This window comes from Coregonus lavaretus (genome assembly GCF_964263955.1).
Source record: "Coregonus lavaretus genome assembly, chromosome: 5".
Lineage (NCBI taxonomy): Eukaryota > Metazoa > Chordata > Actinopteri > Salmoniformes > Salmonidae > Coregonus > Coregonus lavaretus.
The window spans coordinates 73,519,095-73,591,183 of NC_139992.1; the positions used below are offsets into that span (position 1 = coordinate 73,519,095).

General features: G+C 42.8%; 2 protein-coding genes across 2 annotated transcripts in view; both read right to left on the minus strand.

Moving 5' to 3' along the window:
* Positions 1–50,344: 50,344 nt before the first annotated feature.
* LOC311129482 (uncharacterized protein) lies at positions 50,345–53,023 on the minus strand. Its single transcript, XM_084161772.1, has 6 exons — positions 52,851–53,023; positions 52,046–52,319; positions 51,703–51,831; positions 51,441–51,584; positions 50,908–50,961; positions 50,345–50,791 (listed from the first exon to the last, which is right to left on the minus strand). The coding sequence occupies exons 2-6, from the start codon at positions 52,314–52,316 to the stop codon at positions 50,532–50,534; spliced, it is 858 nt and encodes a 285-aa protein (XP_084017898.1). The 5' UTR covers positions 52,317–52,319; positions 52,851–53,023; the 3' UTR covers positions 50,345–50,531.
* A 16,490-nt stretch (positions 53,024–69,513) lies between these two features.
* LOC311129723 (protein FAM171B-like) overlaps positions 69,514–72,089 on the minus strand; it is a gene marked incomplete at both ends in the record, with an annotated part of 6,544 nt that continues 3,968 nt past the window's right edge. The window contains 3 exons of the mRNA XM_084162134.1: positions 69,514–70,744; positions 71,066–71,189; positions 71,492–71,608. Of these exons, the coding sequence (XP_084018260.1) occupies positions 69,514–70,744; positions 71,066–71,189; positions 71,492–71,608 (1,472 nt within the window). The remainder of the gene's footprint in view (positions 70,745–71,065; positions 71,190–71,491; positions 71,609–72,089) is intronic.

A 72,089-nucleotide genomic window follows, 5' to 3' on the forward strand; every position in this document is an offset into this window, starting at 1 on the left:
TAACCAACTAGGTTCAATGTTAGCTAGCTAGCTAACATTAGGCTATAACTAGTAACGCAAATGGATTTCTGAGATACAAATAATATTACTACACAGATCATACACGTAACATTAGCTAGCAAGCCAGCAAGCTAACGTTCGCTAGCTAGCGAACAGTACGCTTGTAATGAAAATGACTTTCTGACTAAATTTAGAAATGTATAATAATGTAGCTAGACTCATATGATGTCAGTGCAAGATAGGGTCAATGCAGATAGTCCATGTAAACGTTGAATTAATTATTTAGCAGTCTTATGGCTATTTAGCTATTAAGTGCACATGAAAAGAAACAGGCACAACTTTTCCAGGCCAAATAAGAACCTCTGAACACCCACAACTGCTCTATGGAAGCCAATTACCCATATTACTGACCACTTTCTCCCTGGCCTGCTATTTAACCTGGTTATCCTCCTGTTTTCAAAGGGCAGAGGGGTTCACAGCGGACAAAAAAATTGACTTTGTTATCGTCTCTATCCAGATGGCCACCTTCTGCTACAGACAATGCTGTATTTATTGCTCCTTGTTTGGGGGACCTAACAACATTATTTGGCTCAACGAAACTGACATTTGAAAATCTGCCTATGTCCCACTTCATCCGATTTAGAGATGAAAAGAGCACAATCTGCACTCACACAAAATTAGACACCAAATGGCAATTTAGCTTCCAGTGGTGTGTATTCATGGATGCCAAGGGAAGCCAGGCTTCCCCCAAAAAATTACCAAGAAAAAAACATTAATCTTTCATCTCTCTGTGTTTCATACATTTTCTTCAATTCGCAAGAGGCTGAATGTATCTCACCTAGAGAAAGCATCCAAGTGAATGAAAAAACGCCTTTCTGTCTCTGTATGTGTAGCCCATCTATGCTGTCTGGTCAAAAAGAGTATGACATTGTTGCCACCCATAGCATTGAATGCAAGGGAAGCCAGCAAGCATTTGGCTTCCCTTTATATTTAAAAAAAATTAATAATAGTCAATCAGTGTTGAGCTAAACTGAGTGAGCTCAGCTGTGAATGGTCCTGGTGCACCAAAAAAAATGTCAAGGGAAGCCAGTTTGTATTTTGCTTCAAACCAATCAAACCAAACATAATTGACAGAAAACTTGAATTGTTGCATCCCGTTATGTTGTTGTCCTCTGGTGGCTAGCTAGCTAAAATGGTCCCTATCCTAAATCAGCCATGGATGGAGATAGGGATATGTACTTGGGGTTTTACTTACATTTCCGTACAAGCCAATAATTATAACAGCGATTCTGATCCAACCATACATTCATACATTGTACTCCTGGCCTGAGATGATGGAAGTTCAACATGATGTACTACAGCTAACTACATAAGCATAAGGGATTAGATGATGTTGAAATGTTAAAGTTGAAATGGTGCTGGAATAGTGGGTGCTGGAATAGTGGAGGCAGCGCCTGTTTTCTTTGCGACTTACGGTAAGCCTTGGTCAGGGAGGTGACCAAGAACCCGATGGTCACTCTGGCAGAGCTCCAAACTTCCTCTCTGGAGATGGGAGAACCTTCCAGAAGGACAACCATCTCTGCAGCACTCCACCAATCAGGCCTTTATGGTAGAGTGGCCAGACGGAAGCCACTCCTTAGTAAAAGGTACATGCCAGCCCACTTGGAGTTTGCCAAAAGGCACTTAAAGGACTCTCAGACCATGAGAAACAAGATTCTCTGGTCTGATGAAACCAAGATTGAACTCTTTGGTCTGAATGCCAAGCGTCACGTCTGGAGGAAACCAGTCACCATCCCTACGGTGAAGCATGGTGGTGGCAGTATCATGCTGTGGGGATGTGTTTCAGTGGCAGGGACTGGGAGACTAGTCAGGATTGAGGGAAAGATGAACGGAGTAAAGAGATCCTTGATGAAAACCTGCTCCAGAGCGCTCAGGACCTCAGACTGCGGTGAAAGTTCACCTTCCAACAAGACAACGACCCTAAGCACACAGCCAAGACAACGCAGGAGTGGCTTCGGAACAAGTGTCTGAATGTCCTTGAGTGGCCCAGACAGAGCAGGACTTGAACCTGATCGAACATCTCTGGAGAGACCATTAAATAGCTGTGCAGCAACGATCCCCATCCAACCTAACAGAGCTTGGGAGGATCTGCAGAGAGGAATGTGAGAAACTCCCCAAATACAGGTGTGCCAAACTTGTAGCGTCATACCCAAGAAGACTTGAGACTGTAATCGCTGCCAAAGGTTTTTCAACAAAGTACTGAGTAAAGGGTCTGAATACTTATGTAAATGTGATATTTCATTGTTTGTTTGTTTTTATGTGCAAAAATTTATAAAAACCAGTTTTTGCTTAATCATGATGGGGTATTGTGTGTAGATTGATGAGGGGAAAAAACAACGTAATCCATTTCAGAATATGGCTGTAACGTAACAAAATGTGGAAAAAGGGAAGGGGTCTGAATACTTTCCGAATGCACGGTATACTGATTGCTCATAATGTTATATAATATGTAATTCTTCTTAAGAGGTGGATTAAGTAATGTTTCAAACTCTATTGTAAGTAAGGAACTAATAAGTATAGTACAATAATGAGTGGAGCTTTAAAGTGCAAAGTGTCAATAACAAGGCAGTTCAACCCAGTTCTAAGGGCAGCTCTGCTTTATGGGCAGAAATGTGATTGGCTACATTTAGGCAAGTAATTACAATTGGTTAAGGTTGGTTGAGTTTAAGAAATGTGATTAGTTACATTTAGAGTTAAGGATTGGGGTGAGATTCGAACCAGCAAACCTTTGTATGGCAATCTGCATGTTAGCCTTTAATTTATTTCACTCTCACTGGGCGCTCCTCATATGATAGCCTGCTGTTGGTGGACTATCCTCCTGACCTGCTCTCTACTTGCCCTGTGAGCAGACTAGGTCTGATCCTTCTAGCCAGTTTGGTGGTAACATTTCAACTGGCATTTGTTCAGTTGCCTCCAACTCAAAGTGAAAGCTTATTGTAGCCACCTCTGGCCTGCTTTTTGTGATCTGTCAAATCAATCAAAGAGTTTGGCTTTCTAGTTTTAGTAGTACAAAACATGAATGAACCAAAGACTGGATATGTGACAACACTGGATAGCAACATATAATGTGATATGAAAAGGTCCACAATGCTGAGTTTATATGGATACACATTTAGCCAAAACGGCACTCAGCTTGTATCATATTTTGTTTTAATCAGTCATCAGCCAGAAGTTTTGTTTATTTTTTGCGTCAAATCCAGATTCAGCTCTGCTTTTTTGTCCCTTATCTGACTCCGTACAGGTGTGAAACTGCAAACATGGCAACCTAAACGCATCATCACAGCAGGAGAGCGTTTCCCTTTATTTGAACAGCTGAAGATCCAACCCAAGGTACCGCAGCGATAGACTTGCGTTGCAGAAGAGATGAGTGGTTTCCATGAGAAAGTCAGACTAAGCAAACAGGGCATAGTCTAGGGGCTTGACCTGCTGAAGTTATACCAGGTTTACCACTGTACAGTATCTCTGGCAGAGAGATGTAGGCTGTTATGGTTTCATACTCCGCTCGGCTGTCGCTGATGCCACACATGACATTTCCCATGACTCTATCACCTCCCTCAGGGCAAGACTCTGTTTATTCTGTCGTTTTAAGTAGGCCTGGCTTATTCAGTGTATTTTAGACTAAACAGAAGGGCATACCAGCTGCAAAAATGAGGAATGTGAGAGATACATGTGAGAGATACATTTGTGACCAGGCTGGAACTTGAATGTCAAAGAGAATGCAAAAAAACAAACATAATTTACATCAAATAAATAATACAAATGACAATGACAGATGTTCATGGCTTTAAGTGGAAGTAAGAGATCCTTCAAGCAACTTGTTCTATTCATGAAAAGCCTTGACTTCCATATGTATGCTTTTTAATGATGGTACCAAATAATAGAAAACACACATAAACAACTGAGATCTGAACATCGTGTGATTGTAACGATCTGGAACAAGTGAAACAAGCCGAGTCACAAAACATCCCCATCATCAAAACGCCTTGCCGTTTACGGGAAGCCAGTGACCATTTTAATCACCATTTCTCTGCAAGACAGATTAAAGAAAGTAAAACCACTTGTAGCTCTATGGAGAGAGGGGGTGCAGAACCGGTGAACCTAAAACTGGAGATCTTGTTTTGCTAGCATTTAACCCAACCCCTGCATGAGAACATCTGCGCTGCATTTCTTTCCCAGGCTGTGTAAATATTGGAGCGCATTCTGAAAATGTGAAAAGACACCCGGGCAACATTTGTGTGTTCTAGCCATGCATGTGAGGATATTATTTGTATGTTAGTCAGCTGTAACGTGTTGAAATCATATGATGGCCAGACCATAAATTACATTGGCTTCTTTTGAAGGCAACTTTGATCCTCCCTGTCTGCTAGACATATGCCCCGTTGTTCTCTTTGTTCAGTATGGACAGTCTATCGAAGGGTTCCCCAACTGGCTTTTTTGTTATTGTTGTTCTACATAAAAGACTGTAAAAACACCAGGAAATCAGCTCCAACTGATTTTAATTCAGGAAATCTGTTCCCAAGTATTCCCACACATAATAGAGAGACATATGTGATAGTATCCCAATCTAATCAAGGTTTGAAATGATTGGCCTCAATGCAACGAAGATGCGGAACGGGTTACCTGCAGGTTACCCCTGGATTTTTTAACACGCTACTAATGGGAGATTACATGGAGCTCTAAGGTAAAATAACCCTGGGTGCAATGAAAAAACAGTGGAATAAAACTACTGGACCAGCTGATCTGACTCTGTTACAGTTTTAAGCCGGCTTAATACTAGACAGTGGAAATGGCATGGGAAATGATCATTGTCTTCGTTTACTACTCCCGCCCCAATTAAGAAACATCCTATCAAAATCAACTAAATCGGAATATGACAAAGATAAATGGAATAGTCTGACATATTACAACTGAAATAAAATGATTAGACTGGAAATGGAGCCTATGTCAATTTAAATATTATAAAACAAAAACTTTTGCATCTGTTTTTTTGGATAACAACTTACAAATAATAAGACATTACTCTCACTACCACATTTCTTTCCAATTCAGACATTGTTTCTTCAATGAATTACAATATGCCATAGTAGGTTTACTGGCCTAACTAGTGTAGCCCTGTATGAAATTATAAAGGTTCACTATTTTGTGTTATCATGTATATAAATAAAGAAATAATCTCTGCTATCCGCACAATATTAGAATACAATATCATTTGATTCAAAATACAACACAATCATGATTTACTTTCAAATATCAAATGTGTAGCCTACAGTTCAGGATGATTTCCTTTTCCCCTCTTGATAAGAAATGGCCATATTCGATTCAGATAAGTAAATAATTAATGGATTACATAAATTTGAGAAAAAATAATGTATCCTACACTATAATTTTTCCATTCATAAAATGCGTAGAGTATAGGCTACATTGCCATAGCAGATTTGTCGTGGAAAACAAGTAAATTATGTTCAAATAGATACATCCGTTTGTCAGTTAAAGTTGCAAGATCAAATTGTTCCAATGACAGTACCCACCAGAAGGCGAAATCGACTTGAAAAATGTTGGTTGCAATCAGGACTAAAAGATAGCCCCGACGTCCGAGTTATGGCGCTGTAAATCGGTGACGGATGATGGTTGCAATTGAGATCAGCTGTGCAGGTGATTTTCAACACACTATCACAAATTATGGTGAAATAGACACAAATTACTTTTTCAAAATCCATGATAGGCACACAAAAAAGTAATTTGATTTTTAATGCATTCGTGTCCAGCACACCATTTTTTTGTTGAGGCTAACGTTAAACTGGCTAGGGGTTAGGGTTTGCGTTCGGGGTTAAGGTTAGGTATGATGGTTAAGGTTAGGGGTTAAGGTTATGGGTAGGGTTAGGTAACATGCTAGCTAAGTACACTGCTCAAAAAAATAAAGGGAACACTTAAACAACACATCCTAGATCTGAATGAATGAAATAATCTTATTAAATACTTTTTTCTTTACATAGTTGAATGTGCTGACAACAAAATCACACGAAAATTATCAATGGAAATCAAATTTATCAACCCATGGAGGTCTGGATTTGGAGTCACCGTCAAAATTAAAGTGGAAAACCACACTACAGGCTAGTCCAACTTTGATGTAATGTCCTTAAAACAAGTCAAAATGAGGCTCAGTAGTGTGTGTGGCCTCCACATGCCTGTATGACCTCCCTACAACACCTGGGCATGCTCCTGATGAGGTGGCGGATGGTCTCCTGAGGGATCTCCTCCCAGACCTGGACTAAAGCATCCGCCAACTCCTGGACAGTCTGTGGTGCAACGTGGCGTTGGTGGATGGAGCGAGACATGATGTCCCAGATGTGCTCAATTGGATTCAGGTCTGGGCAACGGGCGGGCCAGTCCATAGCATCAATGCCTTCCTCTTGCAGGAACTGCTGACACAGTCCAGCCACATGAGGTCTAGCATTGTCTTGCATTAGGAGGAACCCAGGGCCAACCGCACCAGCATATGGTCTCACAAGGGGTCTGAGGATCTCATCTCGGTACCTAATGGCAGTCAGGCTACCTCTGGCGAGCACATGGAGGGCTGTGCGGCCCCCCAAAGAAATGCCACCCCACACCATGACTGACCCACCGCCAAACCGGTCATGCTGGAGGATGTTGCAGGCAGCAGAACGTTTTCCACGGCGTCTCCAGACACTGTCACGTCTGTCACATGTGCTCAGTGTGAACCTGCTTTCATCTGTGAAGAGCACAGGGCGCCAGTAGCGAATTTGCCAATCTTGGTGTTCTCTGGCAAATGCCAAACGTCCTGCACAGTGTTGGGCTGTAAGCACAACCCCCACCTGTGGACGTCGGGCCCTCATACCACCCTCATGGCGTCTGTTTCTGACCGTTTGAGCAGACACATGTACATTTGTGGCCTGCTGGAGGTCATTTTGCAGGGCTCTGGCAGTGCTCCTCCTGCTCCTCCTTGCACAAAGGCGGAGGTAGCGGTCCTGCTGCTGGGTTGTTTCCCTCCTACGGCCTCCTCCACGTCTCCTGATGTACTGGCCTGTCTCCTGGTAGTGCCTCCATGCTCTGGACACTACGCTGACAGACACAGCAAACCTTCTTGCCACAACTCGCATTGATGTCCCATCCTGGATGAGCTGCACTACCTGAGCCACTTGTGTGGGTTGTAGACTCCGTCTCATGCTACCACTAGAGTGAAAGCACCGCCAGCATTCAAAAGTGACCAAAACATCAGCCAGGAAGCATAGGAACTGAGAAGTGGTCTGTGGTCACCACCTGCAGAACCACTTCTTTATTGGGGGTGTCTTGCTAATTGCCTATAATTTCCACCTGTTGTCTATTCCATTTGCACAACAGCATGTGAAATGTATTGTCAATCAGTGTTGCTTCCTAAGTGGACAGTTTGATTTCACAGAAGTGTGATTGACTTGGAGTTACATTGTGTTGTTTAAGTGTTCCCTTTATTTTTTTGAGCAGTGTATTAATGAATACCCTCTTAGATGTTAAGTCCCTCATATGGGGGACTTTGAGCGGTTCTGGACTGATTCCGATTGACATTTTGGTGTACAAAGCATTCAGTGAACGCCAAAAAGCCCCATGTGTTTTCTCTCTGTTTCCACTCTCTAAGCAGAGCTGACTTGAAGTGTCAGGTTTCAGACACCACATTTGCATAGGGAGTGATGTGTCACATTTTCTGGCCTATCCAGACAAAGAATGTATTATCTCTTCCTTTAAGTGAGGGAGCTCAGTGATAGTCTAGAGAGTCCAGCAGTGGAGGCTCCTCAGAGAAGGAAGGGGAGGACCATCCTCCTCAGTGAATTTCATAAAAATTAAAATAGTGAAACATTAAAAAAGTTATCCTTTTTAGATAAAACTGTACTAAATATATTCACGTCATCAAATAATTGATTAAAACACACTGTTTTGCAATGAAGGTCTACCGTAGCCACAGCAGCACTCTGTAGGGTAGCACTATTTTGTAGCCGGAGGACAGCTAGCGTCTGTCCTCCTCTGGGTACACTGACTTCAATACAAAACCTAGGAGTCTCATGGTTCTAGACTTTGTATTTGTATTTATTAGGGATCCCCATTAGATGCTGCCAAGGCAGCAGCTACTCTTCCTGGGGTCCAAACATATTAAAGCACTTACATTACATATAAAACAAAATATAAAACAGTACATCATTTGACATTATTACACCATTACCTATCTACAATACGAAATGTTTAATAGCACCATACAACAATATCACAATGGGTGCATATGCATGTGTATATACCCTTGTGTGTGTCTCTTCACAGTCCCCACTCTTCCATACGGTGTATTTTTACCTGTTTTATTTAATTTGATTCTACTGCTTGCATCAGTTACCTGATATGGAATAGTATGTAATAATGTAGTCATGGCTCTATATAGTACTGTGCACCTCCCATAGTCTGTTCTGGACTGTTCTGGTGGCATGTCTTGTGGGGTATGCATGGGTGTCCGAGCTTTGTGCCAGTATTCCAAACAGACAGCTCAGTACATTCAGCTTGTCAACACCTCTTACAAAAACAAGCAGTGATGAAGTAAATCTCTCTTCCACTCTGAGCCAGGAGAGACTGACATGCATGTCATTAATGTAAGCTCTCCATGTACATTTAAGGGCCAGCCATGCTGCCCTGTTCTGAGCCAATTGTAATTTTCCGAGGTCCCTCTTTGTGGCACCTGACCACACGACTGAACAGTAGTCCAGGTGCAACAAAACTAGAGCCTGTAGGACCTGCCTTGTTGAAAGTGTTGTTAAAAAGGCAGAGCAGCGCTTTATTATTATGGTGGTCCTCTGTAGCTCAATTGGTAGAGCATGGTGCTTGTAACGCCAGGGTAGTGGGTTCGATCCCCGGGACCACCCATATGTAAAAATGTATGCACACATGACTGTAAGTCGCTTTGGATAAAAGCGTCTGCTAAATGGCTTATTATATTATTTATGGACAGACTTCTCCCCATCTTAGCTACTGTTGTATCAACATGTTTTGACCATGACAGTTTACAATCCAGGGTTACTCCAAGCAGTTTAGTCACCTCAACTTGCTCAATTTCCACATTATTATTACAATATTTAGTTTTGGTTTATGGTTTAGTGAATGATTTGTCCCAAATGTAATGCTTTTAGTTTTTGAAATATTTAGGACTAACTTATTCCTTGCCACCCATTCATACAGTTTTGCCCAGCTGTATGTAATGATACAAAACACTTTCTGAGCAAATAATGTAAAAAATAATACATAAAAAATAAAAAATACCGCAAAGTTTCCTAAGAGCTAGTCGCGAGGTCGCCATCTTCGTCGGCGCCAGGATCCAGTGACAGATCATGTTACACTTAGATTGCACACAGGTAGACTTTATTTAACTAATTATGTGATTTCTGAAGGTAATTGGTTGCACGAGATCTTATTTAGGGGCTTCATAGCAAAGGGGGTGAATACATATGCACACACCACTTTTTCGTTATTTTTATTTTTATTTTATTTTTTTAACAAGTAATTTTTTTCATTTCACTTCACCAATTTGGACTATTTTGTGTATGTCCATTACATGAAATCCAAATAAAAATCCATTTAAATTACAGGTTGTTATGCTACAAAATAGGAAATACATCCTAATTTAATATTGTGTATATATATATATTACTGTAGATATTGATCACATTCCTTGTGTATGATCATATATTTTGATATATTGAATGTTAATATTATGAACCTATGTTATATATTTTTACCTCCTGTTTCAGGAAGTGATGTCACTGAGCACTGCCCCTATATATAGGACCTTCCACTCCCACCTGGGATGCCTGATGAAGACCAAAGAGTCGAAACGTTGTTACAAATAAAATCACCTGGGAGCATGAGCAGCAGTGTGTGGCGTTTTCCTTTCTGTTTTCCATGAGTTTGCCTACAACTCCAGCACCTGCGGAAAGTACCTGGATGTGCCTATTTACTTCAGCTTTTGTACATCTTTCATTTCAGCTCATGAAACATGGGACCAACACTTCACATGTTGGGTTTACATTTTTGTTCAATGTAATTATTTGTAATTATTTTCCGGCCCTCCAACCGTCCGCTCAATAAAATAATTAGCTAGCGGCTGAATGTAGTTGGAGACCCCTGGTCTATCATGTTCAAAAAGGGTTGGAACTAGTACAAATGGAAATCAGATAATATGTTTTCAGTAGACGTTCCATCATCCTGTAAGTCTACTACGTTCAGCAAAGTCATGTCTGACCCTACACTGTTAGCCTTTTTTGTATTTTATCAGTAACTTACTGTATTAATCAACAGTATGATACTGTATGAACTGAATACAGTAGATTACCATAGAATGCACAGTTAAATACCGTACATTTGTTTTACAGCACACTAAGACCTTTCTGTAATTTCAACAGTAAGACACTGTAGAATGCACAGCAAAATACTGTAAATGTGTTTTACAATATTAATGATGTTGCATTGTGGGAAAATATTGTGGGCGGGGAAAGAGTCTCCGGCTCATTAACATATTTTGAGGCGTCTTGTAAGCAGCTATATTTGTTGCACCCATTAGTGAGAGTACTGTGCCAATTTCAGTGATATGTGTTAGCAATTACATTTATATAGGGAACAGATTACAGTAGCAGCAGGTTGCTGCTACAGACCCAGATCCTGACCAGGCCCTGTTTTCCTCAGCACCAGCCAAGCACCAAACCCTGGTTTCCAGCCCTGGTACCAGCACGTTTTTCAGCCCTGGCCCCAACACCAGCACAAACCTAGGTTTTCCCTGTCCCAGCCACAATACCAGCCCCAACCCTGGACACAGCACTGACCAACCACAACTGCCTCCTCCATCCAGCGACTTCCAGCCCAGACCCCACCCCTTCTCCTCCCCCAACACAAAGTCACAAACACATTGTCAATAGTGATGGGTAAACAAAGCTTCCTGAAGCGTTGATGCTTTCCAGCCAATTGTGTCGAAAATACGTTAATTACACAAGATTTTGATCAACACAGTGTACACTAGTGGCACCTGCTGGTCAAAATAATGTAGAGCAGCCAAGTTATTATAGATGATGTCCCACACGCTGTAGCGCGTGTGCAGCGTAGCCTTTTTGTCTTCTACCGAAACCAATACCAAACCAAGCAGGTGGTTGTTCAATTAAATGAAGCTTTGGACGTCATTGATCACGTGCTTCTGATAAAGTGATACAGGCATCGGTACACTGCTTAGAAGTACACTGCTTAGCGATTTCGATGTATGCCTTTGGAGCTCCGGTATCAAATGTAACATCACTAACTATCAACCACTTGTCACGAGAATTTCTATCTCTAATAGTTAAACTCAACTGTTACTCAAGCTTTGAATAATTCCCAGAGGTTGTAAGACTGTAGTTAATAATGAATTAAACAAAGTCCCACTTCTGCAATGAATCAGTTTCTTTATTCATGAGAGCTCTCCCGCTAAAAACACACACAGCCTTTTTATATGTGTTCACACAAAGGAACTTGCTCCGCCCACCTTTAGGCGGCCTGTGACTTTCCACAGTATAGAATGTTTAAGTTCGACAGTTTCTAGGTCTCCTTTCCCCTGGAATGTTTGTCTCCAGCTGTTTCTACCCCTCTTCTCTGTTAGTGGGTTTATTGTCTTATAACTCTAACACAGTTTACACAGTTATACAGTATCGGGGTGGAATTATTTTTGTTCATTACTCTAAACATACAAATGCTTCTATCACCACTCCTCAAAGAAACAGTGAAATGAAACAATCAAATTGTGGAATGACTGTCTAATTGATGTACTGATTATTGTTACCTTTTTTTAATGCATATCATTATTTTTGATAAGCTTCAGTTGGATTGATTACTTATTGTTTGAATTGTGTATTATTTAGAATTTTAACTAAATTGATTGAAAATTGTAACCCCAAAAAATTACCTGTAATGGTTGACCCCCAGTTTGGAAGCCTTTGTTTAGGCCTGTAGAAGGGCAAGTAATATAAACTCCTAGTATTCATTAATATGCTATAATATGCAAATGCCTACAGCCAACCTGCTAAATGGACAAAATGTAAATGTAAAAATGAAAACTTGCGAAGAACACTTGGTAATCTGTTGCTACCTGGGTAATTCCAGTAATATACTTAAGCAATAAGGCCCGAGGGGGTGTGGTATATGGCCAATATAGCACGGCTAAGGTCTGTTCTTACGCACAACGCAACGCAGAGTGCCTGGATACAGCCCTTAGCCGTGGTATATTGGCCATATATCACAAACCCCAGAGGTGCCTTATTGCTATTATAAACTGCTTACCAACGTAATTAGAGCAGTAAAAATAAACGTTTTGTCATACCCGTTGTATACGATCTGATATACCATGGCTTTCAGCCAATCAGCATTCAGGGATCGAACCACCCAGTTTATAATGTAAATTAGATTAAGGATGGCTCGAAATTTACAGAATGGTTACCTGGAGGGAAATGGGGGAGGGTCATGCTTTTTCAATTTAATTCAAAGAGAGGGTTTAGTATTTTTTAAATCTAGTCCAGGGGAGGGTCATGTGATTTGTAATTGATGAATGTTTTAGAATGAATTGCTTAGGTTATATACAGTGGGGGAAAAAAGTATTTAGTCAGCCACCAATTGTGCAAGTTCTCCCACTTAAAAAGATGAGAGAGGCCTGTAATTTTCATCATAGGTACACGTCAACTATGACAGACAAAATGAGAAAAATAATTCCAGAAAATCACATTGTAGGATTTTTTATGAATTTATATTGTGGAAAATAAGTATTTGGTCAATAACAAAAGTTTCTCAATACTTTGTTATATACCCTTTGTTGGCAATGACACAGGTCAAACGTTTTCTGTAAGTCTTCACAAGGTTTTCACACACTGTTGCTAGTATTTTGGCCCATTCCTCCATGCAGATCTCCTCTAGAGCAGTGATGTTTTGGGGCTGTCGCTGGGCAACACGGACTTTCAACTCCCTCCAAAGATTTTCTATGGGGTTGAGATCTGGAGACTGGCTAGGCCACTCCAGGACCTTGAAATGCTTCTTACGAAGCCACTCCTTCGTTGCCCGGGCGGTGTGTTTGGGATCATTGTCATGCTGAAAGACCCAGCCACGTTTCATCTTCAATGCCCTTGCTGATGGAAGGAGGTTTTCACTCAAAATCTCACGGTACATGGCCCCATTCATTCTTTCCTTTACACGGATCAGTCGTCCTGGTCCCTTTGCAGAAAAACTGCCCCAAAGCATGATGTTTCCACCCCCATGCTTCACAGTAGGTATGGTGTTCTTTGGATGCAACTCAGCATTCTTTGTCCTCCAAACACGACGAGTTGAGTTTTTACCAAAAAGTTCTATTTTGGTTTCATCTGACCATATGACATTCTCCCAATCTTCTTCTGGATCATCCAAATGCACTCTAGCAAACTTCAGATGGGCCTGGACATGTACTGGCTTAAGCAGGGGGATTTGAGTCCCTGGCGGCGTAGTGTTTTACTGATGGTAGGCTTTGTTACTTTGGTCCCAGCTCTCTGCAGGTCATTCACTAGGTCCCCCCGTGTGGTTCTGGGATTGTTGCTCACCGTTCTTGTGATCATTTTGACCCCACGGGGTGAGATCTTGCGTGGAGCCCCAGATCGAGGGAGATTATCAGTGGTCTTGTATGTCTTCCATTTCCTAATAATTGCTCCCAGAGTTGATTTCTTCAAACCAAGCTGCTTACCTATTGCAGATTCAGTCTTCCCAGCCTGGTGCAGGTCTACAATTTTGTTTCTGGTGTCCTTTGACAGCTCTTTGGTCTTGGCCATAGTGGAGTTTGGAGTGTGACTGTTTGAGGTTGTGGACAGGTGTCTTTTATACTAATAACAAGTTCAAACAGGTACCATTAATACAGGTAACGAGTTGAGGACAGAGGAGCCTCTTAAAGAAGAAGTTACAGGTCTGTGAGAGCCAGAAATCTTGCTTGTTTGTAGGTGACCAAATACTTATTTTCCACCATAATTTGCAAATAAATTCATAAAAAATCCTACAATGTGATTTTCTGGATTTTCTTTTCTCAATTTGTCTGTCATAGTTGACGTGTACCTATGATGAAAATTACAGGCCTCTCTCATCTTTTTAAGTGGGAGAACTTGCACAATTGGTGGCTGACTAAATACTTTTTCCCCCCACTATATCAATGTGTGCCTGATGCCGCCCCTCATCTCTGATTCTCCACTGGGCTGCAATGTCAATTGCTTCTATAGGCTATTTAGTGTGGTCTCAATCAAATGATCCATAGCCTATGATAGGCTAGAAAGTGCATGCTCTGAGAAGAAAAGAGCAAAGTTATATTTCTAAGATAGCTGCTGGGATGGTGTAAATAAAACTAGGCTGCAATACATACTGCAATGGATATTCCAACACCGAGCCCCGGCCTGCTCTGATCTTGCAGATCAAAAACTTTTTTATGTGCTGCTTAACCAATGGCTGTGCTGTGCTGTGCAGGGCTATGGTGGCAGGTCAGAGGATTAGGCCTAGTCCAAATAATTCACTATCTTGCACACAGACTAGCCTATAGCCTATGTTCTGTTCAGTTTGAGAAGGAGAGCACGAAGTTGAGGAGGACCGGAGGTCAACTTTGATAGCTTGCTACTACTATAATCGATTTAATTAAAAACAATATGTTTCTTGCCCATGATGTATTTATCAGAGTTATTGACCTCAAAATAAGCTAGATTCGAGTAATTTACAATGTGGTGCTGAAACTTGAAGCATCAGCTGCGGCACAATCAATCGGAAATGGACAGCTCACGGTGCTGAAAGTAGGCAAATTTGAGTAGGCATAATTCATTTAAACCGTCTTCATTTTAATTAGACTTCACTAACAACAATAGGGCTTTGTGTTGGAGCCTATTTCTTCCTATTTAAGAAATAACAGATAGGCCTACCTGTTTGACAGACGAAATTAGGCTATATATCCATAGATTTCCTCCACCCACCATTCACTCTTTAAATAGCCTACCTCCATGTCAGTGAAGGGCTGTAAGTTAAAACCAAGACTCTAATTGGTTTTAGGGGTGGGTCACTTTTTTTTAAAAAGCGTTCAGGGAGGGTTTAGGTAAAATATATTTTGCTGAAAGGAGGGCCATCCATTTTAATTTCAGAGAGCTCAGATTTTCTACATGTAACCTTTATTATAAATAACGTTCACTCCCGTACAGTAACATTTTTGGTCCCGTAAAATGGATTACCATAAAATGGACTACAGTAGCTGTACTGTAAAATAAATATCAGCAACTTACTGACCAATTGCTGAAGATGAATGAAAGGAGTCCCTATCAGTGAGTGTCCTGTATTTGTGATAAGTTGAGCTGAGACAAGCTCCTGACTTCCTGAATGACATGGTCACAACACACATCCAGACCTCAGCGTAGTCGCCTAGGAGACAGTGACCCACAGACATTGGTTAAAAAAGTATAAAAGTTCAAATAGTTTGCTTGGCCGGAGTGCCAGGTGGGCAGGGTTTGCACTTTGGGGGCCAGTCCATTGGTTCCATTGCGCCAGACAAGTATTTTTAAATACTGTTTAAAATACAGGGGTATACGGTGAGGGAAAAAAGTATTTGATCCCCTGCTGATTTTGTACGTTTGCCCACTGACAAAGACATGATCAGTCTATAATTTTAATGGTAGGTTTATTTGAACAGTGAGAGACAGAATAACAACAAAAAAATCCAGAAAAATGCATGTCAAAAATGTTATAAATTGATTTGCATTTTAATGAGGGAAATAAGAATTTGACCCCTCTGCAAAACATGACTTAGTACTTGGTGGCAAAACCCTTGTTGGCAATCACAGAGGTCAGACGTTTCTTGTAGTTGGCCACCAGGTTTGCACACATCTCAGGAGGGATTTTGTCCCACTCCTCTTTGCAGATCTTCTCCACGTCATTAAGGTTTCGAGGCTGACGTTTGGCAACTCGATCCTTCAGCTCCCTCCACAGATTTTCTATGGGATTAAGGTCTGGAGACTGGCTAGGCCACTCGAGGACCTTAATGTGCTTCTTCTTGAGCCACTCCTTTGTTGCCTTGGCCGTGTGTTTTGGGTCATTGTCATGCTGGAGTAGTTCTGGGCTGATTCCTCACCGTTCTCATGATCATTGCAACTCCACGAGGTGAGATCTTGCATGGAGCCCCAGGCCGAGGAAGATTGACAGTTCTTTTGTGTTTCTTCCATTTGCGAATAATCGCACCAACTGTTGTCACCTTCTCACCAAGCTGCTTGGCGATGGTCTTGTAGCCCATTCCAGCCTTGTGTAGGTCTACAATCTTGTCCCTGACATCCTTGGAGAGCTCTTTGGTCTTGGCCATGGTGGAGAGTTTGGAATCTGATTGATTGATTGCTTCTGTGGACAGGTGTCTTTTATACAGGTAACAAGCTGAGATTAGGAGCACTCCGTTTAAGAGTGTGCTCCTAATCTCAGCTCGTTACCTGTATAAAAGACACCTGGGAGCCAGAAATCTTTCTGATTGAGAGGGGGTCAAATACTTATTTCCCTCATTAGAATGCAAATCAATTTATAACATTTTTGACATGCGTTTTTCTGGATTTCTGTGTTGTTATTCTGTCTCTCACTGTTCAAATAAATCTACCATTACAATTATAGACTGATCATTTCTTTGTCAGTGGGCAAACGTACAAAATCAGCAGGGGATCAAATACTTTTTTCCCTCACTGTATTTGCCAAACTAAAAAGGTCTGAGTGTCATCCACGGTTTAAAATGGCTATTACAGGGGTGATGACGAAGTCTACAAATATTTATAATACAGGCCTAGTTCACGGTCCTTCACACCAGAGGACTGACATCCTCTACCAGAGCTTCCTGTCTATGCCATAACTCTATGACCAGGTTGTTGAGGAGTAAATGCAATTTACCAACAGATGCAGTTATTTCCATAGCTGCCCTGGACAGAGGCTCGCAGTTAAGTCAGTATAGCAGCTCCGATTCTGGCATGGAAAGAATATAGGAAGTGAGTTGACATCTGAAACCGGGCTCTCCAGTGTTTCCTGATCACCCCCACTTTCAAGCGAGAACTATTTTGGAGCCCTACTAAGCCCGGCGATTCTATTTAAAGGGCTCGACAAGTTCTGGGAAGCATCATTAAGATGCTGCAATTCACGCGAGGCATACCCATTTTAAATTCCATGGAATCTAAAACTGTGCAGCCGACACTCTCTCCTTCTTTCCTTCTCTCCTCTCCTGCAGCCTCTTGTCTGAGAATAGCAGCCTCTTGGCTATGAATAAGAAGAGTCATATTAAACAGTAATGAAGCACTGTTGTGTCCTGAATTGTTTTGAAAATGTTGTCACGAATAAGTTCTTTAGGACGTTTTCTCAGCAACCACAACAAAGGATGTTTGGAACATCTTCTCTTACTGAGTAGCCTCAGGCCCTTGTTGATTCTCCCCTCACACATCTGAACGGACTGGATAAGTGGAAGCTTAACAGGCTGAATCTCCACCTAATCTGCACAGCGCACTTCCCCGTTGATTAGAAATGAGGAGCAGTGTACATACTGCTGAAACAGATCTATCTAGATAACAGCAGCTACAGACCCCCAGACTGAGTTCTCTCTCTCTCTCTCTCTCTCTCTCTCTCTCTCTCTCTCTCTCTCTCTCTCTCTCTCTCTCTCTCTCTCTCTCTCTCTCTCTCTCTCTCTCTCTCTCTCTCTCTCTCTCTCTCTCTCTCTCTCTCTCTCTCTCTCTCTCTCTCTCTCTCTTCCAGATTGAGAGGTCATACCGCTCTCAATTAGTAATGCCCATCCTACTGCCGTCAAAACAACTGCACATGGTATGTTTTGCTATTAGGGTAGAATGTTATTTAACAGTTGCCTATTTCGCTGATATTTAAAAAAAAACATTTCATAATAATTAATACCCAATATTACTGCCAAATAATTGTTGTTTGATTTGTTTTCATAGGAATTAATTGAAAGACGCAGCATTGAGTCAGCTAATACACTCAAAAAATGCTGGGTTGTTTGGATGACCCAACTGCTGGGTTGCAAGCATTGGGTCACTTTAAAAACTGCTGGGTTATTGATAACAGGTGCTGGGTTATTGATGCTGGGTTAGTGAGATATGACCCAGTGGGGCAGATCAGAAGACTGGAGGCAAGGCTTAGTAGGGGCATGGCTTTCAAATAGTTATTTTTGGCAACCCGTGACATAAAATGCCATTCCGGTTAATTTGTTATGTTGAATTGTTACCGCATGTTAAAGGTCATGAACAGTCAAAATTGTGTTTTTCATTCAATTTGACAATATTAGAATGGAACCAGTTCAAAGGAGAACGACACTTCTGTAGCTTTAATGCTGGTTAAACAAGCGTGTGAGTTCCTCAAGAGCCTACACACTTCTCAATCTTGGGATATGTAAATAATAATGGACATACCCACTCATTCAAGGGTTTTTCTGTATTTTTACTATTTTCTGCATTGTAGAATAATAGTGAAGACATCAAAACTATGAAATAACACATATGGAATCATGTAGTAACCAAAAAAGTGTTAATCAAATCAAAATATATTTTACATCTGAGATTCTTCAAATAGCCACCCTTTGCATTGATGACAGCTTTGCACACTCTTGGCATTCTCTCAACCAGCTTCACCTGGAATGCTTTTCCAACAGTCTTGAAGGAGTTCTCACATATGTTGAGCACTTGGGATTGTGGAAGCCAGGTCATCTGATGCAGCACTCCATCACTCTCCTTCTTGGTAAAATAGCCCAAAGTGTGATGACCAAAGTATTACAAATTACTGTTGCTTCTACATTGATAAAGTTTGATCATAAAGTTACTGGTCCCCTTCCCCACGTCAAACACTTGGATTCAATCTTAAGGGAACAAGGTGACATCACCGTAACTCTCATTTTAATACACCAATTTTTTATTTATTTTTTTACCTATATTTAACCAGGTAAGCCAGTTGAGAACAAGTTCTCATTTACAACTGCGACCTGGCCAAGATAAAGCAAAGCAGTGCGATAAAAACAACAACACAGAGTTACATATGGGGTAAAACTAAACATAAAGTCAAAAATATAACAGAAAATATATATACAGTGTGTGCAAATGTAGCAAGTTATGGAGGTAAGGCAATAAATAGGCTATAGTGCAAAATAATTACAATTAGTATTAACACTGGAATGATAGATGTGCAAGAGATTATGTGCAAATAGAGATACTGGGGTGCAAATGAGCAAAATAAATAACAATATAGGGATGAGGTAGTTGGGCGGGCTAATTTCAGATGGGCTGTGTACAGGTGCAGTGATCGGTAAGGTGCTCTGACAACTGATGCTTAAAGTTAGTGAGGGAGATAAGAGTCTCCAGCTTCAGAGATTTTTGCAATTAGTTCCAGTCATTGGCAGCAGAGAACTGGAAGGAATGGCGGCCAAAGGAGGTGTTGGCTTTGGGGATGACAAGTGAGATATACCTGCTGGAGCGCATACTACAGGTGGGTGTTGCTATGGTGACCAATGTGCTAAGATAAGTCGGGGATTTGCCTAGCAGTGATTTATAGATGGCCTGGAGCCAGTGGGTTTGACGACGAACATGTAATGAGGACCAGCCAACAAGAGCGTACAGGTCACAGTGGTGGGTAGTGTATGGGGCTTTGGAGACAAACCGGATGGCACTGTGATAGACTACATCCAATTTGCTGAGTAGATTGTTGGAGGCTATTTTGTAAATGACATCGCCGAAGTCAAGGATCGGTAGGATAGTTTTACGAGGGCATGTTTGGCAGCATGAGTGAAGGAGGCTTTGTTGCGAAATAGGAAGCGGATCCAGAAAAAGTGAAGGCTGTCTTGGATATGCCCCACCCATCTGACGTGAAGGCAGTGCAGCGCTTCGTCGGATTCGTCACCTACCTGGCCAAGTTCCTACCGCGGCTCTCTGAAGTGTGTGAACCACTAAGGAGGCTCATGGACAAGGACACCATCTGGCATTGGCTCCCAAAACATGACACAGCGGTGAGGGAAATAAAACAACTGGTCACCCAGACACCTGTACTGCGATACTACGATGTGTCAAAACCTGTCACGATTCAGAGTGACTCAAGCCAGTATGGACTGGGCTGTTGCCTCATGCAAGAGGGCCAGCCTGTGGCATTCGCCTCTAGGGCACTCACTCCAACAGAGCAGAACTATGCCCAGATAGAGAAGGAGTGCCTCAGCATTGTGTTTGCATGCCATCGCTTCCACCACTACCTGTACGGGTGAGACAATATTACCGCAGAGACAGATCACAAGCCCCTTATTGCTATATTCAGCAAGCCTCTCCTGAATGCCCCGAAACGACTGCAGAGCATGCTACTGGCCCTACAAAACTACAACCTCAAGGTGGTGTATAAGCTAGGGCCAGAGATGTATGTGAGTGACACGCTCAGCAGGGCTACTGCATCAGGCACTAACACACACTCCATGCATGAACAACACGCAGTGTGCAGCTTACAAACAGAGCAAGTGGATGTTGAACACATCAACCAGGCTGACTACCTCAATGTTACGGATCAGCGCCTTATACAAATCAGACAGCACACAGACATGGACGAGCAACTCCAGGCATTGAGGTCTGTGATTCTGATGGGCTGGCCCGACTGCAAGGAAGAAACTGCTTTAGCCATCAGAGAATATTGGCCAGTCAAAGAAGAGCTCAGTGTTCAAAACTGAGTAATATTCAAGGGTCAGAGAGTCATTATTCCCCGGTCTCTGCGCCATGAGATGTTGGCGCGCGTGCACTCAAGTCACATAGGAGGTGAGGCCTGTTACAGACAAGCACGTGACACACTGTATTGGCCAGGAATGCAGAGTGAAATCAAAGACTATTTCAGTTAATGCACAATCTGCAATGAATATGCCATTGAGCAACAGAGAGAGACGATGATGTCCCACGAGCTACCAATGCGCCCCTGGCAGATAGTAAGTCTAGATCTCTTCCAGCACAGTGGCAAAGACTTTCTGCTGGTAGTTGATCATTACTCAGACTTCTGGGAGATTTACCTCCTCCCCGACCTCTCAGCAGAGACAACGATCAAACGCTGCAAGGCTCAGTTTGCCCGCTATGGCCAGCCAGATACGGTAATTTCAGATAATGGACCCCAATTCTCCAGATGTGAGTTCCGAAAATTTGCTGCAGAATGGGAATTCGAGCACGCCACTTCATCACCACAACACCCAAAAGTTAATGGGAAGGCTGAGTCGGCAGTCAAAATCGCAAAGAACCTCTGCAAAAAAGCTCTGCGAGAGGGAAAAGATGCCTGGAAAGCAATCCTGCAATGGCGCAATACCCCGACAGAAGGCATGGATAGCAGCCCAGCCCAGCGCCTCATGGCACGGCGTTTAAAAGCAGCTCTGCCAGTAGCAAGCACTCTCCTGGAGCCATATGTGGTGACAGACGTGCTGGTGAAGCTACGTCACAGAAGACAGGTCTCCAAGTTCATCTACGACAAATCAGCAAAAGACTTACCTGAGCTCAGGGTGGGTGAAACGGTGCGAATGAAGCCACTACCAGGGGACCGGACGGGCCTCTGGAGACTCGGATCCTGTGTACAGAAAGTGGCACCACGCTCCTACTTGGTCGAAGTGAATGGATCACTGTACCGTCGTAACAGGGTTGACCTTTGGATTGCTGAGCCAGCATCTACTCAGAACTCTGATGGTCATAGGGGTCGCATGACAAAAGACGGAACCCCAGCAAGTCACATGGGGCCTGAGGCACTGGGCGAAGAGCCAGGGGATCACAGGTCGGCCACTCCCTCGCCCATCAATACTCCCCTTAGACAGTCAGGTGACACGCCTGTGCGGGAGCCCGCAGTCCACGCAGACAAGCCCCCTGTCTTTTCACGCTGCGGGCGTCTGTTCCAGCCACCAAAAATACTTAATCTGTAGGTTTCCCATTAGGGATTGTTGACAGACAGAGATAAAAGTGAAGAGAGTATCAAAATGTGTTAAGTGGTTAACAAAAAAAATAAATAAATAATACTTAACGGTTCATGTTGGAAATTACTACTAGGTTTGTTTTGTTAGTGAATTGACAGCTCCTGTCCTATTTTATAAAAGGGAAGATGGCACAATGATGCCATCTGTTGGTAAATGTTAATTACTGCAACTCGCATCAATGCCTCTGCCTCGTCATTTAACATTCAAACAAGTTGACAGTGCATGTCAGAGCAAAAACCAAGGCATGAGGTCGAAGGAATTGTGCGTAGAGCTCCGAGACAGGATTGTGTCTAGGCACAGATCTGGGGAAGGGTACCAAGAAATGTCTGCAGATTTGAAGGTCCCCAAAACCACAGTGGTCTCCATCATTCTTAAATGGAATAAGTTTGGAACCACCAAGACTCTTCCTAGAGCTGGCCGCCCAGCCTAACTAAGCAATAGGGGGAGAAGAGCCTTGGTCAGGGAGGTGACCAAGAACCTGATGGTAATTTACATTTACATTTATATTTTAGTCATTTAGCAGACGCTCTTATCCAGAGCGACTTACAGTTAGTGAGTGCATACATTTTTCATACTAGTCACTCTGACAGAGTTCCTCTGTGGAGATGGGAGAACTTTCCAGAAGGACAACCATCTCTGCAGCACTCCACCAATCAGGCCTTTATGGTAGAGTGGCCAGACGGAAGCCACTCCTCAGTAAAAGGCACATGACAGCCCGCTTGGAGTTTGCCAAATGGCACCTAAAGACACTCAGACCATGAGAAACATGATTCTCAAGTCTGATGACCCTTTGGCCGGAATGCCAAGCATCACGTCTGGAGGAAACCTGGCACCATCCCTACAGTGAAGCATGGTGGTGGCAGCATCATGATGTGGGGATGTTTTTCAGCATCAGGGACTGGGAGACTAGTCAGGATCAAGGTAAAGATGAACGGAGCAAAGTACAGGATGATCCTTGATAAAAATCTGCTCCAGAGCGCTCAGGACCTCAGACAGGGGCAAAGGTTCACCTTCCAACAGGACAACGACCCTAAGCACACAGCCAAGACAACGTAGTAGTGGCTTCCGGACAAGTGTCTGAATGTCCTTGAGTGGCTCAGCCACAGCCCGGACTTGAACCCGATCGAAAATATCTAGAGAGACCTAAAAATAGCTGTGCAGCAACGCTCCCCATCCAACCTGACAGAGCTTGAGAGGATCTGCAGAGAAGAATGGGAGAAACTCCCCAAATACAGGTGTGCCAAGCTTGTAGTGTCATACCCAAGAAGACTCGAGGCAGTAAGCCAAAGGTGCTTCAACAAAGTACTGAGTAAAGGGTCTGAATACTTATGTAAATGTGATATTTTATTTTATTCTTTTGGCAAAAATTTTGAAAAACCTGTATTTGCTTTGTCATTATGGGGTATTGTGTGTAGATTTTAGAATAAGGCATGACAAAATGTGGAAAAAGTCAAGGGGTCTGAATACTTTCCGAATGCGCTGTAGCTAGATAGCTTCTCTACTGGTGCCAAAGTTTGACTGTAGGGTGTCAACAAATGTAATTAAACGTTTACCCTATTCATCTATGGCAAATATACTTATATGTTTTCCCTTTCATCTGTGTCTGGTGTTAGCTAGTTACTGGCTAGCTAGGTCTTCATCCAGCATGGCGCAAAAGGGGGGGAAGGGTCGTTCAAAACTCAGACGCAGTTGTCAAGTCAACACATCCGTCAGTTCTGCTATAAACCGCATCACAACAGACTTGCCAAACGTGAGATGTATGCTGAACAAAAATATGAACGCAACATGTAAAGGGTTGGTCCCATGTGTCATGAACTGAAATGAAAAGATGCACAAAAAGCGTATTTCTCAAAAATGTTGTGGACAAATTTGTTTACATTCCTGTTAGTGAACATTTCTCGTTTGACAAGATAATCCATTCACCTGACAGGTGGCCATATCAAGAAGCAGAATAAAACAGCATGATCATTACACAGGTGCACATTGTGCTGGGGACAATTTTAGGCCACTCTAAAATGTGCAGTTTTGTCTCACAACACAATGCCACAGATGTCTGAAGTTTTGAGGGAGCGTGCAGTTGGCATGATGACTGCAGGAATGTCCACCAGAACTGTTGCCTGACAACTGAATCTTCATTTCTCTACCATAAGCCGCCTCCAACGTGGTTTTAGAGAATTTGGCAGTACGTCCAACCGGCCTCACAACCGCAGACCACGTGTAACCACGCCAGCCCAGGACCTCCACATCCGGCTTCTTCACCTGCAGGATCGTCTGAACCCAGCCTATTGGACAGCTGATGAAACTGTGGGTTTGCACAACCAAAGATTTTCTGCACAAACTGTCAGAAACTGTCTCAGGGAAGCTCATCAGAGTGTTCGTCGTCCTCACTAGGGTCTTGACCTGACTGCAGTTCGGCGTCGTAACCGACTTCAGTGGCTAAACACTCACCTTTGATCCCTACTGGCACACTGGAGAAGTGTGCTCTTCGCGGATTAATCCTGGTTTCAACCGTAACAGGCAGATGGCAGAGCATGTATGGTGTCGTATGGGAGAGCGGTTTGCTGATGTCAACATTTTTAACAGAGTGTCCCATAGTGGCAGTGGGGTTATGGTATGGGCAGGCATAAGCTACGGGAAACAAACACAGTAGTATTTTAACGATGGCAATTTGAATGCACAGAGATATCGTGACGAGATCCTGAGGCCCATTGTCGTGCCATTCATCTGCCGCCATCATGAGCATGGCCTTATTTCTATTACAGCATATTGGATGTCTCTCATTCGTATTTCATTCACCCAGTTCAATGTAAGCGATAGGTTTAGGCTACTACATTTACATTTACATTTTAGTCATTTAGCAGACGCTCTTATCCAGAGCGACTTACATGCTCGAATTTTCCCTGTACCCATCATGAGGTTGCTACAATCTAGCCTATTAATTAAAGTTTACAACGTAGCTGCACACAGGTCGAGAGACAAATTTGAGGTGACAGACAGTGACACATGGACAGACAGTGACATTCAATAGCGCCTTGCACACTCTTTCCTGCATTTAGCTGATATAGGGTGTAATCATTAGTCCAACAGTTGCAAACGAGAGTTTCTATTGGACAAATTCAGGTATGTTTATCCCCGTTTTGTTCCGTTTGCTTCCGTTTAAGAAACGTTTTTCAACAGAATCGGTGGAATGAATACACCCCTGATCACGCGTTAAGACAGTTCACTTTCATAGCAGCCACGTTGTATTCCTTCTCACATCTCTCCTCCTCTCACCTCTTCCCTTCGCTTATGGACTTCAATGCACAACACATCAGCTGTATGTGACCAGGCGAAAAAACCTTTCCAAGCCAAACCGCTACACACAGCCTACATCGTTGTCACCATATTAGCTAAAGTAACGTCATAGTCAGCATAGCTAATACAATTAGTAATAGAACTAACGCGTTAGTTAACCCGCTACAATCATACAATAACGTTACAGTGTACCATGAGTAAGCAGTTACACCGGCGGGCCCCGGTGGCAAGAAATTTGTAAAACCAAAAGCTTACCTTTACTTGGAAGACTTCCAGTGTTGTGTTGAGCAGGGTGTTTCACTAGGCTAAACTAGCTAGCTGCATTTGCTAGCTAAGTAAGTGAAACTGAAACTGAAAAAAAATGAGGAAATGTCTCTATTACTCTCTTGCTTCTCCTTCATTTTGGAAGAAATTAATTTATTCAACATTGTTAAACTATTGTCTTTCTCTCTCTTTGAGTCAACTACTCACCACATTTTATGCACTGCAGTGCTAGCTAGCTGTAGCTTATGCTTTCAGTGCTAGATTCATTCTCTGATCCTTTGATTGGGTGGACAACATGTCAGTTCATGTTGCAAGAGCTCTGATAGATTGGAGGACGTCCTCCGGAAGTTGTCATACTTACTGTGTAAGTCTAAGGAAGGGGGTGAGAACCATGAGCCTCCTAGGTTTTGTATTGAAATCAACGTATCCAGAGGAGGACAGAAGCTAGCTGTCCTCCGGCTACACCATGGTGCTACCCTACAGAGTGCTGTTGAGGCTACTGTAGACCTTCTTTGCAAAATAGTGTGTTTTAATCAATTATTTGGTGACGTGATTATATTTAGTATAGTTTTATCTAAAAAGTAGAACTTTTTAATGTTTTACCATTTTTATTTTTATGAAATTCACTGAGGAGGATGGTCCTCTCCTTCCTCCTCTGAGGATCCTCCACTGCTGTACACAATTCCTGGAAGCTGAAAATGGCCCAGTTCTTCATGGCCTGCATACTCACCTGACATGTTACCCATTGAGCCTGTTTGCTCACGTACGACAGCGTGTTCCAGTTCCTGCCAATATTCAGCAACTTTGCACAGCCATTGAAGAAGAGTGGGACAACATTCCACAGGCCACAATCAACATTATATGATAAACTATATGTGAAGGAGATGTGTCGCGCTGCATGAGGCAAATGGTGGTCACACCAGATACTGACTGGTTTTCTGATCCATGCCCCTACATTTTTTTTAAGGTATCTGTATTCCCAGTCATGTGAAATCCATAGATTAGGGCCTAATGAATTCATTTCAATTGACTGCTCACTGCGTCCAAGTTGTTGACATAGGCATTTTAAAGAGCTGTCAGTCCAGGAGAGCTCATGGATATACAGTGAGGGAAAAAAGTATTTGATCCCCTGCTGATTTTGTACCTGTGCCCACTGACAAAGACATGATCAGTCTATAATTTTAATGGTAGGTTTATTTGAACAGTGAGAGACAGAAGAACAACAAAAAATCCAGAAAAACGCAGGTCAAAAATGTTATAAATTGATTTGCATTTTAATGAGGGAAATAAGTATTTGACCCCTCTGCAAAACATGACTTAGTACTTTGTGGCAAAACCCTTGTTGGCAATCACAGAGGTCAGACGTTTCTTGTAGTTGGCCACCAGGTTTGCACACATCTCAGGAGGGATTTTGTTCCACTCCTCTTTGCAGATCTTCTCCAAGTCATTAAGGTTTCGAGGCTGACGTTTGGCAACTCGACCCTTCAGCTCCCTCCACAGATTTTCTACGGGATTAAGGTCTGGAGACTGGCTAGGCCACTCCAGGACCTTAATGTGCTTCTTCTTGAGCCACTCCTTTGTTGCCTTGGCCGTGTGTTTTGGGTCATTGTCATGCTGGAATACCCATCCACGACCCATTTTCAATGCCCTGGCTGAGGGATGGAGGTTCTCACCCAAGATTTGACGGTACATGGCCCCATCCATCGTCCCTTTGATGCGGTGAACTTGTCATGTCCCCTTAGCAGAAAAACACCCCCAAAGCATAATGTTTCCACCTCCATGTTTGACGGTAGGGATGGTGTTCTTGGGATCGTAGGCAGCATTCCTTCTCCTCCAAACATGGCGAGTTGAGTTGATGCCAAAGAGCTCGATTTTGGTCTCATCTGACCACAACACTTTCACCCAGTTGTCCTCTGAATCATTCAGATGTTCATTGGCAAACTTCAGACGGGCCTGTATATGTGCTTCTTGAGCAGGGGGACCTTGCGGGCGCTGCAGGATTTCAGTCCTTCACAGCGTAGTGTGTTACCAATTGTTTTCTTGGTGACTATGGTCCCAGCTGCCTTGAGATCATTGACAAGATCCCCCAGTGTAGTTCTGGGCTGATTCCTCACCATTCTCATGATCATTGCAACTCCACAAGGTGAGATCTTGCATGGAGCCCCAGGCCGAGGGAGATTGACAGTACTTTTGTGTTTCTTTCATTTGCGAATAATCGCACCAACTATTGTCACCTTCTCACCAAGCTGCTTGGCGATGGTTTTATAGCCCATTCCAGCCTTGTGTAGGTCTACAATCTTGTCCCTGACATCCTTGGAGAGCTCTTTGGTCTTGGCCATGGTGGAGAGTTTGGAATCTGATTGATTAATTGCTTCTGTGGACAGGTGTCTTTTATACAGGTAACAAGCTGAGATTAGGAGCACTCCCTTTAAGAGTGTGCTCCTAATCTCAGCTCGTTACCTGTATAAAAGACACCTGGGAGCCAGAAATCTTTCTGATTGAGAGGGGGTCAAATACTTATTTCCCTCATTAAAATGCAAATCAATTTATAAAATGTTTGACATGCGTTTTTCTGGATTTTTGTTGTTGTTATTCTGTCTCTCACTGTTCAAATAAACCTACCATTAAAATTATAGACTGATCTTTTCTTTGTCAGTGGGCAAACGTACAAAATCAGCAGGGGATCAAATACTTTTTTCCCTCACTGTAATCCCCACTCAACCTGTCTTTTCCAACTTCCTTGTAGTTAGAAAAAGTATTTTTCAGAATAACTGTTAGGGAACTTTAATGAGGCTTACACAAATTGAGTTCCTCAAGTGCGTATGCATATCCCAATGTTGGGATAGTTTTCACTTTCTTATAAAATTCAAATAAAAAGGATGTTATTTATTGTATAAAAAAACATGTATTGTTGAAAGGAACGTGAATTTGCAGTGCACAAACATAACATAATGAACAGGAATGACATTTACTCTCACGGTTTGCCAAAAAGACCTATCTGCAAGCCATGCTCCCCAAAAGGTCACACCTCCTGAACATAACCTATGGCAGGGTTCTTCAATTCCGGTCCTGGAGGGCCGAAACACCTCTGTTTTTCATCCTCTCCTTCTAATCAGGGGCTAATTCAGACCTGGGACACCAGGTGAGTGCAATTAACTACCAGGTAGAAATAAAAAACAGAAGTGTTTCGGCCCTCCAGGACCGGAATTGAAGAACCCTGTCCTATGGATTACATTAAAAAAAGACCCATCTTCTGGGTCAACCCTTCATGAAAGTGAATAAAAACCCAACTGATGGTTAAATTAACCCATGTTTGTGCAATATAAAGGCATGGCCTATTGGGGGCCATGATAGTTATTTTTGCCCACCCGTGAGAGTAAATGTCATTCGTACGCTGCAAATTTAATTGTTTCTTCACTATTTTTACATATCACATATTTTAATATGAAATATTTCAATATTATAATAAATAATTAACTAGCCCAACATTGGGATATTCATAGGAACTCATACTTTTGTGTACACTTTAGTAAAGCTACAAAAGTGTCAGCACAGAAAATATTAACCGGAATGACATTTACTCTCATGGGTGGCTAACAATAACTATCTGAAAGCCATGCCCTACTAAGCCATGCCTCCAGTCTTCTGATCCATCCCGGTGGATCATAGCTCAATAACCCAGCATCAACAACCCAACTTAACGAAAACGATGGGTTGTTTTGTGACCCAACTGGCTGGGTCAAAATAAGCCAATGTGTGTTCTGTCCAATATTTACCCAAATTGGGTTGTTTTTAACCAAGCATTTTTCAGAGTGTGGGTTACCAAATAACCCAAATTGGGTTGTTTTTAGCCCATCATTTTTGTGTGAACAGTATAAAGAATCAAGTTTTGTTTAAATTACTTGAAATCGATGCCAGAGACTCCCATTTGTTATTAAATACCACCTTAAATCCATCCATTCCCCCACGGTACAAACTGAATGTTGATTCTTAAAGGAAAATCCACTCAAAAACGATATTAAAAAAAAAAGTAATTAGTCCACTGTATCAACAGTCAAGTTTCAAGATATTGGACTTTCAAGAAGCAAATGCAGCGTTCGAAACAACTGGGAACTGTGACTTCCGACTTCAGTGCGTTGAAGACAACTGGGGAATCAGAAAAAACCTAGCTCCGACTGGGAAAAATCATTTTGAACGGTCATCCAACTCAGCATTCCAAGTCAGAAACTCTGGCATCTTTCTAGAGCTCCGACTTTCCGACCTGAAGAACCCTGACATCATGACTTTGACCTCGTTTTTTTTCTTCGAATTCCCTGTTGTCTTGAAAGCACCAAAAGTGTCGCTTGCAACATCATCATGATATTGCAAAATGCATCTTATAATGCAAAACGCATCATCATGATGATGTGGCAAGTGACACTTTGCTTCTTGAAAATCCTATATCTTGAAAACTTGACTGCTGACATGCAAAACATTTTGGGCCTGTATAAAAACAATAGTGAATATAGTTTTTGAGTGGATTTTCAGACTCAACACTCTCTGTCTTTGTGACTACACACAGAGGTTTTGGTCAGCAGGGCGCGAAAGAGAACCGCGAGCTGCCAGTCAATGATCCAACTCCAGCTGTGATAACATCATCAGATGAGGTCCACAGCATCCCTCAGTGCAGCACTGTGCGGCGTGGCGTGGCATGGCGTGGCGAGGGAGTCAGAGGACAAACAGGTCCCTGAGGAAGGACAGTCCATCCAGACAGGCAGCTAGAGAATGGTGCAAGTACAGGCCCTCTTCAGTGAGATGTTCTCCACATGACAAGTAGAAATTGTTCAGAAATATCTCTCATGACATGGTGCTCTTCTTCAAGTTGGTTTGTTGAAGACACAAACGGTCACATTGTTTACATAAAGATGAGTAAAGGGAGGTATAGTGAGTATTTGTTTTACAGTTCAAATACCCTCTCTAATATTGAGCTAATATAGTGTTTGGTAATGTGGGTAGTAATCAAACACAATTAACACCAATATGTTAATTATGTCACAGAATAAAATAATTAGTGGAAAGTATTAGGCGTACAATTATTATTTTCCTTGTTAAAGAACTATTAAGAAGCACCCATCCCGTTTCATTACTTTTTTGTCAACCTGCTTTACACTACATCTACCATCTAAAAATACTGGCATCATTGAGCAATTTTTGGAAATAGAACTGTCTGCAACCCATGTTGAAGGGAGCTGTGTCTTGCCATTGCCATCTAAATTATGCAAGCATTTGGTTGTCTGCATCCAACAAAGTCATCCCTGGATGTCTCAGTATGCTGTCAAAGAATCTGACGGAATAATTTCTAGCATGCTCCCAGATCTGTTTCTGCTTTTTTGCCAACTCATTGGCATGACAATGACCATAGTATGTTGCACAAACAGATCTGGAACCAGGCTAGAGAATATCACAAAATGTGTCCGGGAGTGAGTGGAAGGACTAATGTCACCCCATGCTGCTCCTATTACAGAATGAGATGTTAAAATATTCAAAAAGTCACAAGGGTTAGGGTTTAGCAGTCTGGAGAGCAGCAATAGGAAATTATTTTTTTCCAAGTCAAACTTAAAGGAATTCTTCAATATACCTGAGGGTTTACGTTAGCTTAAGTGAAATGTATGATTTGTAGAGCCCTATGATACAATGCATCCCACATTAATAGTAAAAGGGAGACTTTTACTAAAGCTCTCAATAATACGTTTATGATTAATCAGTTCAATAATAGTGTAGCAATCCTCACAATATGAGCCACGTTACAATTTCCACCAAGTGGATTACCATACTTGCGTGATGTGTAGAGTGTTACTTTTTAGTTCTATCAGACCACAGGGCAGCACATTCCAGACATACCAATCAAGCAAGATTAATGGGTGCCTTTGTGAGCGTCCCTTGGTGAGCAGCAGAACAGCAGCAGACAGGATGGCAACAGGATAAGTTAAGATGATTGATAAGACTGGTAGGATCTTACAGAACGGATGCCATGATGTGAAAGGGGAGGGTTCTCTGAGGTCATATCATAACCCTTCGTGGCTTCCACAATAAGACGGGCAACAAGGGAGAAGAGTTTCATTTTTGGGGAACTTTTATAAAGTAGGCTTTATTGTATGTAGTTGTGTTATGTTACATCACAGACATAAGCACTGGAATGTGTGTGCATGCGTGCGCACTTGCATGCAAGCGTGCTTGAATGTTTGTGTGTGGCGTCTGCATGAATGTGTGGTTTCATTTCAGCATAGATTTTGACATTTGATCCCAGGGGTAAAAATAAGTTACAGACTGCACCTTCATGCTGTCAATATGCCCCTGAACTACCCTTTCCAACCTCCCTGGTCTCATGCCCTTTGCCCAGGCTAGTGACACAGTCCGGTCTTTGTGAACACTTCCAACCTTGCATGTTTATGGCCTCTCCAACCACTAATGGCAGTCAATGTACTGTCCTGCCTGTGCCCTCACATGCAATCTCAATCACCCCATCTTGGACTTGACTCCCTCTTTCCTTCTCAGTCAGGAATTAGAAAATAGTAAAATACCACATAGCAGGTAAAACCCTGGTAAATGCATTCACCTGTTAAATCACTGTTAACTTGTTTTCCTTACAGATCTAATCAACTGTATTACACAGCAGCCTCTTGACTTTCAATACTGATATGATAGAATTTAATTCCCTCTTGAATTCAAAGGAACGCGCAGGGGGACTTGGAGGTGACAGTTGACAGTAGCTAGCTACTCAAACACCCTGCTCAAACAGAGGGATGCTATGTTAGCTAGCTGGTTATGACTATCTAACACAACACTGGAACTCTTCCAAGTCAAGGTAAGCTTTTGGTTTTACTAATTTATTACCACCGGGCCCGCCAGTGTAACTGCTAAAATGCATACTGACTATACACTGTAACGTTAATGCATGATTGTAGCGGGTTTACTAACGCATTAGTTATATTAGCTATGTTGACTATGACGTTACTTTGGCTAATATGGTGACAACGATATAGGCTGTAGCGGTGTGTAGCGGTTATGATATGGTTTGTAAAGTTTTTTTTCTTGCTTGATCACATACAGCTAGAGAGGCATCAAGGCCTGTAACATACTTTGTTTCACGGAAACATGGCTCTCTTGGGATATTCTGTCGAAATCGGTCCAGCCGGAGGGGTTCTCAGTTCATCGCGCAGACAATAATAAATATCTCTCCGGGAAGCAGAAGGGCGGAGGTGTGTGTTTCATGATTAACGACTCATGGTGTAATTGTAGTAACATACAGGAACTCGAGTCCTTTTGTTCACCCGACCTAGAATATCTCACAATCAAATGCTGACCGTATCTCCCAAGACAATTTTCTTCAGTTATAGTCACGGCCGTGTATATCACCCCTCAAGCCGATACCACGACGGCCCTCAAAGAACTTCACTGGACTTTATGCAAACTGGAAACCACATATCCTGAGGCTGCATTTATTGTAGCCGGGGATTTTAACAAAGCAAATTTGAGGACTAGGCTGCCAAAGTTCTACCAACATATCGACTGTTGTACTCGCGTTGCCAAAATCCTCGTGCTATTCGAACTTCTGGGATGGTTATAAGGCCCTCCCCCGCCCTCCTTTTGGCAAATCTGACCACGACTCCATTTTGATCCTCCCTTCCTATAGGCAGAAACTCAAACAGTAAATACCTGTGCTAAGGACTATTCAACACTGGACAATCGGAATCCACGCTTCAAGATTGTTTTGATCACGCTGATTGGGATATGTTCCGGGTAGCTTCCGAAAATAATTTAGACGAATACACTGAAACGGACCTGACTTTATCAGGAAGTGTATAGGTGATGTTGTGCCCATTGTGACTATTAAAACCTACCCAAACCAGAAACCGTGGATAGATGGCAGAATTCGCGCCAATCTGAAAGCGCGAACCATCGCATTCAATCATGGCAAGGTGACTGGGAATATGGCAGAATACAAACAGTGTAGCTACTCACTCCGCAAGGCAAATAAACTGGCAAAACATCAGTATAGAGACAAAGTGGAGTCGCAATTCAACGGCTCAGACACAATACTAATTTTGCAGGGTCTACAGACAATCACAGACTACAAAAGGAAAATCAGCCACGTCGCCGACACCGACGTCTCGCTTCCAGACAAGCTAAACACCTTCTTCGCCCGCTTTGAGGATAACACAGTGCCACCGACGAGGCCCACTACCAAGGACTGTGGCCTCTCCTTCTACATGGCCGACGTGATTAAGACATTTAAGCATGTTTACCCCCACAAGGCTGCCGGCCCAGACGACATCCCTAGCCGCGTCCTCAGAGCATGCGCAGACCAGCTGGCTGGTGTGTTTATGGACATATTCAATCTCTCCCTTTCCCAGTCTGCTGTTCCCACATGCTTCAAGATGGCCACCATTGTTCTTGTACCCAAGAAAGTAAAGGTAACTGAACTAAATGACTATCGCCCTGTAGCACTCACTTCTGTCATCATGAAGTGCTTTGAGAGACTAGTCAAGGATCATATCACCTCTACCTTACCTGTCACCCTAGACCCACTTCAATTTGCTTACTGCCCCAATAGACCCACAGACGATGCAATCGCCATCACACTGCACACTGCCCTATCCCGTCTGGACAAGAGGAATACCTATGTAAGAATGCTGTTCATTGACTATAGCTCAGCATTCATCGCCATAGTCCACTCCAAGCTCATCATCAAGCTTGAGGCCCTGGGTCTGAACCCCGCCCTGTGCAACTGGGTCCTGGACTTCCTGACGGGCCGCCCCCAGGTGGTGAAGGTAGGAAACAACCTCTCCACTTCGCTGATCCTCAACACTGGGGCCCCACAAGGGTGCGTGCTCAGCCCCCTCCTGTACTCCCTGTTCACCCATGACTGTGTGGCCAAGCACGCCTTCAACTCAATCATCAAGTTTGCAGACAACAAAACAGTAGTAGGCTTGATTACCAACAATGACGAGACCGCCTACAGGGAGGAGGTGAGGGCTCTGGGAGTGTGGTGCCAGGAAAATAACCTCTCACTCAACGTCAACAAAACAAAGGAGATGATCAGGAATCAGCAGAGGGTGCAACCCCCTATCCACATCGACGGGACCGCAGTGGAGAAGGTGGAAAGCTTCAAGTTCCTTGGCGTACACATCACCGACAAACTGAAATGGTCCACCCATGCAGATAGTGCGGTGAAGAAGGCGCAACAGAGCCTCTTCAACCTCAGGAGGCTGAAGAAATTCGTCTTGGCACCTAAAACCCTCACAAACTTTTACAGATGCACAATTGAGAGCATCCTGACAGGCTGTATCACCACCTGGTATGGCAGCTGCACCGCCAGCAACCGCAGGGCTCTCCAGAGGGTGGTTTGGTCTGCCGAACGCATTATCGAGGGCAATCTACCTGCCCTCCAAGACACCCACAGCACCCGATGTCACAGGAAGGCCAAAAAGATCATCAAGGACATCAACCACCCGAGCCACTGCCTGTTCACCCCGCTATCATCCAGAAGGCATGAGTACAGGTGCATCAAAGCTGGGACCGAGAAAATGAAAAACAGCTTCTATCTCAAGGCCATCAGACTGTTAAATAGCCATCACTAGCACATTAGAGGCTGCTGCTGCCTATTGAAATCACTGGCCACTTTAAGAAATTGAACACTAGTCACTTTAATAATGTTTACAGTCACTTTAATAATGTTTACATATCTTGCACTACTCATCTCATATGTATATACTGCATTCAATTGTATAATATTCTACTGTATCTTAGTCCATGCCGCTCTGTCATTGCTTGTCTATATGTGTATATTTTCTTAAATTCCATTCCTTACTAGTTTTGTGTGTATTAGGTATATGTTGTAAAATTGTTAGATATTACTTGTTAGATATTACTGCACTGTCGGAGCTAAAGCACAAGCATTTCGCTACACCCGCTATAACATCTGCTAAACACGTGTATGTGACAAATACAATTTGATTTGATTTGATTTGAGCTGATATGTTGTGCATTGAAGTCCACAAACGAGAGGGAGAGCGCATAGATGCGCATAAATCCGAGAAGGAATACAAAGTGGCTGCTATGAAAGTGTTTACGCGTGATCAGGGGTGTATTCATTCCGCCGATTCTGTTGAAAAATATTTCTTAAACGGAAGCAAATGGAACAATGGGGATAAACATACCTGAATTTGTCCAATAGAAACTATCATTTGCAACTGTTGGACTAATGATTACACCCAAGATCAGCTATATGCAGGCAAGAGTGTGCAAGGTGGTATTGAATGCGTCACTGTCTGTCACCTCAAATCTTTCTATCAACCTGTTTGCATCTACGTTGTAAACGTTCATTCATAGGCTAGGTTGTAGCAACCTCATGATGGTTATAGGGAAAATCTGAGTATCATGTAGTAGCCTAAACCTATTGATGTTACATTGAACTGAGTGAATGAAATATGAATGACAGTCATCCAATATGCTGTAATGGAAATAAGGCCATGCTCATGGAAAAAAATAATCGTCCTCCCTCATCTGAAACGTCACCGACCGCCACTGCAAGGTAGTACCTACTGTACAGTACTTTCCTCCTCTGTGTCAATTTTTGTAAATTTCAAAATAGAGGTAAGTGGTAAACACTACAGTATGCAACTACCTGATCTTATTCTCTTGGAATTACTTTGAAATAATAATGACTATGTATAGTGTTGGCAATGGATATCAAATGCAATATCATGTTTTAGAGACCCAGAAAAGTTATTTCTTACAATACATTTTCTGAATATGGGGTCATTATTTAAGGGCCATCATCGGTCACTGAATATCGGTCCACACTATAAATGTTTTGATCACAATTAAATACGCTTTTCACAACAAGATCTTATGAACTTTCTTTGTATTTCTTATGAAATGCAAAGCAAACGTTTGACTCTAAGGACCTCTAGTGGTAAAAACCATTCACACCACAACAAAATCTCAATGTGTATTTTGATTGACTCTTTTCTGTGTTGTTTGTATTTAAGTCACCTTACTAAAGCTAAAAAACTTTTTTTATGCAGGGGTTTGCCAGTAAAGATAAAACAACTCATAGTCATGCTTTCACATGATCTAAAGCAGCTGCATAAATGTAGAGTATTTGGCGTTGAAAAAAGGATGAGCTGTTGATGTGTGAGTCATTGTGGTTCTGCAGTCATGCAAGAAAGCTAGTGGTACTGAGTGACTAGACTTCTAATCACTTCATCTCCGAAGAATGCATTGGAGTACCAAACCTTGAGCCTTTGTAATAAACTGCCATTTACCGTAAACGTTTGCAGGCATAATCTTACACTAGGTTTTCATTCTATGGATAATATTATTATATAGCATTCTGCCACACTGCTGTATAATTACAGCAATTGCTGTATATAAAAAAAAGATTTTACAGTAAAGCATTATATTATCTATCTACTAACCTTTACCCGAACCCTAACATTAACCCTTATCCTAACCCTAAACTTAACCCTAACGCTAACCCTAACTGTAACCTTAGCAAGCAGTTGCTTATCAAAATATAGTCTGTTGATTGTAAGCCCATATATAGATCATCTATATGGGACTATCCAAATAAAGTGTGACCATAGGTGCAAGCTTTAAGATTATAGGACATACACTAAGTCAATAATTAAATCATGAAAATGTACACAGCAAATTCCCCAGTGTTATATTAACACTGAAAGTGTGGACCTGTATAGACACTGAACAGTGTTGAATTAACACACTGCTTAGTGTAAAGCTATATATACATATTTCCCAGAGTGCCTTGCCTTTCGAGTGAATTGTAGAGTTACCACCCAAGACTGAATTTGTTAGTGCCAGAGACTTTCTTGTTGCATTCATCCATGTTCAATCCTAAGGACTTGTTATCATTAAAATCTCACTATAATTATACAATTTAATAATACTGGGTTGTTTGAATCACCCATCTGCTGGGTAGCAGGCTGGGTTGTTATTTAAAGACTTGAAAAAGTCCTGAAAAGCTGAAATGTGGTTGAGGCAAATGTGTGCTATACTGAATTTTGTAGACAAAACTATTTCCTTACGTAACTATGTTTATCCAACAGTCAAACAGCTTCAGTGAAAGCGAAAGAAAAGACTTGAGTGACGTGCTGGCAAGGGTACGGCCTAAGATGACCATTGAGGAGTAGTATTTACATGCTCTACATTACATGTACTGCAACACCTGTAGGCATTGTGATCATACAGTGGCTTGCGAAAGTATTCACACCCCTTGGCATTTTTCCTATTTTGTTGCCTTACAACCCGGAATTAAAATGGATTTTGGGGGGGGTTGTATCATTTGATTTACACAACATGCCTACCACTTTGAAGTTGCAAAATATTTTTTATTGTGCAACATACAAGAAATAAGACAAAAAAACTGAAAACTTGAGCGTGCATAACTATTCACCCCCCAAAGTCAATACTTTGTAGAGCCACCTTTTGCAGCAATTACAGCTGCAAGTCTCTTGGGGTATGTCTCTATAAGCTTGGCACATCTAGCCACTGGGATTTTTGCCCGTTCTTCAAGGCAAAACTGCTCCAGCTCCTTCAATTTGGATGGGTTCCGCTGGTGTACAGCAATCTTTAAGTCATACCACAGATTCTCAATTGGATTGAGGTCTGGGCTTTGACTAGGCCATTCCAAGACATTTAAATGTTTCCCCTTAAACCACTCAAGTGTTGCATTAGCAGTATGCTTAGGGTCATTGTCCTGCTGGAAGGTGAACCTCCATCCCAGTCTCAAATCTCTGGAAGACTGAAACAGGTTTCCCTCAAGAATTTCCCTGTATTTAGCGCCATCCATCATTTCTTCAATAACGACCAGTTTCCCAATCCATGCCGATGAAAAGCATCCCCACAGCATGATGCTACCACCATCATGCTTCACTACGGGGATGGTGTTATCGGGGTGATGAGAGGTGTTGGGTTTGCGCCAGACATAGCGTTTTCCTTGATGGCCAAAAAGCTCAACTTTAGTATAATCTGACCAGAGTACCTTACTCAGTATGTTTGAGGAGTCTCCCACATGGCTTTTGGCGAACAGCAAACATGTTTGCTTATTTTTTTCTTTAAGCAATGGCTTTTTTCTGGCCACTCTTCCGTAATGCCCAGTTCTGTGGAGTGTACGGCTTAAAGTGATACTCCAATCTCCGCTGTGGAGCTTTGCAGCTCCTTCAGGGTTATCTTTGGTCTCTTTGTTGCCCCTCTGATTAATGCCCTTCTTGCCTGGTCCGTGAGTTTTGGTGGGCGGCACTTTCTTGGCAGGTTTGTTGTGGTGCCATATTCTTTCCATTTGTTAATAATGGATTTAATGGTGCTCCGTGGGATTTTCAAAGTTTCTGATATTTATTTATAACCCAACCCTGATCTGTACTTCTCCACAACTTTTTCCCTGACCTGTTTGGAGAGCTCCTTGGTCTTCATGGTGCCGCTTGTTTGGTGGTGCCCCTTGCTTAGTGGTTTTGCAGACTCTGGGGCCTTTCAGAACAGGTGTATACAGCTGTGGAAAAAATTAAGAGACCACTGCACATTTTTCTTAAATCAGCATCTCTACATGTATGACAGCCATTCCATTCCAGTGTCTGTTGAATTCCAACACAGGCACACCTCATTCTACTGAATTAGGTACTGATTAGGTGATCACCTGAACCAAATCTTATTTAACGAGGAAAAGTATAAAAACCACTGCTGTGGTCATCACTATCCTCTAGCAATAGGACCAGCTGGATGGCAAAAACAGTGCTAATAGTACCTCAAAAGTAATATTAATTGAAAAATAACTATTGACCAATGCCAAAAGAGTTGAAAAGGAAAGCTTTGAGTGAGGAAAAGAAGGGTTCAATTCTGGCTTTACTGGCAGAGGGATACAGTGAGCGTCAGGTTGCTTCCGTCCTTAAAATTTTAAAGACGGCGGTTCATAAGAACAAGGTCAAGCAGCAGACATTGGGGACAACAAAGCTACAGACTGACAGAGGGCGAAAACGACTCTCTATTGACCGGGATGACCGCCAACTCATTCGAAAGTCACTCAACAACCGTAGGATGACATCAAGTGACCTACAAAAAGAATGGCAAACGGTAGTTGGGCTGAAGTGCACGGCGAGGACGGTTCGAAACAGGCTCCTAGGGGCAGGGTTGAAGTCGTGCAAAGCTAGAAAAAAGCCCTTCATCAATGAGAAGCAAAGAAGTGCCAGGCTGAGGTTTGCAAAAGACCATACGGATTGGACCGTAGAGGACTGGAGTAAGGTCATCTTCTCTGATGAGTCCAATTTTCAGCTTTGCCCAACACCTGGTCATCTAATGGTTAGACGGAGACCTGGAGAGGCCTACAAGCCACAGTGTCTCGCCCCCACTGTGAAATTTGGTGGAGGATTGGTGATGATCTGGGGGTGCTTCAGCAAGGCTGGAATTGGGCAGATTTGTCTTTGTGAAGGGCGCATGAATCAAGCCACGTACAAGGTTGTCCTAGAAGAAAACTTGCTGACATTGTTCCCCAACTCTGAGGATTGGTTTTTCCAGCAGGACAATGTGCCATGCCACACAGCCAGGTCAATCAAGGTGTGGATGGAGGATCACCAGATCAAGACCCTGTCATGGCCAGCACAATCTCCAGACCTGAACCCCATTGAAAACTTCTGGAATGTGATCAAGAGGAAGATGTATGGTCACAAGCCATCAAACAAAGCCGAGCTGCTTGAATTTGCACCAGGAGTGGCATAAAGTCACCCAACATCAATGTGAAAGACTGGTGGAGAGCATGCCAAGACGCATGAAAGCTGTGATTGAAAATCAGGGTTATTCCACCAAATATTGATTTCTGAACTCTTCCTAAGTTAAAACATTAGTATTGTGTTGTTAAAAAATGAACATTAACTTATTTTCTTTGCATTATTCGAGGTCTGACAACACTGCATCTTTTTTGTTATTTTGACCAGTTGTCATTTTCTGCAAATAAATAATCGAAATGACAATATTTTTATTTGGAATTTGGGAGAAATGTTGTCAGTAGTTTATAGAATAAAACAAAAATGTTATTTTTACCCAAACACATACCTATAAATAGTAAAACCAGAGAAACTGATAATTTTGCAGTGGTCTCTTACTTTTTTCCAGAGCTGTATATACTGAGATCATGTGACAGATCATGTGACACTTAGATTGCACACAGGTGGACTTTATTTAACTAATTATGTGACTTCTGAAGGTAATTGGATGCACCAGATCTTATTTAGGGGCTTCATAGCAAAGGGGGTGAATACATATGCACGCACCACTTTTCCGTTATTTAATTTGTAGAATTATTTGAAACAAGTTATTTTTTTCATTCCACTTCACCAATTTGGACTATTTTGTGTATGTCCATTACATGAAATCCAAATAAAAATCTATTTAAATTACAGGTTGTAATGCAACAAATTAGGTAAAACGCCAGGGGGGTGAATACTTTTGCAAGGCACTGTATGTCAGTACAAATTGTGCCCATGACTGTTGTTCACCCACTTAACCTTCAGCACATGCTCCTAGTTGAGCATCATTTAATAGTGGACCTTCCCTCCATGGTATGCCAGGTGCTCTTGTCCTTGACCTTTCCTTGACATCCCAGGTAGGGGTGAACCTGAAGTCCCTGTCTCACTGGCAGGTGAAAAATTGATTAGTTCTACGATCTGGGTTGAGCAGGCAGTGTAAAGCAGGCAAAAATACACAAAACACTTGTACAGGTGGAACCAGTTGAAATAAAATAGGAACAGGTTGGCTGAGACATGGAACACTTAGCTGAAGTTTTTCTGTGCAATATCTAGAAACATTCAGGAAGTCATTTTACCCAGTTATATTAGGATTATTGTATCTTTACTTGAATTAATAATGAAGCAAGATTGGACATTGGGTGTTTGTGTCTGCGGAACCTCATACCCTCACTAACGTGTTCAGAACATATCAGTAACGACCCAGAACATATCAGTTTTTCCGCCGGAATCACTGAATCGCTGGACCTTTAACTCCGGATTCATCGCTACCAGCTAGCTACAACAAAACGGACGCTGTGGTCTGGCTAATCATCCTGAGCTAGGCCCATCTCCCGGCTATCTACCTCTCTGTCAACCGGACGGGACCACCTAGTGTTGACACGGAGCCCCGCCGATCCTACACGACTGGTCTGCCGACGAAATCGTCTGATGTGGTTATGACGTTAACCACGAAGATTCCATCCATCTGCTAGCCCTGGCCCGCTAGCACACGCTAGCCGTGGCCTCTTACTCACTAGTACTTCACCACCGGACCTTATGATAACTCAGCTATACAGCTGATATCTGCTGGACTGTTCCTTTTTACGGTACTACATCCTGTTTATGTTTAGCCTCAGCCCAAACATGGTTAGTTTATTGTTGTTTCGGTTATTTCTAATTGTACTGTATCACTGTAGACCCCCCAGCCTAGCTAAATCTGCCTTAGATAGCTCCTTTGCCCCTCCCCCTATACACGCGGAGACCGACTCAATTGATGCCTCCAGCGATGCTATCTCTTTCATTGTTACCCAACGCTTAGGTTTACCTCCACTTTACTCATATCCTTCCATATCCTTGTCTGTACATAATGCCCTGAATCTTTTCTATAACACCCGGAAATCTGCCCCCTTTATTCTATGTACCCAACGCACTAGAAGACCAGTTCTTAAAGCCTTTAGCCGTATCCTTATTCTAGTCCTCCTCTGTTCCTCTGGTGATGTAGAGGCTAACCCAGGCCCTGCAGCCCTCAGTATCACTCCTACTCCCCAGGCGCTATCATTTGATGACTTCTGTAATCGCAAAAGTCTTGGTTTCTTGCACATAAATATCAGAAGTCTACTTCCTAAGTTTGAGTTATTCACTGCGTTAGCACACTCTGCCAACCCTGATGTTCTAGCAGTGTCTGAATCCTGGCTCAGGAAGGCCACCAAAAATTCTGAAATTTCCATCCCCAACTATAACATTTTCCGTCTAGATAGAACTGCCAAAGGGGGTGGAGTTGCAATCTACTGTAGAGATAGCCTGCAGAGCTCTATCATACTATCCAGGTCTGTGCCCAAACAGTTTGAGCTTCTACTTCTAAAAATCCACCTTTCCAGAAATAAGTCTCTCACTGTTGCCGCTTGCTACAGACCCCCCTCAGCCCCCAGCTGTGCCCTGGACACCATATGTGAATTGATTGCCCCCCATTTATCCTCAGAGTTTGTACTGCTTGGTGACCTAAATTGGGATATGCTTAATACCCCAGCCATCCTACAATCCAAGCTAGATGCCCTCAACCTCACGCAAATTATCAACGAACCTACCAGGTACAACCCTAAATCCGTAAACATGGGTACCCTCATAGATATCATCCTGACTAACATACCCTCTAAATACACCTCAGCTGTCTTCAACCAGGATCTCAGCGATCACTGCCTTATTGCCTGAGTCCGTAACGGGTCCGCGGTCAAACGACCACCCCTCATCACTGTCAAACGCTCCCTAAAACACTTTAGCGAGGAGGCCTTCCTAATTGACCTGGCCCAGGTATCCTGGATGGATATAGATCTCATTCCGTCAGTAGAGGATGCCTGGTTGTTCCTTAAAAGTAATTTCCTCTCAATCTTAAATAAACATGCCCCATTCAAAAATACAGAACTAAGAACCGATATAGCCCCTGGTTCTCCTCAGACTTGACTGCCCTTGACCAGCACAAAAACATCCTGTGGCATACAGCATCAGCATCAAATAGCCCCCGCGATATGCAACTTTTCAGGGAAGTTAGGAACCAATATACACAAGCAGTCAGGAAAGCAAAGGCTAACTTTTTCAAACAGAAATTTGCATCCTGTAGCACTAACTCCAAAAAGTTTTGGGACACTGTAAAGTCCATGGAGAATAAGAGCACTTCCTCCCAGCTGCCCACTGCACTGAGGCTAGGAAACACTATCACCACCGATAAATCTACAATAATCGAGAATTTCAACAAGCATTTTGCTACAGCTGGCCATGCTTACCATCTGGCTACCACTAACCCGGCCACCAACTCTGCACCCTCTGCTGCAACTTGCCCATGCCCCCCCCCGCTTCTCCTTCACACAAATTCAGACAGCTGATGTTTTGAAAGCGCTGCAAAATCTGGACCCCTACAAATCAGCTGGGCTAGACAATCTGGACCCTTTCTTTCTAAAACTAGCCGCCGAAATTGTCGCAACCCCTATTACTAGTCTGTTCAACCTCTCTTTCATAACGTCTGAGATCCCCAGAGATTGGAAAGCTGCCGCGGTCATCCCCCTCTTCAAAGGGGGTGACACTCTAGATCCAAACTGCTACAGACCTATATCCATCCTGCCCTGCCTTTCGAAAGTATTCGAAAGCCAAGTTAACAAACAGATCATCGACCATTTCGAATACCACCGTACCTTCTCCGCTATGCAATCCGGTTTCCGAGCTGGTCACGGGTGCACTTCAGCCACGCTCAAGGTCCTAAACGATATTATAACCGCGATTGATAATAGACAGTACTGTGCAGCCGTCTTCATCGACCTGGCCAAGGCTTTCGACTCTGTCAACCACCGCATTCTTATTGGCAGACTAAATAGCCTTGGTTTCTCAAATGACTGCCTCGCCTGGTTCACCAACTACTTCTCAGATAGAGTTCAGTGTGTCAAATCGGAGGGCCTGTTGTCTGGACCTATGGCAGTCTCTATGGGGGTGCCACAGGGTTCAATTCTTGGGCCGACACTTTTCTCAGTGTATATCAATGATGTCGCTCTTGCTGCTGGTGACTCTCAGATCCACCTCTACGCAGACAACACCATTTTGTATACATCTGGCCCTTCATTGGACACTGTGTTAACAAACCTCCAAACGAGCTTCAATGCCATACAACAATCCTTCAGTAGCCTCCAACTGCTCTTAAACACTAGTAAAACTAAATGCATGCTTTTCAATCGAACGCTGCTGGCACCCGCCCACCCGACTAGAATCACCACTCTCGACGGGTCTGACCTAGAGTATGTGGACAACTACAAATACCTAGGTGTCTGGTTAGACTGTAAACTCAACTTCCAGACTCACATAAAGAATCTCCAATCCAAAGTTAAATCTAGAATCGGCTTCCTATTTCGCAACAAAGCCTCCTTCACTCATGCTGCCAAACATGCCCTCGTAAAACTGACTATCCTACCGATCCTTGACTTCGGCGATGTCATTTACAAAATAGCCTCCAACACTCTACTCAGCAAATTGGATGTAGTCTATCACAGTGCCATCCGTTTTGTCTCCAAAGCCCCATACACTACCCACCACTGTGACCTGTACGCTCTTGTTGGCTGGTCCTCACTACATGTTCGTCGTCAAACCCACTGGCTCCAGGCCATCTATAAATCACTGCTAGGCAAATCCCCGCCTTATCTTAGCTCATTGGTCACCATAGCAGCACCCACCCGTAGTCTGCGCTCCAGCAGGTATATCTCACTGGTCATTCCCAAAGCCAACACCTCCTTTGGCCGCCATTCCTTCCAGTTCTCTGCTGCCAATGACTGGAACGAATTGCAAAAATCTCTGAAGCTGGAGACTCTTATCTCCCTCAATAACTTTGAGCATCAGTTGTCAGAGCACCTTACCGATCACTGCACCTGTACACAGCCCATCTGAAATTAGCCCACCCAACTACCTCATCCCTATATTGTTATTTATTTTGCTCTTTTGCACCCCAGTATCTCTATTTGCACATAATCTCTTGCACATCTAGCATTCCAGTGTTAATACTATTGTAATTATTCTGCACTATAGCCTATTTATTGCCTTACCTCCATAACTTGCTACATTTGCACACACTGTATATATATTTTCTGTTGTATTTCTGACTTTATGTTTTTTACCCCATATGTAACTCTGTGTTGTTTTTATTGCACTACTTTGCTTTATCTTGGCCAGGTCGCAGTTGTAAATGAGAACCTGTTCTCAACTGGCTTACCTGGTTAAATAAAGGTGAAATTTTTTTTTTTTAAATAATAATAATAATAATAATGTGCTAAGTTACTAGTGTTTTCTGATTTTTTTTGTTCATATTTTATGAGGGTTAAAGAGGTGATTGTCAAATTCTAGTTGTTGCAATAAAATGTACGCAAATATGGTTAAACATCAGTGGTCAATATTTAGATAACTACTTGAAAAATGTATTGTCTATTATGATGGGGTGTGTCCAGTGGCGATTTTAGTATGTAAATCTTGGTGGGGCAAACAAAAAAAAGTATCATGTTTATGCATGCCAGCAAAGCCCCTACACAACACAACACTAAACAATACATGAATTGCACTATAACGGTAACAAACGGTGCTCACAAACTGTTAGGGCCAACATAAAGCTGTCCCAATGGCAGAGCTTTCTTTTCAGCACCATGGAGTGAATCCTTACCACTGCTACACCTGGCTATCAACAGAGTCTTGTCTGGCAGCGAAACAGTTCATTCAGCCTCATTTACTGCCTTTAAAAAAAACATAGCTGATATGGCTGACTTGCTTAAACAAATGTGGTTTCTACTGATAATTGAGATGTACAAACTATGGCATAAGGGGACGACGAGCAGATAAGAGGCAATCCGTAATTTCGATTAAGACATTGATGAGCGAGCTAGGACGGACGTAGTCAATATAACTATTTGTTCAGCACTTTTGAAATGTACAGCAACAGAATTCAGAATATGGGCCGTTAAGTATTCTCCCTGAACACCAAGTCAGAACCGTAGGATAAATAAAGGTGGCATATAAACAGACAATGAAAGCTCTTACAATATTAGATGATTACATTTCTCTAAAACAGGCTATAGGCTACATGTGCACCACCAAGTCAGGCTAAGTAATGAGGGGGAAAGGGACCAAATTATTAGGGTGAGGCACATGGGCTACTAACAGCTTACTACACAACATACACTTAGTATTACTTTCTTAGCTACAGTATACATATCTCCCTGGCATATTACATAATTTATGCAGCAGCATACAATACATTTTTGGACTCATCTTGTTGTGCTGTGCTCACTTGAGCAGGATGGTGGGGCGGCGGTGCTTCTTGTGGGCACATTTTGTCATCAAACTTTGTCATTGAAGTGTGGCATTCTCTGGATTTATGGTGCTTTCAAGACAACTGGGAACTCGGAGAAAAAAAAACAAGGTTGAATCATGACGTTAGTGATCTTCAGGTCAGCGCTCTAGAAAGAGGCCCGAGTTCCCGACTTGGAATTCCGAGTTGGATGACCATTCAAAACGTATTTTCCCAGTTGGCTTGAACTCATTGACGTCTGAGATTTCCCAGTTCCGAGTTTCCAGTTGTTTTGAACACGGCAGAAGTCATGCTGGATTGACAGGATAGCCAAAGTATTAAATATTTTCTGGCCCATGGTGTTGCATGTGAATGTTTATCCTTTTAAGCTTGGAAAAGAGACCCTTAAACCCAGACGTGGACCACACACCCACTCCACTGAATAGCAGGCTAGTGATTGCTTTGCAACGCTTGCAGTTAGCCACTGATTCCTTCCAAACAAACTTATTGTTGAATTAGCGATTTCCAACTTGTTGAGTAATGTTTATGTCCAATGGCCAATGAGCACCGATACGATTTATTAATAATTTCTCTTCATATGACAAGGATTGAAAAAACGATTTGCCAGTAGATTGTCAACTTAATTCATGATGACTGCTTGTTTAGCTTGCTAGCTGAGATTTTTTAAGTATGATGTTGACATGATCAGTCCAATCAAAGCTACGGTAGATATAACGTGATTTGACGTCCTTTTATCTGTGGCCAATGACCTTGAGCCTTCTTGGATGGGCACTTCTAATGTAAGTCTATGGCAGCACCCAAGGGGCTTGAATTTTTGAGCTCTCCCGTAGACTTTGCGGTGACGTAGTGTCCCCATGAGTGACAGAACACTGAGCCAATCACGGAGCAACTAGAGAACAACCCCTACGCTCCGTATTTTCCGCTGGCTGCCCCGCCACTGCAGAAATCACTGAGCTAGGCTGAAACACCTGCATTTTGGAGCTGCCTTACTAAAGAAAGCAAAAAAGAGACCATGTTTGTATGCGGCTTTATTAACTCAATTATGTTTTGTTTTTTTACATTGTTTGCAAACTGATATGTTACACGTATTAATGTGTCTGATCAACCAGCCCTGAATGACCAGTCACCAATGGGTGTGTCAGTAAGACAAAGTAAATCAGACTGTCATTGCAAGTCCAACTCTTGGCCTGTACAGTGGCTTGCGAAAGTATTCAACCCCCTTGGCATTTTTCCTTTTTTGTTGTCTTACAACCTGGAATTAAAATGGATTTATGGGGGGGTTGTATCATTTGATTTACACAACATGCCTACCACTTTGAAGATGTAAAATACTTTTGGGGTGAAACAAACAAAAACAAGACAAAAAAAAACAGAACTTGAGCGTGCATAACTATTCCAAGATATTTAAATGTGTCCCCTTAAACCACTCAAGTGTTGCTTTAGCAGTAAGCTTAGGGTCATTGTCCTGCTGGAAGGTGAACCTCCGTCCCAGTTTCAAATCTCTGGAAGACTGAAACAGGTTTCCCTCAAGAATTTCCCTGTATTTAGCGCCATCCAACATTCCTTCAATTCTGACCTGTTTCCCAGTCCCTGCCGATGAAAAGCATCCCCACAGCATGATGCTGCCACCATCATGCTTCACTGTGGGGATGGTGTTCTCGGGGTGAAGTGAGGTGTTGGGTTTGCGGTAGACTTGATGGCCAAAAAGCTCAATTTTAGTCTCATCTAACCAGAGTACCTTCCTCCATATGCAATTGCTTTTTTCTGGCCACTCTTCCGTAAAGCCCAGCTCTGTGGAGTGTACGGCTTATTTTTTAAATCCTTTTAATATCTTTTTTTATTTTTTTATTTTTGTTTACCTTTATTTAACTAGGCAAGTCAGTTAAGAACAAATTCTTATTTACATTGACGGCCTACACCGGCTTTGCAGCTCCTTCAGGGTTATCTTTAGTCTCTTTGTTGCCTCTCTGATTAATGCACTTCTTGCCTGGTCCATGAGTTTTGGTGGGCGGCCCTCTCTTGGCAGGTTTGTTGTGGTGCCATATTCTTTCCATTTTTTAATAATGGATTTAATGGTGCTCCATGGGATGTTAAAAGTTTCTGATATTTTTTTATAACCCAACCCTGATCTGTACTTCTCCACAACTTTGTCCCTGAACTGTTTGGAGAGCTCCTTAGTCTTCATGGTGCCGCTTGCTTGGTGGTGCCCCTTGCTTAGTTGTGTTGCAGACTCTGGGGCCTTTCAGAACAGGTGTATATATACTGAGAGAATGTGACAGATCATGTGACACTTAGATTGCACACAGGTGGACTTTATTTAACTAATTATGTGACTTCTGAAGGTAATTGGTTGCACCAGATCTTATTTAGGGGCTTCATAGCAAAGGGGGTGAATACATATGCACGCACCACTTTTCCGTTATAAATTTTTTAGAATGTTTTTTTATTCCACTTCACCAATTTGGACTATTTTGTGTATGTCCATTACATGAAATCCAAAATAAAAATGAATTTAAATAACAGGTTGTAATGCAACAAAATAGGAAAAACGCCAAGGGGGATGCATACTTTTGCAAGGCACTGTATAGGCCGATAGATGTTTATAGGCCTACAGATGTTTATTTCAGTCTAATTTATTGGACCTCTCCTTCTTGGAGGTTGACAACGTAAATATATATATTTTTTAAATCATTTAAATATAATGTGGCGGGACATCTTCCGACTGCACCTTTACCTTTTATATTTGGAATGTAAAGAACCATACTCATAATCAAAATATATTGTCTTACATTTCTTACAAAACTGTTTCATTTAAAGATGATATTGTCCTGATTTTCTCAATTAAAAATAGCACCACAACCAATAATTACACATGTGGCAAAAACCCAGACTCAGGGGTAGACATAACATAGTCAATGTAAATCTGGGACATGCCAATTAGTATGATATGTTACTTTTCATATGGTATATATTAATTGGTGGATGTCCATCATCAATTCAATATAATATTACGAATTACAATTTGTATGATATGTTACAAATTACAATTTGTTGTGGCTAACGTTAGCTAGGCTAGGGGTTAGTGCTAGGGGTTAATGTTAAGGTTAAGGTTAGGGTTAAGAGTTAGAGGAAGGGTTAGCTAACATGTTAAGTAGTTGAAAAGTAGCTAAAAAGTAGTAAGTAGTTGCAAAGTTGCTTATGTTGTGATTGGAACACGCAACCTTTGGGTTGTTAGACGGTCGCCTTCTACGCGTACCCATTCAGCCCGACCAACGACTCTATTTAGTTTTTGCCTTAAGTAACCTTCTGTCATATGTAAACATACCAAACGTAGCATGTCATACTAATTTGAGTGTCCCGAATGTAAGTTTATGAGACCTGTCACGCCCTGGCCTATAGAACTCTAGCTAGTTTGGTCAGGGTGTGAATATTCTAGGTTTGTATTTCTATGTTTGGCCGGGTGTGGTTCCCAATCAGAGGCAGCTGTCGCTCGTTGTCTCTGATTGGGGATCATACTTAGGCAGCCAGTTTTCCTGCCTGTGTTGTGGGATCTTGTTGTGTTCCTGTTTAGGCTTGTGTGTTAGCCCTTTGGACCGTCACGGTTAAGTTTGTTATTTTGGTTACTGTGTCGTGTGTTTATTAGTTAATAAACATGTACGCCTTTCACGCTGCACCTTGGTCCGACCCGTTTCTTAACGTACGTGACAAGACCAGGCAGGTGTTTAAGATTAATAAAACAGTGATTAAAAAAGTTTAAAAATAGCCCTGATATAGAGAAATGATAATGAATAACAAATTGACCTCTTCAAGCTTTTTCAGCATTCAGGTCATCCATGACATCCTTCTGATGAGTAAAAAGGGCTTGAATCAGGGCCTCAGCAGCCCCGGTGCTGGTCGCGCTATCCAGGAGCTTCCTCATCATTTCTTGTGGTGTCAACTGGGCATTCACCGTGGCAGCCATTTCATCATGATAACCTCCGCTCTGCAGATCATCTACAATGGCCTTCACATTTTTCACCCGGCTAACCAGAGCTGTGCGGTAACTTTTCAAAAACCCATGTTTGTCTTTCACAGGGAAGAGAAATAAATATATTTAGCATAAATCTAATTACATTCTTAAAGTAAGATACATGTATCAATGGCATTTTCAGTGTTACAGCCCTTTCACAATATTTATCTACCTGAAATTGAAGCAATCGATGCAGAAAATGGCATGTTCTTGGGCTGTGATGGTCCTAAAAGAGAAAAGGTGATATATTGAGAATAGTGCACCAATGTCACTAACATGAAAACACACTATGGGAATGAAGCCTGCATCTGCTCGGAGCCAGTCAATGAGTTTCACCTTATTCTCAATGATACTTTTCATCACAGGGCCCTACAGAAGCAATTTGTAGTGATAAGCTGTTTGTTTCTCAAAGAAAACAATAATTATGTTGAATAATTAAGTTTATCATCTATCATTAAAAAAACTGATTGACTACCTGAGATGAGGATACATCTTCTGTTTGCTTTGATGGCACTGAAATATATTAAGTTGCCATTCTTTTATTTCAAATATCACATATCAAATGCATAATTGAACATTATTTTAATCAAAATGTCTGTGCACTGAGCTTATTTGTCAAGGTTATTTGTCAAGATTATCCTGTTCTCTAACACAGCTACCACTGAGACCTGTGAAGATAAAACCTGCCTAAATACAGTATTTTACCTGGACACTGTGGGGCTGGGGTCTGTAACACAGACATATTGAGGTTGCCATCAATTGTACAGTTCGATATCTCTGATGCAAATATATGGCTGTGGTTTGTTGCAACCATTTCTGCATGTGGGGTTGTTTGGCTGAGGTTCATTCCTGAAAGAGAAATTTTTTGTCCAAGTAAATATACAATTGTGTTATGTTCTTCTTTTAGCTGTTAGTAAGCAACATTTTCTCAGTATTACCATGTTGGCTTATTCACAGTTGCACTCACCAGATGGATTCCCCGATCCTGCTTGAATGTTCACATGCATGTCTAAGTCTTTTATACCTCTGACATTGGTGACTTTCCTGGTATCAACAGTGCTGTTGCATTCCGCATACACCGTTGGGCTGGATGACGCTTCAAAACACATTCGTTATTGCCATGTTAGATATGACCTTACAGAATATAATAAACATTGTACCAGCAAACCCAACCATTAAATTGGTGCCTTATGTATAGTAAGACATATTTAAAAGCTTTACTGTAAGAGTTGTATGCTTTCTTATCATAACCATATGAAGTATTTCTAAATGGTTTATATCACTACAAATGTTGATGTATACTGCTTTACCTTGTGTGCGCTTGTTGAAATGTTGTTGAAGGCCTGGATAATGTGTCTGCTCTTCCTTCAGTATCTTAAGGAATTCCTCACATTTACTATCTTCCATTTCAATGAATGTCTCCAAAAGAAGACTGATCTTCCCTGCATCAGTTTTTTGTTTGCCAATAGCCTTATCCTGTTTAGCTGTTAGGATATTTTCACACTTGTCAATGATATACTTAGCATCCTTCATTGATAACCACTTGCACAGGTCCTTCTTGTATGACATCAGAAATTCCATGGCCTATTTGGAAATAATAAATAAATGTCTATTGGGTAAAACAGTCTAATATTTTTATAGGTTGGTAGCAATCTAAGTTTAACTGGACCAATATAATGTTTAATAAGGCATGATTCTGGTTTACCCAAGATGGTTTTTAGAGTATTAAACAAACAATGGTTTCAGGTTTTGAATGCATCATGATTAAATGTTATTAAGTAGAACAAACAATAATACTTATATTATGATCTTGTAACAAAGTAAAAGACCATGTCACCCTTTCTGGTATCCTGTTAACCCTTTCAATTTCACTCTATGATAAAGTAAGTACCTCCAGAATTCATACAATTTGAACATAATACTGAATACTTAAAAAAGTCTTCAGGCAAGAAGCCGTAACTGTGTGGCAGTAGGCCTACAAAACACCTCCAGCAGTTAATTGTATTGGTGGACGTAACATAAACTTGACAGACAATGGCTGGTTTTCACACAAGGCTCAGGAAAAGAGGCTTCAGTACCTCCAAGAATAAACTGTAAAACAGGAAGATAACTTACCAAAGGATAGAGGTCTAACAAAACAGGTTCTGGTAGTAAATGTAAATCTGAAGACTGAAAAAACTTAAAGACCTGAAAAAGTCCTAAAAACCTAAAATATGGCTGAGGCAAACTTTTTCCTTTATGTAACTACGTTTATTCAACAGCAGAACATCTTAAGTGAAAACGAAAGTAAAGACTTGTGTGACATGCTGGCAAGGGTGTGGCCTAAGATGCACATTGAGGAGAAGTATTTACATGTACTGCACCACCTGTAGGAATTGTGATAACATGTCAGTACAAATTCAACCCATGACTGTTGTTCACCCACTTAACCTTCAGCACATGCTCCTAGTTGAGCATAATTTAATAGTGGACCTGCCCTCCATGGTATGCCATGTGCTCTTGTCCTTGACCTTTCCTTGACATCCTAGGATAGGGATGAACCTGAAGTCACTATCTCATTGTGCAGGCGAAAAATTGACTGGTTCTAAGATCTGGATTGATTAGGCAGTGTAATGCAGGCAAAAATACACAAGACACTTGTAAGAGTGGAACCAGTTGAAATAAAATAGAAATAGGTTGATTGAGACATGGAACACTTAGCTGAAGTTTTTCTGTGCAATATCTAGAAACATTCAGGAAGTCATTTTACCCAGTTATATTAAGATTATTGTATCTTTACTTGACTTAATAATGAAGTAAGATTGGACATTGGGTGTTTGTGTTTGCAGAACCTCATGCCCTCACTAACGTGCTCTGAATAATTTGCTAAGTTACTAGTGTTTTCTGATGTTTTGTGTTCACATTTTATGAGGGTTATAGAGATGATTGTCCAATTCTAGTTGTTGCAATACAATGTATGCAAATATGTCTTGAACATCAATGCTCAATATTTTGATAACTACATGCAAATGTACACTACTGGTCAAAAGTTTTAGAACACCTACTCATTCAAGGGTTTTTCTTTATTGTTAATATTTTCTACATTGTAGAATAATAGTGAAGACATCAAAACTATGAAATAACACATAGTGAATAATGCAGTAACCAAAAAAGCGTTGAACAAATGAAAATATATTTTACATTTGAGATTCTTCAAATAGCCACCCTTTGCCTTGATGACAGCTTTGCACACTCTTGGCATTCTCTCAACCAGCATCATGAGGTAGTCACCTGGAATGCATTTCAATTAACAGGTGTGCCTTCTTAAAAGTTAATTTGTGGAATTTCTTTCCTTCTTAATGCGTTTGAGCCAATCAGTTGTGTTGTGACAAGGTAGGGGGGGTATACAGAAGATAGCCCTATTTGGTAAAAGACCAAGTCCATATTATGGCATAAACAGCTCAAATAATCAAAGAGAAATTACAGTCCATCATTACTTTAAGACATGAAGATCAGTCAATACGGAACATTTCAAGAACTTTGAAAGTTTCTTCAAGTGCAGTCGCATAAACCATCAAGTGCAATAATGAAACTGTCTCTCATGAGAGTTATCAGCCTCAGAATTGCAGCCCAAATAAATGCAACACAGAGTTCAAGTCACAGACACATCTCAACATCAACTGTTCAGAGGAGACTGTGTGAATCAGGCCATCATAGTCGAATTGCTGCAAAGAAACCACTACTAAAGGACACCAATAAGAAGAGAGACTTGCTTGTGCCAAGAAACATGAGCAATTGACATTAGACCAGTGGAAATGTGTCCTTTGGTCTGGAGTCCAAATTGGAGATATCTGGTTCCAACTGCTGTGTCTTTGTGAGACGCGGTGTGGGTGAACGGATATTCTCCGCATGTGTATTTCTCACCGTAAAGCATGCAGGAGGAGGTGTTATGGTGTGGGGGTGCTTTGCTGGTGACACTGTCTGTGATTTAGAATTCAAGGCACACTTAACCAGCATGGCTACTACAGCATTGTGCAGCGATACGCCATCCCATCTGGTTTGGGCTTAGTGGGACTATCATTTGTTTTTCAACAGGACAATGACCCAACACACCTCCAGGCTGTGTAAGGGCTATTTTACCAAGAAGGGGAGTGTTGGAGTGCTGCATCAGATGACCTGGCCTCCACAATCACCTGACCAAATTGAGATGGTTTGGGATGAGTTGGACCGCAGAGTGAAGGAAAAGCAGCCAACAAGTGCTCAGCATATGTGGGAACTCCTTCAAGACTGTTGGAAAAGCATTCCAGGTGAAGCTGGTTGAGAGAATGACAAGAGTGTGCAAAGCTGTCATCAAGGCAAAGGGTGGCTATTTGAAGAATCTCAAATATAAAATAACTACATGATGTTAACTACATGATTCCATATGTGTTATTTCATAGTTTTGATGTCTTCACTATTATTCTACAATGTAGAAAATATTTAAAATAAAGATAAACCCTTGAATGATTAGCTGTTCTAAAACTTTTGACCGGTAGTGTATGTCTATTATGATGGGGAGGTCAGTAAAAAAGTCAAACACAGACTGTCATTGCAAGTCCAACTCTTGTCCTGTATAAGCCGATAGAAGTTTATAGGCCTACAGATGTTTCTTTCAGTCTAATTTATTGGACCTCTCCTTCTTGGAGGTTGACAACATAAATAATTCAACAACATTTCATTTAAATGTAATGTGGCAGGAAATCTTCAGACTGCACCTTTACATTTTATATTTGGAATGTAAAGAACCATAGTCACCATAATCAAAATATATTGTCTTGCATTTCTTTAAAAAATGTGTCCCTTATAGATGATATTGTCCTAATTTTCTCAATAAAAAATAGCTCCACCACCAATAATTACCACCAATTATTACACATGTGGCAACAACCTTGACTCAGGGGTAGAGGTAGCATATTAAAAGTAAATCCGGGACAGCCATTTTGTATGATATGTTACTTTTCGTATGGTATGTATTAATTTGTGGGTGTCCATCATCCATTTCGTTTGATATGTTACAAATTGCAATTGGTACAATATATTATGAATTGTAATTTGTGCTTTATGTTACAAATTTTCAGAACGTATGATATGTTATGAATTCCAATTTGGTGTGGGTATCGATAGCTAGGCTAGGGGTTAGTGTTAGGGTTTAAGGTTAGGGTTAAGAGTTAGGGGAAGGGTTAGCTAACATGCTAAGCACTTGGAAAGTAGCTAAACATTTGTAAGTAGTTGTCTAAAATGCTAAAATTGTCTGTGATATGATTTGAACACGCAACCTTTGGGTAGTTAGATGTTCGCCTTATACGCGTACCCATCCACCTCAACCAACCACTCTATTTTCATTTTTGCCTTCAGTAACAGTCTGTCTTATGTAAACATACCAAACGTAGCATATCATACTAATCTGAAATCCTGGAATTACATTTACTACGTTATGTTTAGTCTATGAGACCAGGCCGGTGGCTAAGATTAATAAAACAGTGATTTTAAAAAAGCCCTGATGTAGAGAAATTATCATGAATAACCAATTGACCTCTTCAAGCTTTTTCAGCATTCAGGTCATCCATGACATCCTTCTGATGAGTAAAAAGGGTGATACATTGAGAAATAGTGCACCGATGTCACTAACGTGAAAAAACACTATGGGAACACAATAGCAGAGAGTCTAACCCAGCTAAATTGGTCAGCATTTTTTATTTTATTCACGACAGTGTTAGAAATGTTTACTCTGGTCCACAGTGCAAGAAAGGTGGTCATCCCTGCCTCATGCTACAGGGATTGACATTTGAATAGGACCTCTAAACCAGGATTTGCCTTATGTTCCACATAGGAACGAAGAGGACTAAGTTAGTAAGTTTAAATCAGGATTTGCCTTATGTTCCACATAGGAACGAAGAGGACTAAGTTAGTAAGTTTAAATCAGGATTTGCCTTATGTTCCACATAGGAACGAAGAGGACTAAGTTAGTAAGTTTAAATCAGGAGAAATCCATGCATCATCATATAGCCTGACTGGCCTCTTTCGGTGTATACAAACAGCAGTCTCTTCTTGGATCACTATTGGTACTCAGAAATCCAAAAGTAAACATTTAGCAGACGCTCTTATCCAGAGCGACTTACAGGAGCAATTAGGGATAAGTGCCTTGCTCAAGGGCACATCGACAGATTTTTCACCTAGTCAGCTCGGTGATTAGAATCAGTGACCTTTCGGTTACTGGCACAACGCTCTTAACCACTAAGCTACCTGCCGTCCCAACATAACAATATTTCACGTCCCTGCAAATAATATTTAAGGTAAAGACATAGTACTAAGCTATTCTGGTATTCCTAAATCTAGTCTTCAAAAACGAAGTTGAAGATAAAATATTACATTCTGTTAGAATGTTACTTAGTCAGTTAACATGCCACATTACCTAGTCAGAATAAGATGGTAATCCACTTCTTAAGTTCGGGATAGGTGTCATTCACCTCACTTTCTTTGAGAGTATCAACAAACTGAGAGCATGTCTTTTCCTTTTTGAGAATCATCTTGTCAATCAGGTTGGTCACAGCAGCCTCTGGTACTGAGAGCCTCTTCAGCCTTTGATACGCCGTATCGGTAACAATACGTTTGGAGTGCACATGTTGATGAATGAAGTGTGAATCTGCTCGGAGCCAGTCAATGAGTTTCACCTTATTCTCAATTATAATTTTCATCACAGGGCCCTACAGAAGCAATTTGTAGCGATAAGCTGTTTGTTTCTCAAAGAAAACAATAATAATGTTGAATAATTATCTTTTTCATCTGTCATAAGAAAAATTGGGATTGACTACCTGAGAAGAGGACACATCCTCTGTTTGCTTTGATGGTACTGAAATATATTAAGTTGCCATTCTTTTATTTGAAATATCAACTTTAATTACAATGTTTGTGCACTGAGCTTTTTTGTCAAGGTTATTTGTCAAGATTATCCTGTTCTCTAACACAGCTACCACTGAGACCTGTGAAGATAAAACCTGCCTAAATACAGTATTTTACCTGGCACTGTGGGGCTGGGGTCTGTAACACAGACATATTGAGGTTACCATCGATTGTACAGTTCGATTTCCCTGATGCAAATATATGGCTGTAGGTTTTTGCAACCATTTCTGCATGTGGGGGTGGTTGGCCGAGGTTCATTCCTGAAAGAGATATTTTGTGACCAAGAAAATATACAATTGTGTTATGCTCTTCTTATGGTGCTAGCTGATAGTAAGCAACACAATTTTCTCAGCATTACCATGTTGGTTTATTCACAGTTGCAAACAAAAAGATGTAAAGGGTTTGCACTCAAAAATATGTCGCATAAAGCTTACTTCATTATTGCATTTTTTCACGTTTCGGCTTTACAGCCTTCTTCAGTGTGTAGGTGATTAGTTATTCACAGTTGCACTCACCAGATGGATTCACCAATCCTGCTTGAACGGTTACATGCATTTCTAAGTCTTTTATACCTCGGACATTGGTGACATTTCGGGTATCAACAGCGCTGTTGCATTCCGCATACACTGTTGGGCTGGATGACGCTTCAAAACACATTCGTTATTGCCTTGTTAGATAATGTGTCACGACTTCCTCCGAAGCTGCCTCCTCTCCTTGTTCGGGCAGGCTTTGGCGTTCGTAGTCACCGGCCTTCTAGCCACTGCCGCTCCTCATCTCATCATTCCATTTGTTTTGTCTTGTTTATTACAAACAGCCTGTTTTGCGCACTGGAGTGTTTTGACGCATTACTACGTAACTGTGTTCCGGAATAAATCAATTTATTCTGTGATTTACCCTCTTGCGCCTGACTCCTTTGGAAACACTCATCACATAATGACCATACAGCATATAATAAAAACACAGTACCAGCAAACCCGATCATTAAATTGGTGCCTTATGTATAGTAACTGTCACGTTCGTCGAGGAGTGAAGGAGACCAAGGCGCAGCGAGTGAAAAGAACATGTTGACTTTATTACTTAAAGCAACCAAAAACAACAAACCAAAGCGACGAATGTGAAGTCCAATAGTGACAATGACTACACAGGAACAAAAACCCACAAAACCAAGGTGAAACCACACAGTTTAAATATGGCTCCCTGTTACGGATACAGGTATCCTGTGTTTTTGTGTGTTTCTCTCCTTCTGCCCTAATCACAGGTGTCCTGTATGTTCCTGATTGGTGGTCGTTGAGGTGTCTGCTGATTGGACCAATCAGTGAACATTCCTGTTAATTGCACCACCTGTTATTCGTTTGTTCAATCACACATCCCATTTTATAAAAACCAGACTTGTGTTTGTTGCAGGAGAGAGAGACTTTTTGCCATATGTGAGTATGGACACGGTGGTGTCCTGTGTGTTGTGTACGCACTAAGTTGTTGGTTACCCTGTTGGTAACGTTATTAGAATATATTTCTTTACCTGAGTGTGGATACTGTTGTATCCTGTGTACTTATTTAATCGCTGATTACCCTGTTTAGTAGCTTTGTGTGTTTTTGGGAAAAGGGGAGTTTAAGCTAGTTGCCCTTGGGCGTACATTACCCGTAGGAAGAAATCTGTCTATAAACACCAGTTAGACCTGAGCGGACCACCCACTGTATTTTTGTATGGTAGCAGTAGCCTAGCGGTTCTTTAGGCAGGCTAGATCAGTTTAGGGGGTTTTACACTATTGTTTCATTTCTTGGGTCCTGCTCAGCCCTTTTTCCCAAACCTTTACCGTGTGTTTAGCAATAAACCATTTAAGTTTGATGGTAGTTCATGGTTGTTGTGTCATTTTTGGTTCTCACTGTTCCATGTCACACTTATAATTTGCATAATTTATGTTACGGGTCTCATGTCCATCCACCCTAGACGTTTAGAGCCACGGGGTTCGTAACATGAAGTGGGGGCTCGTCTGGGATCTATCCCATGCTACTCATGCAAATTAGTAAGTGTCTGGTTCAGTGTTGAGCTTGGCAGCTGTCCTACCTGTTTTTTTTTGTGTGTTCAGTAGTCGACGGCTCGTGTTGCTAGTAGGATGGCTACTTTTGATTTGGAAGCATTTTTGGAAAACCCTACGTGGGAGATTTTTGAGAATTGTCGTCGAGTGGATTTACAGGCTTTGGCTGACCACTTTTCTGCACCCATACCGAGGGGTTTAGTGAAAGCAGAAGTTAGGGAAGTAGTGCTAGCGATATTGTTGAACGAGCGAGTGCTTGAGTTACCGCCGCCTGAGTCTGCTGCTCCTGTAGGGGATGTGGTTGCTGTTCCTGTAAGCCCATCAGTGTCTGAGGACGAGACTAAGGCTCCAGCCACATTGCCCCGTTATGACCCACTCTCCCCACTGACTGACAGTGATGCCAGGATGGATGTCCGCTCGACACGGCTCCAAATGGAGGCGGAAGAGCGGGCACAAATCAGGCTAGACAAACTGGAAACGCGTAGGCTTGATCAGGAGACGCGTAGGCTTGATCAAGAACTGGAGACGCGTAAGATGGAACTGGAGACGCGTAGGCTTGATCAAGAACTGGAGACGCGTAAGATGGAACTGGAGTTGCGTAAAATGGAACTAGAGGCAGAAACAGCGAGGTTAGTCTCTGCTCATACTATGCCTGCTAGTGAGCCATCCTCACCAGCTGGGTCGTCTACTACGTTTGATATTAGTAGGCAGATCACCTTGGTACCTGTGTTCAGGGAGTCAGAGGTTGATTCCTATTTCAGTGTGTTTGAACGGATAGCGGTAGCATTGAAATGGCCCGAAGAGGTATGGTGCCTATTACTTCAGTGTAAACTAACAGGTAAAGCCCAAGAGGTTCTGGCAGCGCTACCTCTTGAAGACAGTTTGAATTATGAAGTGGTCAAAGCTACTGTTCTTCGTGCCTATGAGCTTGTTCCTGAGGCATATCGACAGAGATTTAGGTCTCATAAAAAGTCTCCTACTCAGACTTATGTGGAGTTTGCTAGAGACAAAGGAAATCTGTTTGACAAATGGCACAGTGCTAGTAAGGTAACTGATTTTAACTCTCTACGGGAGTTAATCTTGTTAGAAGAGTTTAAAAATTGTTTACCGGAACGCATTGTAGTTTATCTGAACGAACAGAAAGTATCCTCACTGTCGGAAGCGTCTGTATTGGCAGACGAGTTTGTGTTGACGCATAAGAGCGTGTTTTCGGCTCGTACGGAGAGCAGGGCTGCAGAGTTGCTAACTTTTAGTCCTAGTCGACCAGCAGTACATCCAGCACGCCCAAAAGATGTGCGTCACTGTTTCTATTGTCATAAGGTGGGACATATAGTTAATGATTGCTTTCTGCTAAAACGCAAACCGGGGATGCCTCAGCACGCCAGACCGCCAACGGGTGTTGGGCTGATTCGTACGGTTGTAAGGCCGGAATCAAGACAGAAGCCTCATAGTGAATGTGGTTTGAAAGTCCCTGTCCCAGATCACAGTTATGAACCGTTCATTTTTGAGGGGTTTGTTTCTATATCAGATGATGAAGCGTCTCAGCGTCCAGTTAGAATCCTCAGAGATACTGGTGCGGCGCAGTCGTTCATACTAGCTGATGTGTTGCCCTTGTCTAATAATACATATTGTGGTTCCAGTGTGTTAGTACAAGGAATTGAAATGGGTTTCGTCCCAGTGCCATTGCACTTTGTGAACGTACACTCTGAGTTAGTCAGTGGATTGTTCAGAGTTGGCGTACGTCCGATGTTGCCAGTAAAAGGGGTGACCTTTATAATGGGCAACGATATTGCCGGAGGAAAGGTAATACCCATATTGGAGGTATTGGATAAAAGTGACCAGTCTCTCTCTGAGGAGCTGGCACAGGGTTATCCCGATGTGTTCCCCGCTTGTGCTGTCACACGTGCTCAAGCACGACAAGTGGGTGAAGTGGTAGATTTGTCAGACACGATTCTATTCAGAGAGTGTGACCCAGAGGATAGTTCGGGTGCTACCTCTGGTAAGCTGGTGCAGTCTGACCAACAGCCCAGAGAAAGGAAGAAGGATGTGGAACTTGTTGCTGAGGCAATACAGTTACCAGTTACTCGTGAGCAGCTGATCGCTAACCAACAGGTTGACATTAGCCTGGCTAAATGTTTTTCTAGTGTTGTCTCAGAGGACGAGCTAAAGAAGAAAAACATGGCATACTTCATTGATGGTAATCTCCTCATGCGTAAATGGACATCCCATGTTGACGCTGGCGGAGATTGGAATGCTGTTTACCAAATAGTGATTCCTACAGCCTTTCGACAAAATGTTTTATCCCTCGCTCATGATCACCAGTGGTCCGGACATCTGGGAGTCACCAAGACTTATGATCGAGTTTTGCGACATTTCTTTTGGCCTGGCTTAAAACAAGATGTGGCTCAGTTCTGTCGGACTTGCCACACCTGTCAAGTAGTTGGGAAACCGAACCAGGTTATTTCCCCCGCGCCTCTTTGTCCCATACCGGCCATAGGTGAACCATTCGAACATGTGATGGTTGATTGTGTTGGACCATTACCAAAAACAAAATCTGGTAACCAGTTTATGTTGACAATTATGTGTGTGGCCACCAGGTACCCAGAGGCCATTCCTCTGCGAAGGATTACTGCTCCAGTGGTGAGTAAAGCGTTGATCAAATTCTTCTCAACTTTTGGATTACCTAGGGTGATACAAACTGATCAGGGTACGAATTTCCTTTCTAAACTTTTCAAACAAGTGTTAAAATCCTTGTCAGTTACACACCGTGTGTCAAGCGCATATCACCCAGAGTCTCAGGGTGCGCTTGAACGTTGGCATCAGACCCTGAAGTCTATGCTCCGTAAATATTGCTTGGAATCTGAGAAAGATTGGGATGAGGGAGTTCCTCTAGTGTTGTTTGCTGTCCGTGAGACAGTACAGGAATCCCTAGGGTTCAGCCCAGCTGAACTGGTGTTTGGACACACCATGAGAGGACCTATGAAAGTCCTTAAGGATCAGTTTTTGTCACAAGAGTTGTGTGTGAAAGAAAATGTGTTGGACTACGTTAGTCGCTTTCGTGAGCGCCTACATGCTGCCTGTGCTCTAGCAAAGGAAGCGCTGTCTTCCTCACAGAAACGGATGAAACGACACTATGACACACAGGCTGTTTCTCGTTCACTGCAGCCAGGTGACCGAGTTCTTGTGTTGTTGCCTGTGCCAGGAGCGTCATTGTCAGCACGTTTCTCTGGTCCTTATGTCATTGAAAAGAAACTAACTGAAACTGACTATGTGATACAGACTCCTGATAGAAAACGCCAATCTCGTGTGTGCCACGTTAACATGTTGAAGACATACCACAACAGACCCGTCACTCAGGTAGACAGTCCAGAGAAACTGGCCGAGTCGGCTGTCTCTGTTGCTGCTACGGCTGTAGTGGGAGGTAATGTTAATGATGTGGACGGAGATGGTTTGGAGTTGCGCAATACTCAGCAGCAGTGTGCTAGATTGCCCAATTCAGAGATGCTGTTGTCTCTCCCGGCAAGCCTGATTCATTTAACGGACAGACAGTCAGATGATATTGTGAGACTGTTACACAGCTTTCCATGTCTTTTTAATGATGTTCCTACATGTACAAATGTGTTAGAACATGACATTAATGTTGGAAACGCTGCACCTATCAAGCAACATCCTTATCGTGTCAACGTCGCTAAGAGAAAGATAATGAGGGGTGAGGTCGGTTATTTGCTGGAGAATAACCTGGCTATGCCAAGTTCAAGTCCTTGGAGTTCTCCGTGCATTCTGGTTCCTAAACCTGATGGGACATCCAGATTATGTACGGACTATCGGAAAGTCAATGCTGTCACAGTGCCCGACTCGTTCCCGTTACCCAGACTGGATGACTGTATTGATACTGTTGGTGCTGCTACTTATGTAACCAAATTAGATCTTCTAAAAGGTTACTGGCAGGTGCCGTTAACCCCACGTGCCTCCGACATCTCTGCCTTTGTGACCCCAGATCACTTCCTACAATATGCTGTCATGGCATTTGGGATGCGGAACGCACCAGCCACTTTCCAACGCCTGGTTAACACAGTATTGGCTGGAGTTCCTAATTGTAGTGCTTACCTTGATGATCTGGTAATTTATTCAACTGAGTGGTCTGATCATGTTAACACTCTAAGGGTAGTGTGTGAACGTCTAGCAACCGCTTCTCTAACCCTGAACTTAGCAAAGTGCGAGTTTGGGAAGGCCACTGTTACTTATCTTGGTAAACAGGTCGGCCATGGTCAGGTGCGCCCTGTAGATGCCAAGGTCTCAGCTATAAACGCATTTCCCGCACCTACCACCAGAAGAGAGCTACGACGTTTTTTAGGGATGGTTGGCTACTACCGTAGTTTCTGTAAAAATTTCTCTGCGGTAGTTGCTCCATTAACGGATTTGCTCAGTCCGGCGAGAAAATTTGTATGGTCTGAAGATTGTTGTACTGCTTTCAACACTGCTAAAGCACTCTTGTGTAGTACTCCTGTTCTTGCTGCGCCAGATTTTGAGCGGCCGTTTAAACTGGAGGTAGATGCAAGTGCCAGAGGTGCTGGTGCTGTTCTACTGCAGCAAGACCAGAGTGGAGTGGACCATCCTGTCTGTTATTTTTCACGGAAATTTAACAAATGTCAGACAAACTATTCCACCATTGAACAAGAAGCTCTAGCTTTGTTGTTAGCTCTGCAGTACTTTGAAGTTTATGTTGGTTCCAGTGCATTACCAGTGGTAGTGTATACTGACCATAATCCCTTAGTTTTTCTCCACCGGATGTACAACCAGAACCAACGCCTTATGCGTTGGGCACTTGTCGTGCAAAATTATAATTTGGAGATCCGCCACAAAAAGGGGTTAGATAATGTGTTGGCAGATGCTTTGTCTCGTGTGTAATGATCTAGGTTTTTGAATTTCATCTAGGATGATTATTGAATTTTGGGTGTTGTGATAGTACGTGTGTCGCAAACCATTTTGGTTTGCTCTTTTAAGGGTGGGAGTGTTACGGATACAGGTATCCTGTGTTTTTGTGTGTTTCTCTCCTTCTGCCCTAATCACAGGTGTCCTGTATGTTCCTGATTGGTGGTCGTTGAGGTGTCTGCTGATTGGACCAATCAGTGAACATTCCTGTTAATTGCACCACCTGTTATTCGTTTGTTCAATCACACATCCCATTTTATAAAAACCAGACTTGTGTTTGTTGCAGGAGAGAGAGACTTTTTGCCATATGTGAGTATGGACACGGTGGTGTCCTGTGTGTTGTGTACGCACTAAGTTGTTGGTTACCCTGTTGGTAACGTTATTAGAATATATTTCTTTACCTGAGTGTGGATACTGTTGTATCCTGTGTACTTATTTAATCGCTGATTACCCTGTTTAGTAGCTTTGTGTGTTTTTGGGAAAAGGGGAGTTTAAGCTAGTTGCCCTTGGGCGTACATTACCCGTAGGAAGAAATCTGTCTATAAACACCAGTTAGACCTGAGCGGACCACCCACTGTATTTTTGTATGGTAGCAGTAGCCTAGCGGTTCTTTAGGCAGGCTAGATCAGTTTAGGGGGTTTTACACTATTGTTTCATTTCTTGGGTCCTGCTCAGCCCTTTTTCCCAAACCTTTACCGTGTGTTTAGCAATAAACCATTTAAGTTTGACGGTAGTTCATGGTTGTTGTGTCATTTTTGGTTCTCACTGTTCCATGTCACACTTATAATTTGCATAATTTATGTTACGGGTCTCATGTCCATCCACCCTAGACGTTTAGAGCCACGGGGTTCGTAACACTCCCAATCAGAGATAACGAGCCGACAGCTGTCACTCGTTACCTCCGATTGGGAGTCACATGAATACAAACAAGGAAGACAACCACCTAGACACCCCAACCAAACAGCACACAACAAAACGAACACACCCTATACCCAACCTAACCCACACAACACCCAACAATACAAACACACCCTGGTTCATAAACAACGTCCCGGAACCAGAGCGTGACAGTACCCCCCCCTAAAGGTGCGAACCCCGGGCGCACCAACATAAAGTCTAGGGGAGGGTCTGGGTGGGCGTCTGTCCACGGTGGCGGCTCTGGCCCCGGTCGTGATCCCCACCCCACCACAGTCACAAACTGCTTAAGTAGCCTCCTCCCACTGACCACCCTCCAAACTAACCCACCTGGATAAAGGGGCAGCTCCGGACGAAGAGGCAGCACCGGACTAAGGGACAGCACCGGACTAAGGGGCAGCACCGGACTAAGGGGCAGCACCGGGCTAAGGGGCAGCACCGGGCTAAGGGGCAGCACCGGGCTAAGGGGCAGCACCGGACTAAGGGGCAGCACCGGGCTAAGGGACAGTACCTGACTAAGGGGCAGCACCGGACTGAGGGGCAGATCCTGGCTGGCTGGCTCTGGCGGATCCTGGCTGGACGGCTCTGGCGGATCCTGGCTGGACGGCTCTGGCGGATCCTGGTTGGCGGAAGGCTCTGGCTGATCCTGTCTGGCAGAAGGCTCTGGCTGATCCTGTCTGGCGGAAGGCTCTGGCTGATCCTGTCTGGCGGAAGGCTCTGGCTGATCCTGTCTGGCGGAAGGCTCTGGCTGATCCTGTCTGGCGGAAGGCTCTGGCTGATCCTGTCTGGCGGAAGGCTCTGGCTGATCCTGTCTGGCGGAAGGCTCTGGCTGATCCTGTCTGGCGGAAGGCTCTGGCTGCTCCTGTCTGGCGGAGAGCTCTAGCGGCTCCGGTCTGGCGGACGGCTCTGAAGGCTCATGGCAGACGGGCGGCTTTGCAGGCTCAGTACAGACGGGCAGTTCCTGCGGCGCTTGGCAGACGGACAGTTCAGACGGCGTTGGGCAGACGGGCAGTTCAGGCGCCATTGGGCAGACGGGCAGTTCAGACGGCGTTGGGCAGACGGACAGTTCAGACGGCGTTGGGCAGACGGACAGTTCAGGCCCCGTTGGGCAGACGGCAGACTCTGGCCGTCTGAGGCGCATCGTAGGCCTGATGCGTGGTGCCGGAACAGGAGGTACCGGGCTGAGGACACGCATCTCAGGGCTAGTGCGGGAAGCAACAACAGGACGCACAGGACTCTGGGGACACACAGGAGGCTTGGTGCGTGGTGTATGCACTGGTGGTAAAGGGCTGGAGACACGCACCATCGAGCCAGTGCGTGGAGGAGACACAGGGCTCTGAAGACGCACAGGAAACCTGGTGCGTGGTGTAGGTACTGGTGGTACTGGGCTGGAGCGAGGAGGTGGCGCCGGAAATACCGGACCGTGCAGGCGTACTGGCTCCCTTGAGCACTGAGCCTGCCCAACCTTACCTGGGTTGATGCTCCCCGTCGCCCGACCAGTACGGGGAGGTGGAATAACCCGCACCGGCCTATGTGGGCGAACCGGGAACACCATGCGTAAGGCTGGTGCCATGTACGCCGGCCCGAGGAGACGCACTGGTGACCTGCTGCGTGGGACCGGCTTCATGACATCCGGCTCAACACTCAATCTGGCCCGGCCGATACGTGGAGCTGGACTGTACCGAACCGGGCTATGCCTGCGTACAGGAGACACCATGCGCTCAACTGCGTAACACGGTGTCTGCCCGTACTCTCGCTCTCCACGGTCAGTCCAGGGAGTAGGCGCAGGTCTCCTACCTGACTTCGCCACACTCCCTCTTAGCCCCCCCCCAAGAAATTCTTGGGTAGTACCCACAGGCTTCCAGTCTTGCCTCCGTGCTGCCTCCTCATATCGCCGCCTCTCGGCTTTAGCTGCCTCCAGCTCTTCACGAGGACGGCGATATTCTCCCGGTTGTGCCCAAGGCCCCTTACCATCCAGAATCTCCTCCCATGTCCATGAATCCTTTATGGGTGGATATAAATCCTGTGTAGGTGGATCCTGTTGCCGCTTGACACGCCGCTTGGTCCTTTTATGGTGGGTTTTTCTGTCACGTTCGTCGAGGAGTGAAGGAGACCAAGGCGCAGCGAGTGAAAAGAACATGTTGACTTTATTACTTAAAGCAACCAAAAACAACAAACCAAAGCGACGAATGTGAAGTCCAATAGTGACAATGACTACACAGGAACAAAAACCCACAAAACCAAGGTGAAACCACACAGTTTAAATATGGCTCCCAATCAGAGATAACGAGCCGACAGCTGTCACTCGTTACCTCCGATTGGGAGTCACATGAATACAAACAAGGAAGACAACCACCTAGACACCCCAACCAAACAGCACACAACAAAACGAACACACCCTATACCCAACCTAACCCACACAACACCCAACAATACAAACACACCCTGGTTCATAAACAACGTCCCGGAACCAGAGCGTGACAGTAACACGTATTCAAAAACTTTACTGTAAGAGTTGTATGTTTTCTTATAACTATATGAATTATTTCTAAATGCTTTTTCTCACTACAAATGTTGATTTATGCTGCTGTTTTATTTAAAAAAGCAATCAAAGATGAGTGACAATGTAAAAGCAATAAAAGTTTCCATAGAAGTGACCCTAATAGTGTACAGTGTATATTACCTAAATAAAAACTATCAATAATCATAATTAACATTTGATCATTGGCCTTGTTGTAATGTAGTCTGCTCAAAGTTGTTTTTACATTCCCTTTTGAAGACATACAGTATATTTGACTTCTATAGTGTCTGTATCACAATAGTAGATAATGCATATTTTCAGTTGTGTATGTGCTTTGTTCAACTGAAATATCATACACATTTTTATAAGCCTCTGTGCCAACCAGTGATGAGTCATTTGCAAGTAAACTCATATGTATCATAATAGGCTCATACAAGCATATTTGGAAATGTAATTACTGTTTCTATACTATCTTGACTTAAGCAACAACTCATGCCATTATAAATTGTACAACATTTTTACATTTTAGTCATTTAGCAGACGCTCTTATCCAGAGCGACTTACAAATCTAGGGAAGACAAGAAGAATAGACTTTAGTTGATAAACCATGACCATGGTGAAGTACCAGAAAGTACAAGCAGTTATATTTAAGTGACAGATTTGGGATGAGAGAAGTCTAGAGTCCCGTAAACTCTATGAACAACAGCTGGTTTTCAAAAGAGCGGGAGTAGCCATCTCACCCAACATACAGTTCAAAGGCTACAGGACAGGAAGATATAACTTACCACAGGACAGGATGTCTAACAGAGCAGGGTCTGGTAGTAAACGTAAATCTGGAGACCTTACAACTTTCCGTACTGACAAGTTAAAATGTGGCTGAGGCAAACGCGCGCTTACTTCCAGGAATGTAACAGACTTTCTTTATGGAGGTATAGGCAATAACAGACAGGCTGAGTCACAACGAAATTTAAGTGAAGACATGCATTGCGGGCTTGTAAGGGTGCAGTCTATAGAAATTAATTATATGTTATTAGTAAGAAATTGAACACCTGTGAAGTGAAACTAAGATTAATTTAAGTTTCACCATGTTTGCATTCGACAGATGAATACAGTAGATTGTAAAACACCACCTTTAGGCATTGTCATAACATATATTGACACAGTCAGTGCAATTTTGTGTCCATGACTGTTCACCTACACAACTTCAGCTCATGCTTCTAGTTGAGCTTTGTGAGTGGCTTTTCCTCCATGTGATGCCTCGTTCTTGTCATTGTCCTTATCAAGGTTTCCTGGGGGTGAGGTGGACCAGGGACACGCTCAGTAGGCAAATGTTGTGGAGCGTTCCAGATAGAAATGTCATGAATAGAACTGACTTGAATACTTATTGTACATATCAGGGGGACATGTTTGTTCTACATAATATATTTATATTCCACAACTGAATATAGCCCTGAACTCAGTGTCTCTCGGGGCAAGTACTCAGCCCCTCCACTGTCTCCTCTGAGATGTTGGTAGCAGTTCCACTAGCACCACTTACATCCAGGACGGTCCCCATGGTGCCTTTCCCGCTGCACCCATTGTTCACTTCCTCACCGGAGACGAGAAGGAGGGTCTTAATATGGGGCGTGGCTCTCTTGACAAAGGTGCCACTACGATCCAGCGTCATCTGCCTATTCCCACCAGTTGGCTGGTTGTTGGGCTCGCTCATATCCACTCCGGAGTCAAGGCTGGTGTCACGGCTGTCCCCCGCTGCCCTGCGTTTTCTCTTGGAGTCCGTGACGGAGGAAGAGTTGCGGCAGATCTCTGCGGCCGGTTTGCCCTCTAGGGATACAAACCATGCCCGCGGGGCGAGAGGAGAGGGCCTGGCCCTGGTCATGGTGAGCTCCGACAGGGTATGCTCTGAATTCTGGTCTGCTCCCTGGAGCTCGCTGGAAAAGGGACGCCCACCCCCACGACGGTGCCCTCCTCTTCCTCTGGCCTCATTCAGCGTGCCGGGAACTGAGATGGACTCTGGGAGGCTGCTGTAGTAGTGGCCCCGGGACTCTGGGTTGAAGGTGGACGGGTCCCCTTGAAGCCCCTCCAGACCCCTTGGCTGCACCCCCCTGCCATGCCCCTGGGAGTGCTCCAGAGTGGCCAGAGGGGCCTTGGGTAGAGTCTGGGTGAGGTTGTCCTTGCCCACAGACTGTCCTTGCCCTGGGTCGTACGCCCCACCTGTTCGGGGCAGGGTGGCAGACCTGCATCCCGGAGAGGGCTGCTCTGGTGAGCTCCAAAGTCCCGGAGCATGGCGGATAGACACAGGTTGGTTGTGGAAGTGGAGGAGTCTGTCCTGGAGGAACAAGCTCTCATTGAGAGAGAGAGGTAGATTTATCTGCTCAGAAATGTCCCGTGGACACAGAATGTCACTGCTGTTGATAAGAAGGGCCTGCTGCAAAGGCCTGGAGGACTCTGGACCAATAAGATCTGTACCCTCAATATAGATGTTGAAGTCGCCATTGTACTTGGAAGTGGCTGAATCGTCCGATTGACCATCGCCCCTCCTTGCTGTTAATGATTGGTGGGATACGTCTTCAGAGTGGGTGGAGTCTTGAGAAGACACTTCGCAGAGTTGGTTGTCATTCGTCGAGGTGGTTTGGTCCCTCTTCAACGACGCCATTTTGGTGGTGTGGATCCTCTTTGTCTTGGGTTCACTAGAAGGACGTCTGTGGATAGAAACAGAGACCTCTCTTAGGACATCCAACATCACACCACCATTGATCGGTTGATCAGCTTCAAATGGTCACTATCACTATGGTATATACAATCAGTTGATATCAGCTTATACCATCGGTTGACATCATTAAAAGATGACTATATTTTGCCATTTAGACTAAAATTCTATTGTGAACCAAAATATCGATGAACAGTTTGATGACACAGTAGATTTGTCAATTCACTTGGCTAGTCTGGCCAATTAACATCTTCACAATAACAGATTAGTGAGGTAACAACAAAATGAATCCATCTTTTACCTTCGACAACAGAGCATCATTGCTAAAACTCCAACGAGGAAGACAAGAGTTCCTCCCAGCACAGCCATGATCGAGGAGCTCTGGTGGGAGATGAAATCCATAGGGGTGGCATGTCCCATGTAACCTATAACATTAGCACATAGGAGTCTGGTTAAAAGGTTGGAGAGCGTTATGAGAGCACAAGAAAATAAATCGTATAGAACAATAAACAACAATAAACAATCTGCTTGCTGGAAATGACCACTAGGTATAAATAATGTATAGTTCAATATATCTGGCAATGGTTGAATTGCATTCTGGTCTAAAATTAATCAAATAATACAATAAACAGAGGTACGTTTTAAGATTTGAAGTTTTAAGGAGTTCTTAATGGTCACATAAATATTTTGTTGATTTGGAAACGGCTACCTATCATACAGTACATACTCCGGATCGAATGCATGGGTGCTGCTATCCAGTAGCCTAGATGAGGAGCCATGAAGGTCCAAAACAACTTCCCCTCCTCCATCTTCACCATTCCCAGTCCTCTGTTCATCCAGGCACCTGAATAATATTGATGATGACACACGTGTTGTAGACATGTATTAACTACTGATCTAGGGTCAGCCTTCCTTCCCCAAATCCTAACCTTAACCATTAGAGGGGAACATTTAAAACTGACCTTAGATCATTGTCTAGGGGCAACTTCCCAAAAAAACCTCTACAAATCAAATCAAATTTGATTTGTCACATACATGTGTTTAGCAGATGTTATTGCGGGTGTAGCAAAATGCTTGTGCTTCTAGCTCCGACAGTGCAGTAATATCTAACAAGTAATATCTAAAAATTTCACAACATATACCCAATACACACAAATCTAAGTAAGGAATGGAATTAAGAATATATACATATACGGACGAGCAATGACAGAGCGGCATGGACTAAGATACAGTAGAATATTATAGAATACAGTATATACATAAGAGATGAGTAATGCAAGATATGTAAACATTATTAAAGTGACGAGTATTCCATTTCTTAAAGT

Excerpts from the sequence above, each read along its gene's own strand:
- LOC311129482 (XM_084161772.1), bottom strand. The coding sequence starts at position 52,316 with ATGGAATTTCTGATGTCATACAAGAAGGACCTGTGCAAGTGGTTATCA. Across the intron at positions 51,585-51,702 it reads AGGATCGGGGAATCCATCTG|GAATGAACCTCAGCCAAACA; the intron begins GTGAGTGCAACT and ends TTTCTCTTTCAG. Across the intron at positions 50,792-50,907 it reads ATCGATTGCTTCAATTTCAG|ACAAACATGGGTTTTTGAAA; the intron begins GTAGATAAATAT and ends TCCCTGTGAAAG.